The 60,948-nt window shown below is 39.4% G+C and overlaps 6 gene segments (V, D, J or C); all 6 read left to right on the forward strand.

Moving 5' to 3' along the window:
- The first annotated feature begins 9,975 nt into the window (after positions 1 to 9,975).
- On the forward strand, positions 9,976 to 10,635 carry LOC116738122. The segment is given in 2 exon segments: positions 9,976 to 10,177; positions 10,301 to 10,635. Coding segments are annotated over 2 exon segments (468 nt in total).
- An 8,377-nt stretch (positions 10,636 to 19,012) lies between these two features.
- LOC115516212 lies at positions 19,013 to 20,036 on the forward strand. The segment is given in 2 exon segments: positions 19,013 to 19,232; positions 19,420 to 20,036. Coding segments are annotated over 2 exon segments (489 nt in total).
- A 17,729-nt stretch (positions 20,037 to 37,765) lies between these two features.
- Positions 37,766 to 38,453, forward strand: LOC116738123. The segment is given in 2 exon segments: positions 37,766 to 37,995; positions 38,119 to 38,453. Coding segments are annotated over 2 exon segments (468 nt in total).
- A 5,165-nt stretch (positions 38,454 to 43,618) lies between these two features.
- LOC115516216 lies at positions 43,619 to 49,295 on the forward strand. The segment is given in 3 exon segments: positions 43,619 to 43,928; positions 44,037 to 44,376; positions 48,915 to 49,295. Coding segments are annotated over 3 exon segments (408 nt in total).
- A 4,012-nt stretch (positions 49,296 to 53,307) lies between these two features.
- On the forward strand, positions 53,308 to 54,125 carry LOC115516211. The segment is given in 2 exon segments: positions 53,308 to 53,465; positions 53,653 to 54,125. Coding segments are annotated over 2 exon segments (489 nt in total).
- A 4,157-nt stretch (positions 54,126 to 58,282) lies between these two features.
- Positions 58,283 to 60,108, forward strand: LOC115516218. The segment is given in 2 exon segments: positions 58,283 to 58,493; positions 58,656 to 60,108. Coding segments are annotated over 2 exon segments (387 nt in total).
- The last annotated feature ends 840 nt before the right edge of the window (positions 60,109 to 60,948 follow it).

A 60,948-nucleotide genomic window follows, 5' to 3' on the forward strand; every position in this document is an offset into this window, starting at 1 on the left:
AAAGAGGAAGAAATAGAAAATTTGAACAGACTCATAACCAGTAAGGAAATCAAATTAGTCATCAAAAGTCTGCCAAAAAACAAGAGTCCAGGGCCAGATGGCTTTCCAGGGGAATTCTACCAAACATTTAAGGAGGAGTTAACACCTATTCTCTTGAAACTGTTCCAAAAAAATAGAAATGGAAGGAAAACTTCCAAACTCTTTCTATGAAGCCAGCGTTACCCTGATTCCCAAAGCAGACAGAGACCCCACTAAAAGGGAGAACTATAGACCAATTTCCCTGATGAACATGGATGCAAAAATCCTCAACAAGATATTAGCCAACCGGATCCAACAATACATTAAAAAAATTATTCACCACGACCAAGCAGGATTTATACTTGGGATGCAGGCAGGGGTGGTTCAATATCCAGAAAATAATTAACATGATTCATCACATCAATAAAAGAAAGGACAGGAACCGTATGATCCTCTCAATAGACGCAGAGAAAGCATTTGACAAAATACAGCATCCTTTCTTGTTAAAAACCCTCAAGACAGTAGGGATAGAAGGATCATACCTCGAGATCATAAAAGCCATATATGAACGACCCAATGCTAATATCATCCTCAATGGGGAAAAACTGAGAGCTTTCCCCCCAAGGTCAGGAACAAGACAGGGATGTCCACTCTTGCCACTGTTATTCAACATAGTATTGGAAGTCTTAGCCTCTGCAATCAGACAACACAAAGAAATAAAAGGCATCCAAATCAGCCAGAAGGAGGTCAAACTGTCACTCTTTGCAGATGACATGACATGCTACATGGAAAACCCTAAAGTTTCCAGCAGAAAACTGCTAGAACTGATTCATGAATTCAGCAAAGTTGCAGGGTATAAAAGCAACGCAAAGAAATTGGTTGCTTTTCTATCCACCAACAAGCAACAGAAAGAGAAATCAAGGAATCGATCCCATTTACAGTTGCACAAAAAACCATAAAATAGCTAGGAATAAATCTAGCCAAAGAGGTGAAATATCTATACACTGAAAACTATAGAAAGCTGATGAAAGAAATTGAAGAAGACACCAAAAAATGGAAAAACATTCCATGCTCCTGGATAAGAAGAACAAATATTGTTAAAATGTCGATACTACCCAAAGCAAACTGAATTTATATTCAGCGCAATCCCTATCAAAATAACACCAGCAATTGGCACAAAAACAGACACACAGACCAATGGAATAGAATAGAAACCCCAGAACTAGACCCAAAAACGTATGGCCAACTCATCTTTGACAAAGCAGGAAAGAACATCCAATGGAAAAAAGACAGCCTCTTTAACAAATGGTGCTGGGAGAACTGGACAGCAACATGCAGAAGGTTGAAACTAGACCACTTTCTCACACCATTTACAAAAATAAACTCAAAATGGATAAAGGACCTAAATGTGAGACAGGAAACCATCAAAACCTTAGAGGAGAAAGCAGGAAAAGACCTCTCTGACCTCAGCCGTAGCAATCTCTTACTCGACACATCCCCAAAGGCAAGGGAATTAAAAGCAAAAGTGAATTACTGGGACCTTATGAAGATAAAAAGCTTCTGCACAGCAAAGGAAACAACCAACAAAACTAAAAGGCAACCAACGGAATGGGAAAAGATATTTGCAAATGACATATCGGACAAAGGGCTAGTATCTAAAATCTATAAAGAGCTCACCAAACTCCACACCCGAAAAAACAAATAACCCAGTGAAGAAATGGGCAGAAAACATGAATAGACACTTCTCTAAAGAAGACATCCAGATGGCCAACAGGCACATGAAAAGATGTTCAGCGTCGCTCCTTATCAGGGAAATACAAATCAAAACCACACTCAGGTATCACCTCACGCCAGTCAGAGTGGCCAAAATGAACAAATCAGGAGACTATAGATGCTGGAGAGGATGTGGAGAAATGGGAACCCTCTTGCACTGTTGGTGGGAATGCAAATTGGTGCAGCCGCTCTGGAAAGCAGTGTGGAGGTTCCTCAGAAAATTAAAAATTGACCTACCCTATGACCCAGCAATAGCACTGCTAGGAATTTACCCAAGGGATACAGGAGTACTGATGCATAGGGGCACTTGTACCCCAATGTTCATAGCAGCACTCTCAACAATAGCCAAATTATGGAAAGAGCCTAAATGTCCGTCAACTGATGAATGGATAAAGAAATTGTGGTATATATACACAATGGAATACTATGTGGCAATGAGAAAAAATGAAATATGGCCTTTTGTAGCAACGTGGATGGAACTGGAGAGTGTAATGCTAAGTGAAATAAGTCATACAGAGAAAGACAGATACCATATGGTTTCACTCTTATGTGGATCCTGAGAAACTTAACAGGAACCCACGGGGGAGGGGAAGGAAAAAAAAAAAGAAAAGAGGTTAGAGTGGGAGAGAGCCAAAGCATAAGAGACTGTTAAAAACTGAGAACAAACTGAGGGTTGATGGGGGGTGGGAGGGAGGGGAGGGTGGGTGATGGGTATTGAGGAGGGCACCTTTTGGGATGAGCACTGGGTGTTGTATGGAAACCAATTTGTCAATAAATTTCATATATATATATAAAAAAAAAGATACAGGAAAAAAAAATAACACCAGCATTCTTCACAGAGCTAGAACAAACAATCCTAAAATTTGTATGGAACCAGAAAAGACTCCGAATAGCTAAAGCAATCTTGAAAAAGAAAACCAAAGCAGGAGGCATCACAATCCCAGACTTCAAGCTATGCTACAAAATTGTAATCATCAAGACAGTATGATTCTGGCACAAGAACAGACACTCAGATCAATAGAACAGAATAGAGAATCCAGAAATGGACCCACAAACGTATGGGCAACTAATCTTTGACAAAGCAGGAAAGAATATCCAATGGAATAAATACAGTCTCTTCAGCATGTGGTGCTGGGAAAACAGGACAGCGACATGCAGAAGAATGAACCTGGACCACTTTCTTACACCATACCCATAAACTCAAAGTGGATGAAAGACCTCAATGTAAGACAGGAAGCCATCAAAATCCTCAAGGAGAAAGCAGACAAAAACCTCTTTGATCTTGCCCGCAGCAACTTCTTACTCAACATGTCTCCGGACATGTTAATTCAGAATCTGGCTAAGAGTGTCCAAAAGATTTATCCTGGATATGGACACTTCTTGAATGACAGAAGCATGATCATTTGATTCCTTCATTGAGAAATGTATTAGAGTTGAATAATAGGAGGAGAAATTGTTGTTGTTGTTGTTTTTAACTCAGACACAGGTTTAAATGACACCGAAATCCATTCTCTTGACCACTTTTCACTATGGACTTCTTGGAGACATATTTTTTTTCTTTTTAAAGCTAATCCAAGTTAGTTAACAAATAGTGTAATAATAATTTCATGACTAGAATTTAGTGATTCATCACTTACATAAAACACCCAGTGTTCATCCCAACATGTGCCCTCCTTACTGCCCCTTACCCCTTTAGCCCCCCACCCCAAACCCCACCAGCAAACCCTCAGTTTGTTCTCTGTATTTAAATCTTTTATGGTTTATATCCCTCTCTGTTTTTATATTATTTTTGCTTCCCTTCCCCTATGTTCATCTGTTTTGTATTTTAAATTCCACATAATAGTGATACCGTATGATATTTGTCTTTCTCTGACAGACTTATTTTGCTTAGCATAATACACTCTAGTTCCATCCACATTGTTGCAAACCACATGATTTCCTTCTTTTTTATCGCTAAGTAATATTTCCTTGTATATATATATATACCACATCTTCTTTATCCATTCATCTATCAATGGACATTTGGGCTCTTTCCATACTTTGGCAATTGTCAATATTGCTGTTATAAATATTGGGGTGCATGTGCCCCTTTGAGTCAGTCTTCCTGTGTCCAATACTACTACTAAGTATTGGATAAATACCTAGTAGTGCAATTGCTGGGTCATAGGGTAGTTTTATTTTTAATTTTTTGAGGAACCTCCATACTGTTTTCCAGAGTGGCCGCACCAGTTTGCATTCTATTCTGTGCTTCTTGAACAGAGCTGAGCTGTCAAAACTACAGTGAAGAGAAGAGACCTCAATGACAGGATCTATTGTCTGAGGGCTTTAGTCTAAACTCTTCAGGAAAGAGTCATTAGATCTTTCTGCTTTTGTCCCCACCAAAGGACCATGAACAGATACTGATAGAGAAGAGATATACTGACATAACAATAGGTAGACTGAAAGAGACATAGTGGTTAGTCTAAACACTTTGTCTTCTTATCATAATATGATGTATTTCTATGTTAGGTGATAGAACATAGCGTGAACATACATGATTCTTAATCTTATGTTGTTTTCATAATCCATCACAGGTAGTATTTTTAAGTGAGTGCCATCCACCCACTTTCATCACAGACGCCATGAATGAACATATCACAGTTAAACCATCAAGCCTCATTTCAGTGTTAAATTTTACAAGTTCTTTTTCAGACGGAATTGTTTCCAAGTTAAGAGTCGCTTAATGCGAAAGGATGTTTGGGCAGTGAGACTCTCAGCTGGTACAGGGAGAAGTGTGACGTGACCCACACAACGTGCTACCCCAGGAAACCCCTGTTTCCTGTTCTGGGGCGGCAGCAGCACATACCCAGCCATCCTTCCCTCACCTGGCAGGCTCCACTCACAGTGCCCAGCCCTGACATTGAAGTAGACAGTTCCCATCTAGTGGAAGATCTCAAACATGTTGCTGTCCAGCCTTCTGAAGGTAGCTGGGTAGTGACTGACCCTTTGGAAATGTGCCTCCTCTATGATCTTAAAATACTGAGATATTTGTGGGTACTGTGGGAAGGAGGGAAGGTAATGTGTAAAATAGAATTTCTTTGTGCCACATCACCTACTCTGATTCCATGTTTTTTCCTTCGGGATTCGGTATTTCCCAGAAGGCAACTCAAGTCCAACCAGCAATGTTACTGCAGAAGGTGGCTGTCATTCTGGAATGCACATATGACCCCAGTGATTTAAGTTATAGTCTATTGTGGTACAAGCAGTCCAGCGGCGGGCAGATGACTTACCTTGTTTGTCAGGATTCTTAGAGTCAACAAAATGCCACAGAAGTTTGCTTGTCATTGAATTTTCAAAGACAGGAAATCCCATATCTTGTCATCTCAGCTTCATAGCTGGAGGACTCCCCAGTGTATTTCTCTGCACTGACGGTGTCTACAGTAAGAGGAGTGTTGGATGGAGGTACCCAAACCCCAGGGCTCTTATTGATACATCCACCTGCTGTAGGGTCCAAAGCAAATTGCTGACCCACACAGGAAGTGGCTAAGGTTGTGGCAGCTCAGGTGTAGGGTTAGAGGGAAAACCTGACTCTAAGAAAATAACTCTCTAGGTAAGAATTATTGTGCATCAAAAACATCCTTACCCCTGAAAATTTGTGTTGAAAGTGTTTATTGATCACTAAAATAGTCATGATAAACAATTTGCCATTTTGTAATTATATTCAGCTAGAAGAACTGGCTAAAGAAATTTGTAAACATGCGACTCAAAAATCAGCTAAAATGTGTATAAGGTGTTGGATTTTCATATCAATTTTGTTCAGTAAGTACGTACTGAGTATATATTGTGTTTCAGGCATTGTTTAGAATAAGGAAGGCTGTGAAATGTCTCTGTGGTTTTCCTTTTTTGCTTTATATTATGATGTTTTGTACTATTGAATTAATTCTTTTAATTAGGTTTGTTTCCTGTGAGTCAACTGTACTTACGTGCATTTCCAAGGTGCCTACTCTGTGACATGTGTCTGTACTGTTGTTCATCCCATCTTATTAACACTGCCAGCATCAATGTCCTCAATTTGCATTCTGGAGGTTTGCCTGCTTCCCAACAGTCTTACCCACAAGGTCAGTAGTTAGTGGCTTTTGGGGGACCCTGTGAAGTGGCAGACTGTGAATTATCCTCCTTGTTGGGTTCCTGCCTTTCACTTCAACACTCCTTCACAAGCATTTTTTTTGCCAACACGTGGCTCAGTTTGCACACTTCTGAGCCTTGCTTGTTTGATCAGTGTTTCACAATCCAAAGTCCTCATTCTCTCCATTTTCTTCCTTCCACCTCTAAACCTATTTCCCCAGTGCCTTCAGATTCGAGTGGTAATGGATGACGGATGTGTAGGGTAGAAATCTTAACAAGAACCTCTTACATTTTTTTTTCATTAAATAATTTTACCATTGTAACATAGATTTTTACCGTTTTAACCATTTGTAAGCATACAATTCTATGGTACTAAATACATTTTCATTATTGCTCAACCAGCACCACCATTCATTTCCACAATTCCAGAATTTTCATTGTGATGAATTGAATGTTTGTATTCATTAAACAATAGCTCTCCATTACCCTATCCTTCCAGTCCTTGGGAACTACCATTCTGCTTTCTCTTTCCATGGGTTTGACTAGTTCAGATACCTCATAGAAGTGGAATTATGCAGTATTGGTCATTTTGTGATATTTCGTTTGACATAATGTCCTCAGGGTTCATCCACCTTGCAGCCTGTGTCAGATTTTTTTTTTTTCCTTTTTAAGGTTGAGTAATGTACCGGTGTCTGTACGTGCCACATATTGTTTATCCATATGCATCTGTGGATGTTCTTTGGGATTGCTTGCGCCTTTTGGTGGAAACGTGAATTTATAAGCAGCTCAGTATTTTGGGTTTATAGCCAAATTCTTTGAATTTTTGAATATATACCAGAAGTGGGATTGCTGGATCATAAGGTGATTTTATTTGAACATTTTTGAGAAACATGTGTACTGGTTAATTGGAACAACTACACTCTAGACTGTGTTATCATAAGCAAGTTTCAAGCAACAGAGAAAGGGAGTGATTACTAGTCATGAAGGACGTTCTCGTATATTGGTGGGTCACAAAACCTTTGCTACCATGCACTGCTTCAATCATGTGTCTAATAATTGCTCTGAATGAAATGGTGAGGCCCTACACAGGGGTCAGCTCCTGAATAGCAGTTTGGGTATCTATTAATAATAGGTTTTCTTTCCTTTTTTGGTAAAAGAGCCAAATATGCAATCATTTAGTTCTTCTTTATCAGTTCCACTTGCATCAATAAAGAACCTGTTAAAGAACGTCTTAAAATATTTGAAAGGCATAGGGAGAAGTCATTTTGCCACCCTCTCGTGTTTCTCTTACATTTTCTATGACAGCGATCTATAGTGGCAAAAACAGGGAACAGGTTTTTGCTGTCTTCGAGCACTGTGTTCAAAACTGTTAGCTCAGCCATGAACTTTGGTACTTTTGAGCCTCGTTTCATTGTTTGTAAAACAGGAGAGTGATATCTTCTTTAATATTTTGTTGTGACAATTTATCAATAATGTATCCAAGATGATTGACAAGTAGCAGATGACCAATTTATGAGAGTAATCTCAATAGGTACAGATAAAGCATTTTTATAAAATCTGTATCAATTCCTGACTGAACCCCACAGCAAATTAGAAAGTAAAGGGAATTTTCTCAACCTAAAAAAGGGGCTCTACAAAAAACCTACATCAAATGTCAGACTTGATGGTGAAAACCTAAATGCTTTCTCTTTAGTTTCAGAAGTAAGGGAAGAATTTTGGCTCTCACCACTTGTATTTAATATTGAACTAGAAGTTCTAGCCAATTTAATAAGGAACATGGAAGAAGCAAAAGCCATACAGTTTGGAAAGGAAGAAGTGAATTTATCTTTATTAGAATAATCATCTGAGCATAAAATGCAAGGGAATCTACAAAGAAGCTACTAGAAAAAATTGGTTTAACAAAGCCAAATATACACCTACCATATAATCCAGCTATTCTACTCCCTGTTATTGACCCAAGAGAAATGAAAGCATATGTCAATAAGAAATCATATACACAGGGCACCTGGGTGGCTCAGCCGGTTGAGTGTCTGACTCTTGATTTCCGCTCAGGTCATTATCAGTTGTGATATGGAGCCCTGTGCTGGGCTCAGCATGCTGAGTGTGGAGCCTGCTTGGGATTCTCTCTCTCTGCCTCTTTATGCTCCACACCACTGTGTTTTCATTCTCTCACTCTCTCTAAAAATAAATTAAAAGAAAACATTAAAAAATCATATACACAAAGGTTCATAGCAGCTTTATTTGTAACAGCTTCCCTGGTGCTAATCTGAAGGCAGCAGGTGAATAGACAAACTGTTTCATAGGCCTATGATGGGATACTACACAGCAACAAAAAGCAAAAACCTCCTGACAGTTATAACCATGGAAGAATCTCAAAATAATTATGTGGAAGAATATTAAAATAATTGTGCTGAGAAGCAGCCAGACAAAGGAGTACATGTGATTCCACTCATACAGTATTATGAAATATGCCAACTGATTCATGACAGAAGTGTTGCGTGGAATGCAGGAGGGAGAGGGTTGAAAGAAGGATTACAGAGACATGAGGCAAATTTTGAGATGATGCATATGTTCATTACCTCCATTGTGGTCATGGCTTCACAAATACACACGTATGTCAAATCCTATAGAATTGTTTTCTTTAAATTTGTACAGTTTATTTTTATGAAAATTATACATTAATAAAGCCATAAAGATGCAAATTTACTATGTATCTTCCCTCCATGTTGTGCAAGTCTTCTTGTGTGACCCCAGATGCAAAATATTTCCCCTGTAGGTTTTCACTGGCCTAAAATTATGCTTTGTAAAAACTTATGGATGATGACTTTCTGAATCCATGTGGTATACTGCTTATTTTGAAACCAGCATCATCCCAACCTATCTGGCAATCTCCCTGTGTATCTGAATAGAGGTTTAATGCTGTTTGTCCCAAATTCCTTCTAGCAGAGTTTTGAGGCAGGTTCAGACAGTGTGATTCGGAAGGTGGAGGAGAAGCGAAGGGACGTGTGAACACAGAAAGTATCCAGGACTGAATTTCTTACTTCCCTCTGCATCTGGGAAACCAGTACCATGTTGTCTCTGGACTCATGAAGCTCCTTGATGTGAATCTGTGGAGAGTGGCCTCCAGAGAACAGCCTGAGCTAAGCTTCCATCTATGTGTCTAGAGATAAATGTTTCCAGGGCTTTAGAGAAGATGTGTCCCTCTCCAGAACTTTATCCTGATAATCCTCATTCCTTACCTTTGGGAGAAAAATAGTTGACTAATGGTTATCACGAAAATGTGATAAATGCTAATGTATAGCATCTTTGAGGCTAAAACTTGTTAATAGTATAGGATTAGTAATTGTTGCCTAATTCACATAATAGTCACCTTATACATATAAGACTCAACAAAGCAGTGAGAGAATGAGATAAGAATCTCAGATCATTCAATAGGAATTCGACGACTTCATTTATGATGTTTCTTCTGTCTAGAATTCACACTTTTTAACTTTTTAATGTTTTTGAAAATGAAGAATACTTGACTAAAATATTTGACTATAAAATAGTGTGACTTTTCTTCTGAAAAGCTTTTATTAAGAAGACAGTATTCCTTACAACTGGTATTATTTTAGGACCAAGAAACACTGTATTTCAATTAAAGGCCATTTGTTCATTATTTCTGTTTAAGAAATACTTAGTGAGTGCTTAGAAAAGGACAGTAAGTGTTCTAAATATTGGGGTACAGTGCTGAAAAACACAGAAGCACTCAGTAATGAGTTGACTTCTTATTACTTTCTGTGTATTCAAACCCAACTGTTTTCTGGCAGTCAGTGGATTATAGGCTGGCCCACAGTGGATATGTGAAAACATAAAGTACTGTATTTAATGCTTTAGAGACTGTTATCCTCTCAGCTACAGAAACGCGCTGGGATGTTCTGTTAAAGAACTTCCACATCAGGTAGTGTCCTAAGAAGAAAGTAGACCTGAGAGGTCAGGATTGCTGCTGTTCAGATTTCCAAGTGCCACCTGAAGACTGACATGCGCCTCAAAAAGTCAAGGACAAAGACATCTTGCTGACTCTGGGAGGACTCTGGCCACCATGCATCCCGTTTCAGTCCCCGTCCAGCAGGGGGTGCAGCTTCCTAACACAAACACCTTTCCTGAGAAATGTGGGCTTCCACTGATCATTGCTCTGTCTCTCCAATGCTTCTTCCTGCTAAGAATGAAGCACATTATCTAGGTGACACTCTAGAGATGAACTCTTCTCCAGGTTTCGTGACTGTGGTACTCTTGATGCTTGGTAAGTAAAATGCCTCTTAGTATTTGGATTGTTTCATCTATTGTGACAGCAAAACCTATAACTATAATTTTATCCAGGAGATTTATGCCCAAGGTAACACAGGTCTCTTTTCTTTTTCCCCAGGACAAACCCATGGAGACTCAGTGACCCAGATGGAAGGCCCAGTGACCCTCTCCGAAGGGGAGCCCCTGACTATAAACTGTACTTATTCAACAGCAGTGTCCCCCAATCTTTTCTGGTATGTCCAGTATCCTGGAGAAGGTCCACGGCTCCTCCTGAAAGCCTTGAGGGACAAGGAGAAGGGAAGTCACAAAGGTTTTGAAGCCACCCTACAAAGCAAATCCAAAACCTTCCACTTGGAGAAATCCTCAGTGCAAGCGTCAGATTCGGCTGTGTACTACTGTGCCCTGACGGACACAGTGACAGGGACTGCAGGGGGAGCTGAGCGCAAACTCTGAGCAGAACAGGGGCCCAGATGCTGAATGTCTCTGATCTACTTTGGTTCCAGCACAGTGTATGATGGTTTGCCCCTCAGTGTCTGCTTGATACAAAAGTCATACAAGTGGCTAGAGCATGGGAACCAGAAGGAACATTCCCCAAACCCAGCTGTTCATTAGTGCAATGAGAAATTCCAGTAGTTCCTCAGTCAGGACCTAAGTAATTTCAAGCTGAAACCACATAACATTGAAGTGGTGTCTTGCTCACCCTGCAGTGAAAGTCCAGCCCCACAAGCTGTTGAGGCCCCCCTGGTGGGTATTGCTGTGTCCAATGACACACTGAGAGAGCCAGGGTGTGCCCGAGAAGGTGGTGTCTGTCCCATGTCTTCCTGACAGAGGATGGGCAGGAGAGGTGATGGGAGAATTGCAGCCCAAACCAGGTTTGAATAGAGAAAGAAGGGGAGGGAAGAAAGGAGGGGAACATATATAAGTGAGGAATGAAAAGAGAGACAAAGGATCTTTGTCCTGGTTTCTTTTCTAGTAAAACAGATGGTAGACACAGGCTGATATTCAAAATGAAGGGAGGGGACAGACACATGATTGAGGAAATGACTCCTGTCCTGGCGGTTCAGTAGATCAGCTGGCTTTGGAACGTAAGAACTCGAGTGAGAGGTTTTCAGTGCCCAAGAATTACAGTAAGAGAAAATTCTCTTGGACTGACCTTTTATAATAATACAGATGGATAGGTGACACTGGCAGGGACATCCTATAGATTTCTCTAATTCCTCTCACAGAGGAGGAAAAATAATGGCTTTGGGAGAAGGTATGGGAGGAAGAGAAGTAGTGAAAAGAATAATAGAAAAAGCAATCTCTGTCTTTCCTGCAAATATACTGACAGAATTTGCCAAAAACCCCTATTCTTTAATTATTTTCTCCTTATCTGTAAATTTTCTGAATGATATATGATCAGAATATTAAATCACTTCCTTGTATATTAGCTATATATTCTTGGTTTAATTTTTTATTTGATTGGTTTAAAATGTAAATTTTATTTTCAAATCTCTATAAATATCAATGGATGTTAAAATATATTTTAAATAATTCAAAAGGGTATATACTAAGAGTTTTTCTCAGACATTTGGTAAACGGGGTAGAGCAGGGGTGCTGGGTGGCTCAGTCGGTAGAGTATGCTACTCTTGATCTTGGGATTGTAAGTTTGAATCCCATGTTGTACTTAGAGATTACCTAAAAATAAAATTTAAAAACAATTTGCATGCAAGTTTTGTGCTGATAGAAGTTTTCCAGTCATTTGGATAAACACTAATGACTGTAATTGTTAGATCATACGGTAGGAGTTTGTGCAGTTATGTAAATAACTTCTACACTTGTGTTCCAACGTGGCTGAATTCCCATCAGCCATGGAACAGATTTCCTGTTGCCCCTTGTGGGTGTTACAATAAAAAACAAACAGACCAGCCTTGAGAATTCCCAGGGCAGACAAAACCAGTTTAGTTATACAAATAAAGCTTAATTTAGTTTTTTTTGCAAGACTAACTAGACCTGCATCATTTTTGGCTGTGCCTCTGGAAATCATAAGCAAAACTGCAACAATAAACCTTTACCAATTACTACTTTGGTGAAATTCATTGGATTTACCTGGGTGATTTCTACGTTTTTGATACCTGCATTGGTGTTGTTAGTGTTTCAGATTTTGGCCATTCTAAAGGATGAAGCCTGTGGTGTCGAATTAAAAAAAAAATTATTTGTATTGTGTAAAAAACACTTAACATAAGATATAGCTTCTTAAAATTTTAAGTGTACAAAACATGATTGTTGGTTATGGATACAATGTTGTACACCAAATCTCTATTCTTTCATCTTGCTCATTGATTAGCAACTTCCAATTACCCCTTCCCCAGAGCCCATGGCAACATCTTCTTTGTTCACTCTTTAATTCTATGAACTTGACTATACCACATTTAAATGGAATCATACATTATTTGTCTTACTGTGACTGGCTTATCTCAGTCAGCTTAATGTCCTCAAGATTCATTCATGATGGGGCATCTGAATGGCTCAGTTGGTTCAGCATTCCCCTCTTGATTTCATCTCAGAACATGATCTCAGGGTCATGGGGTTGTGAGATCAGGCCGAGTCAGGCTCCATGCTGGGTGGTGTGGGTCCTGCTTAATATTCTCTTTCCCTCTCCCCTGCTAGTGTGATCTTACTCATTGTCTCTCTCTCAAAAAAAAAAAATTCATCCATGTTGTTGCATATTGCAGAATCCCCTCCCCCTTTTTAAGGCTGAACAGTACTCCATTTTATGTATATGCCACATTTTCTTTACCCATTTATCTGTTGTGCATTCAAGTTGTTTCCACGTCTTGCTTATTGTGAACAGTGCTGCCGTGAACATAGGAGTGCCTAATTTCTCTTTGAGATCCTTTCAATTTCTTTATGATAAATACTCAGAAGTGGGATTACTGGATCATATGGTAGTGCTATTTTTAACTTTTTAAAGAACCTGTATCCTGTTTTCCATGCTTATACCATTTTGCATTCCCACCAACAGTGTGCAAATGCTCCAATCTCTTATCATCCTCGACAACACCTGTATTTTGTGTTTTGGATAATAGCCATCAATTTTTTTAATGTATAAAGCCTGAATGATATCAAGGAATTTATTATAAATGTAGTGGCAAATACATTGACATAGTTATCATCAAAAAGGAACTAGAGAATTACACATGTTTCAAGTATGTGCTTTTTTTCTGCCACTTTTAAGTAGTGGCCAGTACCAATATTTTAAATACTGAAATACTTAATAGTATGGTCCTGTTCACCTAATTGCATGACTGTGTCAGATGATATTTCACTGGGGTTTTGATTTAGGTTTTCCTGCTGACTAGTGACATTGAGTGTTTTTTCACATACTTGTTGTCCATTTGAATGTCTTCTTTAAAGAAATGTCTATCCTAGTCCTTAGTCCATCCTGTTTTGGCTTATTCATTTTTCTAAAAAATGTTTATTGTAGGAGTTTCCTATATTGTTTAGATATTAACTCCTTTTCATATATGTGGTTTGCAAATATTTTCTCCGACTCCTTAGGATGACTCTTGATGTTGTTGATTGTTGCCCTTGCCGTGCTGAGTTTTTCAGTTTGATGTAGTCCCCCTTGTTATTATTATTTTTTTAATGTGTATTTATTTTTGAGAGAGAGAGAGACAGAGTGTAAGTGGGAGAGGGGCAGAGTGAGAGGCAGAAAAAGAATCAGAAGCAGCTTCCAGGCTGTGAGCTGTCAGCACAGAGCCCGACACCAGGCTTGAACTCACAAGCCATAAGGTCATGACCTGAGCAGAAGTCAGATGCCCAACCAATTGAGCCACCCAGGTGCCCGCCCCCCCACCCCCGGCCGTTGATTTTTGCTTTTGTTCCCTGTGATTTTGGTGTCATATCATTGCCAAAATCACTTTTCTTCTATATTTTCTCTTCAGAAAAATAACTCTTAGTTTGTGACTTTTTCTGTTGTTTTGCTTTTTTCTGCTGTAGTCTTTGTTATTTCCTTCTGCAGATTGTGGGCTTCCTTTATTCTGTTTTAGTTCCTTGAGCTGTAAATTAGTTTATTTACTGGGAATCTTTTATAGTTAATTATACCCCCATACTGAATTCCTTGGGTATGAGGGAACACTTTTATTTAGGAATGCACTACAGCTTGTATATGAAAGATCAACTGTTAACATGTTTAAGATATTTTATATATGTAGGTCTGACTCCAAGATTGCTTTTTCTGGTACATTTCACTTAATAGAATACTGAAATTGACCCTTCTAGTAAATAAATATGAGGTGCATAAAAAAGACAGTTGAAGCCTCCCTTGATTCAAATTTGCCCTTGATTTCTTGTGCAGAGAACGATTATACACAATTTTGATGATGATGTCTCAACTTCTCTTAAAGTGGTTTAAGAGGAATTTGAAATGTGCATTTTTCAATAGTCCATAAAGCATTCCCAACTGTGAAAGAATGGAGATTGGAGGGACCACTAATGAAAATGTAAAAGCTATTATTCACACTTGACTTTTTCATCCTGTGCTCTATCAGGATATGGAATTTCCTTAATTTTACTTTCCTCCTTTTCTATAAATCTCAATTTCTTTTTGGTATTTCATCTCTCCTGATTTTCTTCTTGTTCTGTTCTCATTTCTATTTTAATATTAATGTTTTTTTTTCAAATTTTTAAAGTTTATTTTTTTTGAGAGAGAGAGAGAGAGAGAGAGGGAGAGGGAGAGAGTGCGAGTGGGGTTGAGGAGCACAGAGAGAGGGAGACACAGAATCCGAAGCAGGCTCCAGGCTCTGAGCTGTCACCACAGAACCGATGCGGGGCTCGAACTCACGGACTGCGAGATCATGACCCGAACCGAAGTTGGAGGCTTAACCGACTGAGCCACCCAGGCACCCCTTAATGTTTTTAAGGTCTGTCTTTTCTTTCTTAGATCTTACCTTTGTAGGAGTTGTTAGTTTGCTCGCTAGGTGTTCTCTTAGACATCTTGGGCTGCATCTTTGGCAGAATGACATCCCTTGGGATATCTCTATTGGGTGCAGTGGGTTTAGTGAGTGAGGAGGGGGCTTTAGTCTTTGCACAAGGGAGCAGCAGGAAAATGCCCTCCTATCCGCTCGCCTTTCTCTGTTGTTTCCTTTTAGGTTTGTCTCTTAATCAACATGGAGAAAGAGTTTTAATTTTGACTCAGTCCAATAATTTCTTTTTATCTATGGTCTGATTACTGATATATTTGGACTCATTTCTAATATTTTGGTTGTGCTCCATATGCTTTTGTTTCTTTCTTTTCTTTGCTAGACTATCTTCTGTTGCGCTTGTAGAATTTTTTTCCCTGTTCTAATGACAAGTATACTTAACTTTTGTGAGTGTGTGTGTACATTTTTTATGTCTAATTTTATTCTATAACATGTTTTCTTTGTATCTACTGCTGCTTCTCGTTGGGTGTGCTTTTTCTCTTGCTGATTTCCTACATTTAGAAAAACCCAGTGCATGGCTAGAGCAAACTGTACAGTATCTACATATCAGGACAGTAATTTCAGAAAGAGCTTATCGAATGAGCTGATAAACGACAGGTGCAATGCACCTTAAGAAAAACTAATAGCAAAAGAAAACCATGCAACACAATAACACAACTTTCTTCTGCCGGAAGTAATTTTCACCTACTAGCTTCATGGATTTTCCTCCATTCTTCCTAGTCTCTGTTCCTCCTAGAAAAACTTGTGCTCATGTGAGGAATGCTTAAAAAGGTTCATTTAGCGTAGTATTTCATAGATTAAAAAAATTCATTTTAACTAGTAATCAATAGCAAAATGGATGCATAAATGGAAGTATATGCCCAATATGGAATCTAATGGAACAGAAGGATGTATATGTGTTTGTGTAATAAGATCTACAAGATTTAGTAGTGAGTTTATAAAGCAAGCTACAGAAAGGTACACCTAAAATGTGTCTTTGTATTATAATAAAATATAAATAAATTAACTACATATGTCCTGGTTATTGAAATCTGGTAAAACACCTAGAAACATCAACTCCAAAGTGTACAAGATGTAGAAAGATTTAGGGTAACAAAGATGAAGTTTCAGAATAGGTAGCGATAGCCAAAAAATTTTACTCTAAATATAATGTTTTATTACTCTTAATAATTCATATATTCACCAATTCCTCCTATTGTTAGAAGTAATAAAAAGTCTTAAAAGCCATCAGAAATGTTTATTCATAGTCTCTCTATTCTTGTCAGCAAAAGGGGGAAAGGAGAGAATGATCCCTTTCTTTAGAAGATTTTGTCCAACCACCCAAAGTTGAAGCATTTCTTCCTCCTCTGTGATCACATACTTTTTAGTGATCACATACTTTCTTCCTCCCTGTGATCACAGGGTTTTACTCTTTGACTCTATTACGGATAGTTATGTATATTTTTGTCTTCCCTGTGGACTGTAAACTAGTATGTTATCTACTTTTATTTATTCTTTTAAAATTAAATAATTAATTCCTATCTTTTAAATTCCAGGTAGTTAACATAAAGTGTTTTGTTAACTTCTGGTGTACAGTATAGTGATTCAAGACTTACCTACAGTTTCTAGGTGCTCACAAGGACAAGAGCACTCTTAATCCCCTTGACCTTGTTAACCCCTCCCTCAGCTCTCTCCTTTTAGGTAACCACAAGTTTGTTCTCTTTAATTAGGAGTCTATTTATTGACTTATTTCTCCTTCTGTCTTAATTTTTCCCTTTGCTTATTTCATTTGTTTCTTAAATTCCATGTGAATGAAAGCATATGGTATTTGTCTTTCTCTGACTGACCTGTACCCCTTAGCTAGCCCTCTCTAGCTCCATCTATGTTGTGGCAAATGGTAAGATTTCATTGTTTTTTTATGGCAGAATGATATTCCATTACACTTTTATATCTTTTTTTTTTTGACTTAAATTCAAGTTAGTTAACATATAGTAGAATACTGGTTTCAGAAGTAGAATTTAGTGATTCATCACTTACATATAACACCCAGTGCTCATCCCAACAAATGTCCTCCCTAATGCCCATCACCCACTTAGCCCATTCCCTCCACCCAAACCTCTCCAGCAACCCTCAGCTTGTTCTCTGTATTTAAGAGTCTTTTATGGTTTGCCCCCTCTCTGTTTTTATGTTATTTTTCCTTCCCTTCCCCTGTGTTCATCTGTTTTCTTTCTTAAATTCCACAAACAAGTGAAATCATAGGGTATTTGTCTTTCTCTGACTGACTTATTTCGCTTAGCATAATACACTCTAGTTCCATCCATGTTGTTGCAAATGGCAAGATTTCATTCTTTTTGATCACTGAGTAATATTCCATTGTGTATATACATATATACCACATCTTCTTTATCCATTCATCAGTCAATGGACATTGGGGCTCTTTCCAGAATTTGGCTACTTTTGATAGTGCTGCCATAAACATTGGGGTGCATGTGCCCCTTTGAATCAGCATTTTTGCTTCCTTTGGATAAGTACCTAGTAGAGCAACTGCTCAGTCATAGGGTATTTCTATTTAAAAATTTTTGAGGAACCTCCATACTGTTTTCCAGAGTGGCTGGACCAGTTTGCATTCCTACCAATAGTGCAAACGGGTTCCCCTTTCTCTGCATCCTCACCAATATCTGTTGTTTCCTGCATTGTATGTGCTTTTATATATTCTTAAGATATAGTAAATTGCCCCATTGAAACTAAAATCCATAAATATTTATGGATTTATTTTGAACTAACGTAAATAAATCAAATAATTAGCAAGAATTGAAATTTACCAAATTATTTGCTGATATTAATTTCCATGAAATTTCATAAAAGTAGTCTTTTATGCAGTTCTCTTCTTTTCTGAACATCTGTATTTCCTTCATCAGGAAGCATGGGATGAACGGGGCTGGGGATCTGTGTCTGCTGAGTTGCTTTGTTATAAAGTGATCTTGGATGACAGTTTCGGTCCACCAGGGGGCACTCTAGGTTTTACAAGAAACAAAGACTTTCTGATGGTACAAGGGTTGAACAGTTATAGGGAGAACAGAAATCCTGTGAGCCAGTCAAATTATAGATAGCAAAGGTGGGGGGGGGGAGGAGGGGAACAGTGTTTGTATAAAGTTCATTTCAGGTTTTTAGTTCTGCCATTGTATATACACTTCAGATCTGGAGTCCATATCTCCATAAATGCATTATGAAGATAATTCTTGGAGCACAGGTACCAGGATAGGAATATTTTTGGGCATCGAAGTTATGGAAACTCAACAGAAAACATCCCATTACTTGTCTTCAATTTTTTAATTGTTATGAATAAAATTCCCCACACCCACTGACAAAGAAAACTATTTCAATATGCCTAAATATCCTACCTTTTCATATATCTCACCTGACAGTGAAGTGAACAAGAATGAATAGAAGAAGAAAAGAGATAAAAATAAGGAACAAAAACAGAAGGAAAGGAAGATGATAGTATTTACTTTGACCAGCAACATGTGGCCTGGCCAGAATCAGCTGTGTGGGTGAAACAGGTGTCCACAAGTTGCACAGGAGAGGTAGATAGGTGGAAATTACATCAGAGTGGACATTATGCAGACATCCATATTTTTTACCAACTGAATTCTGGTTGGAATAATTTTCTATTTCGACTGTCTTGGTCTCTAGAACTCTCCTGATCTCAAGAAATTGTATTTACTCCTACAATACACAATGCATGCTATCAGATAGTTTTTCTTTATCAGTATTTTTATACAACTGAATTTTCACATTGTCCAACTATACAGTTTGGGGAATGGAGTCATTCTTCAAGGTTGTGTAACTCACTGAGACACTGACTCTTCTAGAAATATCATTCACCCACGCGGTGGGTGGAGTCTCAGTCCCGGGACTGACAGGGTTCAGGCGTGATTGGTGCTCAGTGATTCTGGAGGCACGTGGTGAGTGTTGACAACACAACTTCTGCGGACCCAAGACTCTACACTCTTCAGAGTAGGGGTGAAGGCACGTCAGTGACTAGACAAGGAGTCATGAAGAGACAGTGGGGAGCCCTGCTGGGGCTTCTGTGGCTGCAGGTTTGCTGTGAGTGGGGGCGTCCCAGATGGGGGCGGGGGAGGTTCAAAGCCCGCAGTGGAGGGGGAGCTGGCACAGAGCTCCTGCAGGGTCTACACCCTCAGCGGGTGTTCCCGGGAATACTTTATGGGTTTGAAAACTGCCTCAGTGGCTCTGCAGTGACTTCTTTTGTGTTTGGTTTTGTCTTTCCAAGCAGGGGTGAGAGGGATGGACGTGGAGCAGACACCTGCAGCCCTGAGCCTCCAGGAAGGAGCCAGCTCTATCCTGAGGTGCAATTTTTCCAGCTCGGTGAACAACGTGCAGTGGTTCCGACAGAACCCCGGGGGCGGCGGCCTCACCCGGCTGTTTTACATAGTTTCAGGGATGAAGCAGGATGGGAGATTGAACTGCACGGTGAACACTAAGGACCGGCACAGCAGCCTGCACATCAGGGCCTCCCAGCAGAAAGACTCAGCCACCTATCTGTGTGCGGTGCAGGCACAGTGCTACCTGCTGCTCTGCAGCCTGTCCCCAAACTGCAGCTGGGCTCCCAGCCCAGCCTCCTCCACCAGGAAGCCTTCCTTGTGCAGCCGCATTTGCACAGCGTGCTTGGGACCATCTGGGGCTTTGCAGGCTCAAAGCTGGTGGCGGTAAACCTTGCTAATAAATTATTTCAAAATGAAAGTGTATATGTGCACATTGCATAAAGCATATTGGAGGGATGTTAGTTCTTAAAATGTTTAGAATCTCTGATTTTGGAAATTGTTGCCACATGGGAAAGCAAAGATCCGTAGGTTTTGAAATAGAAATTTAAGATAAAGATAAGAGCTTCAATGGAGAAGAATAACATTTTCTTTTTTTTTTTTTTTTTAATTTTTTTTTCAACGTTTATTTATTTTTGGGACAGCGAGAGACAGAGCATGAATGGGGGAGGGGCAGAGAGAGAGGGAGACACAGAATCGGAAACAGGCTCCAGGCTCTGAGCCATCAGCCCAGAGCCCGACGCGGGGCTCGAACTCACGGACCGCGAGATTGTGACCTGGCTGAAGTCGGACGCTTAACCGACTGCGCCACCCAGGCGCCCCAAGAATAACATTTTCATGTGAAGTTTTAACTGATTCAATGTCTGATTTTTAACACAGAAGATAATCTGAAATTAAAATTTCTCATAACTTAAGACATGGTAAGATATATAGACCAGCATTCTGAAAGCTAATGTGTTAGACATAAAAATATAACATAAGACTATTGGGATTGAGATGACCCAGACAGGGTTAGAACATTTTGTTGAATGATTGCTGCTTATTGGATTTTTGAAAGGAGTTAATAATATTTTATTTTGAAATTCAGGTTTTAAAGCTGACTTTACATTTGCTGTTCAGACTCCTGTCATACAAACAACTCAACTCCTTGGTAAATTATCACATTCCTATCATAGATTAGTTTTCAACTCTTGTCTTTCCAATACTGCAGATGTTATTTTTGACTTGTTACAAAACAGTGCATGTTAAATATAGAAAATATGTAATAACCAAAGTTTGAAATTGATAATTGTGTACCCAGCCAATTTATTATTGTTTGTTTTGCTCTCTTCTTAAATTCTAATATAACTTGGATTCTGATTCTTTTCACTCAATGTTATATCCTGAATTGAGTCTTGTCCTCTAACACCTGCTTTTAAATATCTCAGTGAGGGGCTCCTGGGTGGCGCAGTCGGTTAAGCGTCCGACTTCAGCCAGGTCACGATCTCGCGGTCCGTGAGTTCGAGCCCCGCGTCAGGCTCTGGGCTGATGGCTCAGAGCCTGGAGCCTGTTTCCGATTCTGTGTCTCCCTCTCTCTCTGCCCCTCCCCCGTTCGTGCTCTGTCTCTCTCTGTCCCAAAAATAAATAAACGTTGAAAAAAAAAATTAAAAAAAAAATAAATATCTCAGTGAGAGATTTTCAGAAGTCACTATATTTTTAATTTTCTTCTTCTATCTTTTGCAAAATTTGGCAGTCCTCTTTCTATGTGTTCTGATTATTTTCTTAAAATTTTTTTTTAATGTTTATTTATTTTTGAGAGAGAGACAGAACATAAGTGGGGGAGGAGCAGAGAGAGAGGGAGACACAGAATCCAAAGCAGGCTCCAGGCTCGGAGCTGTCAGCACAGAGCCCGATGCAGGGCTTGAGCCCACTAACTGTGAGATCATGACCTGAGCCGAAGTCAGATGCTTAACCAACTGAGCCACCCAGGAACCCCTGATTATTTTCTTTTTGAGATAATGTGACCTGTGATTTCCTTGAGAGTCTAGTGATGGTATGTATTTTATGTGTATTTGAGGGAAATTAAAAGTAGAGGTGATTTATTCAAGAATATGACTGAGAATTAGACGCTTTTCAAAATTGTGTTAGTACGTTTTCACATCTACACTCATATAATTTAGAAGGGAAAGTTGTATCTTTCAATCATTATTATATAGCACAAACTTGTTTACATAGTTGATCATCAGTAGATGTTTATTAAAGAAAGGAAAGGTGAATTCTGCTATATATTTAGAATTTTTATTTAAGCTTATGAGTAAATTAAATGTATAAGTTGATGTGTGAAGAATAAACACTTAACAGCCTATATTTGGTTATTGAAGAACATAGTATTTTCTTCTGTTGACCTATGTATTTTTCAATAAAGCTCAATTGTTTTAAGGAAAAAAAAACTTCTTCCTAGACATTTAATTTTTATTGTTCCTTATGATTGGAATCCTTTTTCCTGGGATATGTGGGAAAAGTTTTCATATACATTTATATAAATGCACCTTACTTAAGTCTTCCTAGTGGATTGCAGAAGACATTTAGATTAGCGTTTATTATAGAGATAGCCAGCTACAAATTTCCCTGTCTCATCTCCATGTTTTGACTGAATTAAACAATCCTTGTGCAGGTTTTTTTTTATAAAGGTAATTCTTTTAGTGTTGAAGATTGAATCATTGTAAAGAAAGAATTTGCATAAATAATTATTTTCCTTATTCTTCCACCCCTGGTCAAAGGCAGGCTATTTTCTCTACTCTTCCCCCCCCCCACCTTGTATTATATCAAAAATAAATAAACATTAAAAAAAATTAAAAAAAGGGAATTCTTTTAGTGTTGAAGATAGAATCAATATAAGGAAAGAATTTGCATAAATAATTATTTTCCTAATTCTCCCACCCTGGCTCAATGGCAGGCTAATTTTCAAGACATCTCATATTCTTCCTAAAGATGGATACAATTGGTGATTTGGTATGATGAGAATGATCCCTCTTGGCTGAGTTATGGTGGTCAGTTATAAGCTAACTGGTTTGTTGTTGTAGGGAAAGTCATTAGGTTAAATTAGGTTTAAAATATTTGAATAAGAAAGGTTGGTATTGTAGCCCAACGCCTCAATCAGCTTTTATTATTTGATTATTTGGTTATACCGTTGGCTCCTGTGCAGTAGAAGGAAGGCAACTCTTGATTGTTCCATTTCCTCCAAGCCTGATAAGGAGTCAGAGGGAAGCACAGCTTATATTTTACTGTTTTCTTCCTTCTTAAACCGAATTAGAAGAGAGAGAAGGTGCAGTTACTATTAGCTCATCTGCTTTCTCAAACTTAAGTGAGAATGTATCCAACGGAAGAAAAAACACTAGCCAGAGTATGCAGAGTCAGTTCATAGCTTAGATCCAGACACATTCAGGCTTTAAAGCTTCATCATGGTTGGCAGATTTGTTGCCACTGTCTCTGGACAGTTTATCACAGGCTTTATCACAGAAATTCTTTCTTCTGTTGTTCTGAAGGCCAGAAGTTGAATTAATTTCATGGGGCTGATATCATGATGCCAGCAAGGCTGTACCCCCTCTAGAGGCTCTAGGGAGAAACTGTTCTTTGCGTCTTCTTGCTTTGGCTGCTGCCTGCATTTTTTGGCTTGTGACCACATCGCTCTAACCTCTGCTTCCATGGTTTCATTGATTTCTCCTGTCTGCAAACCTCCCTCCACTTCCTCTTAAAAGTATGCATGTGACTCCATTCGGCCCAGGATTCTCCCTCCATCTGAGGATCCTTAACTTAATCATATCTTCAAGGTTTTTATTTCTATTTTGTTTTTCTTTCTCTCCATTTCACCTGATATTTATTTATTTATTTATTTATTTATTTATTTATTTACCATTATTTTGCCCCTTACAGTCAGCATGGTTGCTGCTGTCTTTTCTAAACTGAGGAAATAATATACGTATTAAGAGGCCAGTTGAAAAGTAGAAACCACATCAATTATTTTATTTTCTCAGTGTTTTAGATTTTTATTAAGGAAAATCTATAGAAAATGGACCACTTTTATTTAGAGTCATATCTATGAATATTTAAATTTAACATGTGATATAGATTCATCTGAGCATTATACAATCATGATACAGAACGACTTCATTGCTCCAGCCAAATCCCTTGTTCTGTAACTTTCTAATCACACTGACTCCCATCCATAACTTTTTGCACACCTTGTTTGTTCTTTGATATTTTTATCTTAAAGGAATGTCATATGAATAGAACCAGACAATACATAGTCTTTTGGTAACGGCGTCTTAGTGAGAAGAAGCTCGTGCCATGGTCACCTGCATGATTTCTGCCTCTTCCTTACTCTCGGTGTTTCCTATCCCTGATTCTTTTTTTTTTTTTTTTGAGAAAAAGAATATTTTTATTTGTTCTTTTTTTTTGAGAGAGAGAGAAGAGGGGTTGCAAGTGAGTGAGGGGGAGAGAGAGAGAGAGAGAGAGGGAGGGAGAGAGAGAGAGAGAGAGAGAGAGAGAGAGACTCCCATGAGGGCCAGAGAGAGAGAGAAAGGAGAGGGAGGAGAGAAAGAAAGAGAGAAGCAGAGATCACCCAAAGCAGGGCTCGAGCTCATCGTAAGCTGGGCATGAGTTCACCCAATGTGGGACTCAAACTCATGAACAGTGAGATCATGACCTGAGCTGAAGTCAGATGCTTAACTGACTGAGCCACCCGGGCACCCTATCTCTGATTTTTTTTTTAACTTTTAGTTATTTTTATAAAAATAACTCATAATTTCAAGTGTTTAGACTCTTTTAGAGATTTAATTCATAGTCCTAGAAGAAGAACACTACAACCATTAATAATGGAATGGTTCAAGGGCGTGTTAGACCAACTCATATTTTCAAGTTGAGACATGTTATTTATACGAGTCTAATTATATCTATTCTAGTCTAAATTTTTCCAACATTTTAAGACATATTTTATTGATTAAAATTCGCTGTCCTCATACTAGTTGGGGTATGATTATTATTTGGCTTTTCTAGGAGTTGACATAATATAACACGTCCAACAAGTTTTTACCTTTGTTTCAATAACCGTGGCTTTGCAGAGCTGAGTTATAGCATCAGGATGGGTATTGTCTCAGGTAAAGGCTATACTCAAACAAGTTATTTTATTAGTAAGAGAACAAAGGTAATTCAGAAATTATAACATTTATCATTAAAGTGGGAATATATTTCTAAAAGGACAAAGACACAAAAGAATGAAAAGAAAAGTATGAGAATCAGTGGTGCCAACCATCAAAGAGAATTCTCTTCTAAATGGGCTTGGACGGAGTTGTCTGTTTCGTGCAATAATATGTTTGTTTCAAGTTTCTTGGGTCAGCACTCACTTCTGTGAATGGTCTGCTTCTGCTGATTCTCTCAAGAACCTCAGTTTAAGGGGCGCCTGGGTGGCGCAGTCGGTTAAGCGTCCGACTTCAGCCAGGTCACGATCTCGCGGTCCGTGAGTTCGAGCCCCGCGTCGGGCTCTGGGCTGATGGCTCAGAGCCTGGAGCCTGTTTCCGATTCTGTGTCTCCCTCTCTCTCTGCCCCTCCCCCGTTCATGCTCTGTCTCTCTCTGTCTCAAAAATAAATAAACGTTAAAAAAAAAAAAAAAAAAGAACCTCAGTTTAAGATTTCTGATATGAGCAACATTTTCCATTCTTGTCAATGAAGGATCCATAATGTCATAAGAGTTGGTAGTGTGTAACCAAGGATCCATTTCTAGTAGTTTATCTACTGAACTGGTAATAAATAATACCTAATAAGGTCATTTCACATGACTCCATGGACATCTTCCTCTGGGATTTTGTTCAGATATGATTAAATGAAAGGCCAGAGAACAATCTGGGCCTGGGATGAAAGGAAAAGTGTGAAGGGTTTATAGATCGAGTTCTGTTTGTGAAGGTTGGACTATGTGTGGGTTGGGACATCTGAGCTACATGGGCTGCAGTGAGCAGTTTATGTAAGGACAGCACAGGACTTCGTGAGGGAAGGATGCAGGGCCTGAGGGCTAAGGCTAACATGTACCAGGCCACACTTGTTCCAGGGTGTCTGCTATAGTAACCCATTTCAGTTTTTTTTTAAGTTTATGTATTTATTTGGTGTCTGCTATAGTAACCCATTTCAGTTTTTTTTTAAGTTTATGTATTTATTTTGAGAGGGAGAGATAGAGGGTAAGCAAGCCAGCAGAGAGAGGGAGAGACAGAATTCCAAGCAGGCTCAGAGCTGTTAGCACAGAGCCCAAGGTGGGGGGCGGTAGAGGGAGCTTGAACTCACAAACTGTGAGATCATGACTTGAGCCAAGATCAAGAGTCAGATGATGGGGCGCCTGGGTGGCGCAGTCGGTTAAGCGTCCGACATCAGCCAGGTCACGATCTTGCGGTCCGTGAGTTCGAGCCCCGCGTCGGGCTCTGGGCTGATGGCTCGGAGCCTGGAGCCTGTTTCCGATTCTGTGTCTCCCTCTCTCTCTGCCTCTCCCCCGTTCATGCTCTGTCTCTCTCTGTCCCCAAAATAAATAAAAAACGTTGAAAAAAAAAAAAGAGTCAGATGATTAATGACTGAGCCACCCAGGCACCCCCCATTTCACTTTTAACATTCCATTTGTTGTTCCACTATAAGAGAAGATTGGGGGTGGGGGTGATAGTAGAGGTGAATTTTCTGTGTGAGGGCAAACCTTACCTAATTGTCCCAGAGAAACTTGCTCTGCTTATAGAGAAATTAACAGAAACGGCACAGGTAGTAAACACAAAGTCCACTTGATATTTAGCTCTTTTTTTGTGATTGCTGTGATTTTCTGATAGGAGAGTGCTCAATCCATGTCATAAATGAAATGCTAGTACACACTCATGGCTCCTGGAGGAAATGCAATTGTGTAAGTTCCTTATGGAGATACTCAAATACTTCCTTGGGACAGAATTCCAGACCATATTTCAGCTTTCCAGATTTTATGGGATTTTGTTGGTTCCAAGACACGAACAGGCACGAACAGCCCCATGTTGATCGTCCTAGAGAGTTTCCGTAGCAGTGTTTGTTTCATGTTGCAACCAATTGTCCCTTCTGTGATGTGTGGTCTCTGCAGAGTTTTACAAGTGTTCGGTGCAGATCATTTGGCTCCACCAGGCAGTTGTCCTAGGTTTGATATATCTTGTTCTCATGGATGCAACAAATCATCATTTTCAGTGATTCTTTACAAAATTGAGGCCACGGTAGCAACATCTAAAGTGGAATTACTGAACCTTTCCGTGGATTTGTTTTTATGCTCTGGCAGAAGCGTTTGCATAAGAACCTTGGTCAGAAAGGTGTGTTCAGTACGATGACCTCATTTTCCCCTAGCTTCTGCAGTGTCTTTTGTATTATGAGACATTGTTCATGACAAAAAGTTTTTGACTAGCATGAAGACATCCAGTAATTCATGTATTTGCTGTCCCTTTCTAATAAGATGCATGAGAGGCTTAAGGAAAGTTAGAACATTAAGGAACTTCATCGTCTTTATAGTATTTGGAAGCTGGGGACTGCATTAAAAATATATTGACTAACACTGACTAGGTAAGTTTTTGTAAATTGACATGCCCTAGAAATATCCACTAGTTCAGCCACTTGAATTAATGTTTTTGCTAAGTGATTGGATTTTATAAAGGAGTCTGGAGTGGTAATTGCATGGCCAGTCTGGTATTGTTCCTTTCAGTGTTTAAGATAAGATTATTAAAAATCTATTAATTCAGAAACTGGTCTAAGAGTGTCCAAAAGATTAATCCTGGATAAGGATATTTCTTGAACAACAGAAGCACAATCATGAGATTCCTTTCATTGAGAAATGTGTTAGAGTTGAGTAGGAGGAGGAGAAATTAATAATATTTCACATTTACTCATCCAGCTGGTAGAAAAATGTTAGGTGTTTCCCGAGAGTTATAGTCTATCACTTAGCAGGACAGTTGTACTGTATGTGGTTCCATCATATTTCATGGAGACTGCAGTACAAACTCTGAAGATGTAGCTGAAGATAAAAGGACTTTGAGACAAGGATGTTAAGCCTTGGCTACTGTATCAGGAGATCGACCCTAATAGACAATAGATGTTTGCTACTTGCCATGATGTTGAGGAATATCCTGAGGGCACAACCTTCCTTTTTATAATTTTAGGGAGAGTGAGACCGGGTGTGTGGGAGGGGCAGAGGGAGAGAGAGACAGACAGAGACAGAGAGACAGAGAATCTCAAGCAGCCTCCACGGGGAGCCCAAAGTGGGGCTCAAATTTATGACTCTGGGATCTTGACATGATCCGAAATCAAGATCTCATGCTCAACAGACTGAGCCAGTCAGGGACCCCATAACCTTACTTTTAATGCACACACACAGAGAACGTGTATTTACAATCAAATATCATATGACTAGCAATCCTGTGGAGGTGTATGCGGCCACCTATGTTTAGCCTCCTCAGAACTGAGAATAGAAGGTATCAAGTGCACTGTTGTTCAACTGGGGTAATAAAAAAATATAAGTTCAGAGGTTGTCTAACCTAATGACCAAACTCTGATGTCTATTCTGGGCTTTCTAAACAGAGCTGAGTTGTCAAAACTAAACAGTGAAGAGAAGGAGACTTCAGTGGCGGGATCTATTATCTGAAGGCTTCAGTCTAAACTCTTCAGCAAAAAGTGACTAGATTTTTCTGCTTTTGGCCCCAACAGGGAGACATGAACAGATACTGATAGAGAAGAGAAACACTGACATAACAACAGGTAGACTGAAAGAGCTACAGTGATTAGTCTAAACACTTTGCCTTCTTATCATAACGTGATTTATTTCTACATTAGGTGATAAAACATAGAGTGTGCATACATGATTCTTAATCTTATGTTGTTTTCATAATCCATCACAGGTAGTATTTTTAAGTGAGTGCCATCCACCCACTTTCATCACAGATGCCATGAATGAACGTATCACAGTTAAACCATCAAGCCTCATTTCAGTGTTAAATTTTACAAGTTCTTTTTCAGACGGAATTGTTTACAAGTTAAGAGTTGCTTAATGCGAAAGGATGTTTGGGCAGTGAGACTCTCAGCTGGTACAGGGAGAAGTGTGACGTGACCCACACAACGTGCTACCCCAGGAAACCCCTGTTTCCTGTTCTGGGGCGGCAGCAGTACATACCCAGCCATCCTTCCCTCACCTGGCAGGCTCCCCTCACAGTGCCCAGCCCTGAAATTGAAGTAGACAGTTCCCATCTAAGTGGAAGAACTCAAACATATTGCTGTCCAGCCTTCTGAGAGTGGTCATGGCCTCATTGTGGTAGGTAGGAATGGCCCTTGTAGAAACGTGCCTCCTCAATGACCTTAAAACTGGGGAGATAGGCACTGTGGTATGGGTACCTTGGGAGAGAGGGATAGTAGCGTGTAAAATACAATTTCCTTGTGCCACATCCCTTACCCTGAAACCTCTGATTCCTTGTTTTTTCCTTCAGGATCCAATATTGCCCAGAAGGTAACTCAAGCCCCACCAGCAATGTTAATGCAGGAGAAGGGGGCTGTCATCCTGGAATGCACATGTGACCCAGGTGATCTAAGTTATAGTCTATTGTGGTACAAGCTGTCCAGCAGCAGGAAGATGGTTTTCCTTGTTCGCCAGGATTCTTATAGTCAACAAAATGCCACAGAAGGTCGTTACTCATTGAATTTCCAGAAGACAAGAAAATCCATCCATCTTGCCATCTCTGCTTCATAGCTAGAGGACTCCCCAGTGTATTTCTCTGCACTGACGGAGTCTACAGTGAGAAGCGTGTTGGAGGAAGGTGTCCAAACCCCAGGGCTCTTGTTGATACATCCACATGCTATAGGGTCCAAGGCAGGGAATTGCTGACCCACACTGGAAGTGGCTAGACCTGTGGCAGCTCAGGTGTAGGGTTAGAAGGAAACCTGACTCTAAGAAAGTATCTCTAGGTAAGTATTATGATGCATCAAAAACATCCTTATCCCTGAATCATTGCCTTATGTGTGATAATACAAAAAAACATTTTTTTTTTAAGGGAGAGAGAGAGAGAGCCCGAGCAGGGGAGGGGTGGGGAGAGAGAGACAGAGACAGAGAGAAAGAGAGAGAATCTTAATCCGGCTCTAGGGCCAGGGTGGAGCTTGATGGGAGGCTCCATTTCAACACACTGAGATCATGACCTGAACCAAAATCAAGAGTCAGATGCTTAACAGACTGAGCCTCCTAGGAATACTGGACATACACAAGTTTTGACCAAATATTGGAGAGAAAGAACAGCCACATCATGTCTTTGCCATTGGATTACTGTATTTTGCTAGTGAATTGGCTAAAAAACTTCCAAAAGTTTTGACTGAAAAATCAGTAAAAATTTGTTTGAACTGCCAGGTTTTCAGCTCAATTCATTCAATAGATATATTTATTGAGTATATATTATGTATGGGAGGACAAATTCTCTTCCACCCTCTTTGGCTTCCTGACTGTGTGTAAGAATTAAAGTGACAGTAGGCAGATTATACAGTAGTATACAAATTTTATTGAATTTTTTCACATTCGTGGGAGCCTTCACAAGAAAATGAAGACCTGAAGAAGCGATTAGAGCAGGAAGCTTTATATCTTTTAGATGAAGAAACAATAAGTTTGTGAGGAATTGGCAAGACAATGCGGTTTGGACTAGCGGTAGTTCAACCAGGTGTGCTAGTCCTTACCTTCCTTAACTAGGAACGTGAGGATTAGTTTAACACAGTTTATTTGCAGATTCTCTGGTACCATCTCTGGACTGGTAAGAGTCTGTCTCCAATAAAGAGGAGAATTTATTTCCTGCCTTTAGGCAGAAAAACGGCAGGGTTGAGGTGCTTTTCTGAGTTTACTGGTTCTTAATTGCCTTCATTTCAAAATAATTAAAAAAAATTTTTAATATTTATTTTTGAGAGAGAGAGAGAGAGAGAGAGAGAGAGAGAGAGGAGGGGCAGAGAGAGAGAGGGAGACACAGAATCAGAAACAGTGATTGTCAGCGCAGAGCCAGGGGGCTCGAACTCATGAACTGCGAGATCATGACCTGAGCTGAAGTGGGACACTTAACCAACTGAGCCACCCAGGCACCTCAATTCAAAATAATTTTTATGTGATGGAGGCGTATTTTGGGGTAACGTATCTGCTTTCCTGTAATCATGCCCCAGGCATTGTGTTCAATAAGGAAGGTTATGAAATCTCTCCATGTGTTTCCTCTTTTTATATATCATGCTGTTTAATACTATTTAATGACCTAGTCTAGGTTTGTTTGCTGTGAGTCAGTGGTACTTACGTTCACTTTCTGAAGTGTCTACCCTGTGGCAAACTTTGTGCCAGCACTCATTCCACCTTATTAACACCTCTGCACAAATGAGCTCAAATCCCATAGTACCATAGAAGACTGCCTCCCACCAGTCTTCTCCACAAATGATCAGTGATTAGTGGGTCTTTGAGGGTCATGTAGAAGTGTCTCCAACAGAGAAACAAGCCTCTTTATTTGTACGTAAATAAGGCATCCTGTTTTCCTACTATGAATCACCATCATGTATCATATGAAATTCCTCTTTTCATTGTTTCCACATGCTTTATTTAGTCCCATTGATCTATTGTCTCTTTCTATACCAACCTGAGAAGAGAGTTTTACAGAAACCTTTATTACTGGTGAGGGTCAATCACTCATCACTATTTCTGTTTTCCAAGTATTTTTTTTTGGGGGGGGTGCATAATTTTTATAGTATCAATGTAATTTTTCAATATAAATGTCAAAAATTATGTCCTGTTTTACTTCTGCTCATTATCCCTCCATTAAAGAATCAAAGAAACAAAAATGAAAACAAGAAAGTTGGAATTGCACTTAACAACCACATTAACATTTAAAGTATCTGTTTCCTATTTTTTAATCCAAAAAATGCTATCTTTCTCAATTGATAAAGGACTTGTAATGTTTTTCATTCTATTTTGAAGTTTCTTTTTTTTTTTTTTTAATTTTTTTTTTCAGCGTTTATTTATTTTTGGGACAGAGAGAGACAGAGCATGAACGGGGGAGGGGCAGAGAGAGAGGGAGACACAGAATCGGAAACAGGCTCCAGGCTCCGAGCCATCAGCCCAGAGCCCGACGCGGGGCTCGAACTCACGGACCGCGAGATCGTGACCTGGCTGAAGTCGGACGCTTAACCGACTGCGCCACCCAGGCGCCCCCCTATTTTGAAGTTTCTTACCTTTATCTTCAAATGAATTTCTCCCTCTAGATTCCTACATTTTCATCTGTGTATGATAATTATTTGAATTTTCTTCTTAACATTCATTTTTAGTTGGTGTTCCAAGTACAAAAAAGGCTATTTAAAAATCTCCATGGTATATAGCTAAGAGTTTCTAACTTTCAAAGTATTGATGTTTTGCAGGGTATTCTTACTGTCTAGACCATGAATTTGATTTTTATAGAGATAGCCTAACCTTAATCCAACGTCTATAAGATAGCACAGTAAAAGCCATTCACTCTTGAATAGAGATGCATATATTCAAATTAAGAAAGTACAAGTAGAGGCAGTATATTAACAGAATAATGCAGGTTGATTTTTAATAAAAGTTGTTACTTATTCATATATATATAATATACATTATATATATACATTATATATATGTATATATATACATATATATATATATATATATATCCAGAAAAGTCATGAGTGCCTGGATATATATATATCCAGAAAAGTCATGAGTGCCTACTCTGTACACATTTTCTGTCTAGAACACATTCCATTTAATGGCCTTATTACCATCTCTAGCATGGAAAAATTCAAATCTTAAAAGGTAGGCTTATCTAACCCTACCAGCCTTATCCATAAAATGGTCAGTAATAGTGAGTACTAGGGGTATACTGTGATGGTGCCAAGTTTGAATTCTTTCTTTTCTCTGTTCTTGTCCTTTACCACACCTCAAAAGCATTTAAGGCCAAGTGGCTCATTTTGTGTGTCCGCAGGCCTGCTATGCTCAATGTTCTACAATCCAAACTCTTCATTCTTTCCTATTTCCTCCTCGGCATGTAACCCCATGTTCTCAGTTGTCCTAACATTTGAATGGTAATGGTTGATTGATAGGTGATCTTGTACCATGCCTCCCTCTTATATTTGCATTTGGAAAACAGATGTATAGAGTAGAAATCTTAATAATAAGCGTGTGTTTAATTTTTATGAATTTTCAAAAGTTTATTATTTTTTGTGTTTTAGAGACAGAGAGAGAGAGAGCAAGCTTGCAAAAGCAGGTGAGAGCGGCAGAGGGAAAGAGAGACAGAATCTTAAGCAGACTCCATGCTCTCATGGAGCCCAATAGGAGGCTTGATCTCATGACCCTGGGATCATGACCTGAGCCAAAATCAGGTTGACCTGAGCTCAATGAACTGAGGCACCGAGGAACACCAATAAGCATTTTTTAAATCAAAAAATATTTTCATTGTGATGCACCTAACATTCCATTTACCATGTGAATAATTTTTAAGTGTACAGTTCAGTGATATGAAGTGCATTCACATTTTTATACAGCCATCAGCACCATCCATCTCCAGGACACTTTTCATCTTGCAGAACGGAAACTCTTTACTCATTAAATAATGACTCCCTATTTCTCCTTTCCTCTCAGCCCCTGGAAACACTCTAGTTCTTGTCTCTATGGATTGGACTACTCTACATACCTCATGTACATGGAGTCATACAGTATTTGACTTTTTGTGACTGGCTTATTTCATTTAGCATAATGGCCTCAGGGTTCATCTATGTCGTCCCATGTTGTCAGAATTTCTTTCTTTTGAAGGGTGAATAATATTCCATTGTATCTAATACCACATTTTGTTTACCCATTCATCTGCTGATAGGCACTTGAATTGCTTCCACTTGCTGGCTATTGTGAATAATGTTGCTATAAATGTGGGCATGTAAAAATTTCAGTAATTGCAGTATATTCCCAAGTGCTTTCAATTTTGGTTGGTCTGTGCCAAAATGGAATTGGTGGATCATACGGTAATTTGATCTGTATTTTTTGAGGAACTGCTATAATGTTTTACCCAGAAGCTGCATTTTACATTCTCACCAACAGTAAACAAGGATTCCAGTTTTTCATATCTTTGTCATCACCTGTTATTTTTTTCTTTTAACTGTAGCCATCCTTACTACTGTAAGGTGGTATCTGATTGTGGTTTTGCATTCCCCTAATGAGTAGTGATGTTTAGCATCTTTTGATGTACTAATTGGTCATTTGTATATCTTAGGGTTTACCTTTGTTTAAATTAGGTTGTTTGGTTTCTTGTTGTTGAGATTTAAGTGCTCCTTTCATATTTTGGATGTTAACCCCTCATCAGATATATGATTTGCAAATGCTTTCTTCAGTTTCACAGGTGGCCTGTTCATCCTGTTGATCGTATCCTTTGATGCACAGACATTTTAAATTTTGCTATAGTCCAATTGCATCTTCTGCTTTGGTGTAAAATCGTGAAATTATTGCAAAATCCCATGTCATAAAGATCTTCCTTCACGTTTTTTTCTAAGAGTCTTTGGTTTCAGTTTCACATTTAGGCCCTTTATTCATTTTGTGTTGATTTTTTGTATATGGTGTAAGGTTAGGGTCCCATTTATCTTTTTCGTGATGTGGATCTGAAATTTTCCCATCACCACTTGTTGAAAACACTGTCCTTTCACAATGATGTGGTCTTGGAACCCTTGTTGAAAGTCATCTGACCATGTATGCAAGGATTTATTTCTGCACTCCCTATTCTATTTCATTGGTCTATATGTCTGTCTTAATGCCAACACAACACTGTTTAGATTACTGTAGTTTTATATCAAATGTTGCAGTCAAGAAGTGTAGGACCTTATTCTTCTTTTTCAGCGTTATTCTTCTTTTTCTAGATTGTTTTGACTATATGGGGTCCCTTGAGACGCCTTAGGAATCTCTGGTGGATTTTTCTATTTCTGCAAAACTGACCTTTGGGATTTTGACAGGAATTGCATTAACTGTATAGATCATTTTCTGTAGTATTGACATATTAACAATATTAAGTCTTCCAATCCATGAACACAGATGTCTTCCCATTTCTTTGTGTCTTGTTTAATTACTCTTAGCAGTGTCTTTTAATTTTCAGCATACATTCTTTAGTCCCTGTAGTTAATTTTATTCCCAAGCATTTTATTATTTTTGATGCTATTGTAAATGGAAATATTTTCTTTTTTTAAATTATTATTAATGTTTATTTTTGAGAGAGGAAAAAGAGAGAGAGAGAGAGAGAGAGAGAGGGAGAGAGAGAACAAGTGAGGAAGTGGCAGAGAGAGAGGGACACAGAATCTGAAGCAGGCTGCAGGCTCTGAGCTGTTAGCACAGAGCCCGACATGGGGCTCAAACCCACAAACCAGGAGATCATGACTTGAGCTGAAGTTGGACACTTAACTGACTGAGCCACCCAGGTGTCCCTTAAATGGAAATGTTTTCTCAATTTCCTTTTGGATGATTTATTGTTAGTGGATGGAAGTGCAATGGAGTTTTTTTTGTGTGTTGGTTTTGTATCCTGCAATTGTGCTGAATTCATTTATTAGTTCTAAGGGGAATGTTCTTTAGAGTGGAATTTCAGGTGCTGAAATTGAGTTGAGAATAAGGAATTTGTTCCATGCATTCATGTAGGCCCCAAATCTTCAAGCATGCATAGGAATATTAACCTCATAATGGAATCACTTTATATCTTTAATACATCAGTGCCTTACAAAATGTAGTTTAAAAGAGACATGAAAGTATAACGTCTTTGTGAGAATAAATATTCTAATGTATGATGATGGTGTGCTGAATAAGATAAAGAATTTGTAATTGCATGATGAGTTTTTAATGCACTGTTTAGCTAGTAATTGAGAACACTCAGCTAGAAGAAAACAAGGTCTGTCCTATTTGTATATATTTTTATTTGAGGATAGTTGACACACATTATATTAGTTCCAGGCATACAACATAGTGATTTGACAAGTCTAAACATTTTGCTGTATTCACAAGTGTAGCTAGCATCTGTTACCATACAAAACACTATTACAATATCATTGACTCTATTCCTTATGCTCTGCCTTTTATCATCGTGATTTATTCATTCCATAAGTGGAAGCCTGTATCTTCCACTCACATTCACACATTTTGCCCATTCCCCACCCCCTCCCCTCTAGCAACCATCAGTTTGTTGTTTGCATTTGTGAGTCTCCAGCAGCTTTATTTTTAACAGCCCCCAAATGGGACTAACCGAAATGTACATTAGTAGGTGAATAAATGAACAAATTCTTTTATATCTCTGTAATAGAATGCTACTTAGCAACAAAAAGGAACAAACTTTTGATACTTACAACCATGGAAGAATTTCAGAATAACTATGCTGAGGAGAAGGCAGACAAAAGAGTACATGTGATTCTGCTTATGGAAAATTATAAATTATGTGAACTATTCATGACAGAAGTGTTGCCTGAAATGGGGGTGGGAGAGGGTTGAGAGACGGATTGCAAAGAGACATGAGGAAGCTTTTGAGGATGATGCATATGTTCATTACTTTGACTGTGGTGATGGCTTCACAAATATATATATATATTTATATGTTAAATCTTATAAAATTGCTCACTTTAAATTGGTGCAGTTTATTTTTATGTCAGTTACAAATCAATAAAGCCATTAAAAATCCAAATTTAAGAGATCTCTGTTCTCAATGTTGTACAAGTCTTCTGGTGTCACTCAAAATGCGAAACACTTTTCCTCTAGGTTCTCATTGACTTAAACTGGTTTTTTTTTTTTTTTTGATAGTGTAGATAATGACTTTCTGCATCCACGTGCTATCCTGCTTATTTTCAAACCAGTGTCATCTCAGTCTACCTGGCATTCTCCCTGCCATACCTGTATAGAAGTTGATAGCTGTTTGTCCCAAATTCCTTCCTAGCATAGTTTTGAGGCCGGTTGTGACAATTTGACTTGGAAAGTGGAGAGGAAGGGAAGGGACACGTGAACCAAAACAATATCCACTCTTGAATTTCTTACTCCCCTCTGCATGTGGGAAACCACTACATTGTTGTCTCTGGACTCATGAAGCTCCTTGATGTGAATCCATGGACAGTGGCTTTCAACAGTGTGAGCTAAGCTTCTGTCTCTGTGTTTAGAGATACATGTGTACAGAGCTACAGAAGATGTGTCCCTCTCCAGAACTTTATCTTGATAATCCTGATCCCTTACCTTTTGGGGAGAAATTATTTCATTCAAGGTTGGCAAGAAAATGTAACAAATGGATGGCAGTCAGAAGCATATTTGAGCCTAAAACTTGTTAATGGTATAGGTTTAGTATTTGTTGCCTATTTCACATTTAACAGCCACCTTATATTTACATCAACAAACAGTGAGAGAATGAGAATCTCCGATCATTCAATAGGGATTGAACAACTTCATTTATGACGTTTCTTCTGTCTAGAACTCATATATTCACTTTTTACTGGTTTGGAAAACCAGGAATATTTGACTATTAAAATATTTGTTTACAAAATAGGGTGACTTTTCTTCTGAAAGCTTTTGTTAAGAAGATAGTAATCCTTACAATTGGTATTATTTTAGGACCAAGAAATACTATATTTCAGATAAAGGCCACATGTTCATTATTTCTGTTTAAGAAATATTTAGTAAGTATTGGGGTGCCTGGGTGGCTCAGTCGGTTAAACATCCGACTTTGGTTCAGGTCAGGATCTCGCGGTCCGTGAGTTCGAGCCCCGCGTCGGGCTCTGTGCTGACAGCTCAGAACCCGGAGCCTGCTTCAGATTCTGTGTCTCCCTCTCTCTCTGTCCCTCCCCTGCTCACACTCTATCTCTGTCTCTGTCTCTCTCTCTCAAAAGTAAATAAACATTAAAAAAATATTTAGTGAATATTAAAAAAGGACAGCCACTGTTCTAACATTGGGGTACAGTGTTGAAAAACACAGAACCACTCAGTAATGACTTGACTTCTTATTACTTTCTCTGTATTCAATCCCAGCCATGTTCTGGCAGTCAGTGGATTATAGGCTGGCCCACAGTGGATACGTGAAAACATAAAGTACTGTATTTAATGCTTTAGAGACTGTTATCCTCTCAGCTACAGAAACACTCTGGGATGTTCTGTTAAAGAACTTCCACATCAGGTAGTGTCCTAAGAAGAAAGTAGACCTGAGAGGTCAGGATTGCTGCTGTTCAGATTTCCAAGTGCCACCTGAAGACTGCCATGTGCCTCATAAAGTCAGGGACAAAGACATCTTGCTGACTCTGGGAGGACTCTGGCCACCATGCATCCCGTTTCAGTCCCCGTCCAGCAGGGGGTGCAGCTTCCTAACACAAACACCTTTCCTGAGAAATGTGGGCTTCCACTGATCATTGCTCTGTCTCTCCAATGCTTCTTCTTGCTACGAATGAAGCACATTATCTAGGTGACACTCTAGAGATGAACTCTTCTCCAGGCTTCGTGACTGTGGTACTCTTGTTGCTTGGTAAGTAAAATGCCTCTTAAAATTTGGATTCTTTCTTCTGTTCTGTCAGCAAAACATATAAGTATAAATTTATCCAGGATGTTTATGTCCAAGGTAACACAGGTCTCTTTTCTTTTTTCCCAGGACAAACCCACGGAGACTCAGTGACCCAGATGGAAGGCCCAGTGACCCTCTCCAAAGGGGAGTACCTGACTATAAACTGTACTTATTCAACAACAGGGACCCCCACTCTTTTCTGGTATGTCCAGTATCCCGGAGAAGGTCCACAGCTCCTCCTGAAAGCCTTTAGGGACACGGAGAAGGGAAGTCACAAAGGTTTTGAAGCCACCTATAACAGGAAATCCAAAACCTTCCACTTGGAGAAATCCTCAGTGCAAGTGTCAGATTTGGCTGTGTACTACTGTGCCCTGAGTGACACAGTGACAGGGACTGCAGGGGGAGCTGAGCGCAAACTCTGAGCAGAACAGGGCCCAGATGCTGAGCATCTCTGACTGATCCACTCTGGTTCCAGCACAGTGTATGGTGGTTTGTTCCTCAGTGTCTGCTTGATACAAAAGTCATACAAATGGCTAGAGCATAGAAACCAGAAGGTGCTGAGGTCCAGCCCCAGCAGGTCCAGGGGTTCCCGAAGGATGAACGGCATTGGCGAAATAACAAATGGACACAGACAACAGCAGTGCGTTAGACTGGCTGCTTTATTGTGGCAAACGTGTCATTATATTTGTTAGCAATTTCCTGGTAGCGTGCATCATCTATGTTTCTCGGCATTACCTAATTCTAAAAATGTTCCTTTGTGTAAGCACCCATTAAGGAACATTCTGTTTATTTTCCTGTTATGTTCCCTCCTGCCCTTTTGGTTATAGATTAATTTCTTCATATTACTTTCATTATGTATCTACGTTTATTTATAGTCTGCAAAACATTTGCTTTGCTATTTTCATGAAAGGTCATCTAGCACTCAACACCTCAAGTGGAACGTTTACAGGGACATGACTTCTTTTTTATTTTTTTAATTAAAAAAAATTTTTTTTAAATGTTTATTTATTTTTGAGACAGAGAGACAGAGCATGAATGGGGGAGGGTCAGAGAGAGGGAGACACAGAATCTGAAGCAGGCTCCAGGCTCTGAGCTGTCAGCACAGAGCCCGATATGGGGCTCGAACCCACGGACCGTGAGATCATGACCTGAGCTGAAGTCAGACGCTTAACCGACTGAGCCACCAAGGTGCCCCCAAAATAAAATACTTAGAAAAAATAATGGTTGATTAAAAATACACATTTATCTCTTGATTTTCTCTAAAACTCTATTCAAGAGATGGTAAAAACATCCCACAGAGCAGAAACCCACAAAACCAAACAGAAACAGAAAAGAAGCTATCAGCAGACCGTGATGCCAACAAATTTTAGAGAATGAGCAGTATAGGCAGAAATGCAAACTTGTGTGAGAGACTTGATGAAGAAGAAAACGAGGCCCAGTGCAGAAATACCTCTGTGTGTGCTGGGCCCTCCGGGAAGGCCGAGGGAAAAGAAACCCCACATATTTTTGAATATTTTGAGTTACTGAGGAGGAGGATGTTGCCTGTGTTGGTACATGCGTGTATGCCTGCATGCACACACGTGTGTGTGTGTGTGTGTGTGTGTGTGTGTGTGTGTGTACTGATCGTATTGGCGCACAGGGAAGGAAAATAAGTGGACCGCGAGAGAAAATTCATAAGGAACAGAAGAGCCATGCACTCCACGGCCGTTTATAACAAGCAATGATCACTTTCTAAACTAGCAGAAAACTGGAAGTTGATTTTTGAGGAATTGAAAAGAGCACATAAAAAATTTCCTTCCAAATCTGTGTTATAAGCTTTCTGATTTTTGCTTATCAGTTATGCTTTCTTTTACTTAAAAATTTTTTCCCCTTCCTCCCTGTAACCCCACTGTAACCACTGATCTTTTTACTGTCCCCATAGTTTTGTCTTTTTCAGAATGTCATATAGTAGGTATCAAACAGCATGCAGCCTTTTCAGATTGGCTTCTTGCACCTAGAAATATGCATTTAACTTTCCTCCCATCTTTTCATGGCTGATGGCTCATTTCTCTTTTTTTTTCATATTTCTTTGATAATTTCAAACAATGATTTTTAGAATTAGAGTAAATCCATATACTCGTGTATCTATGTTGCTAAATTGGATTGAACTTGGTCTATGATATTTTTACCTATGAAAATAAGTATTTCCTTCAGTGATAATGATAATTTCAGAATGTTTTGTGTTATGGACTGGATGTGTTCTGCCAAAATTCATACGTTGAAGCTCTAGCCCCCAGTGTGATGGTATTAGGAGATGTGGCCTTTGGGAGGTAATTAGATTTAGATAGGGTCATGAAAATGGGACTTCCATGATGGGATTAGTGTCCTTATAAAAAGAGGAAGAGATATGAGAGCTTCTTCTCACCACCAACTGAAGGGGTCCATCTATAAGCCCTAAGGAAGGAGTTCACCAGGAACTAATCTCCCAGCAGTTTGATCTTGGACTTCCCAGCTTTCAGAACGGTGAGTAACAAATATCTGTTGTTTAAGCAACACAGTCTATGGTATTATGTTACAGCAGTCCTAGATGACTAAGGCATTCTGATAAAACAAACTTTTTTCCAAATATTTCTTAAATAGTTTAAATTACTGTAAAGATATTTTAATTCATATACCACTGGCTGAAAAATCCTTTATTCTGTGGGAATCTTAAGGCTGACCTTTATTTCCTTAGACTTCTGTTTTTAAAGTTATTTAGACATTAGGTGACAGCTCATTTCTTTTTAGCACTAAGTTTCCATTGTTTGGACATACCATAGTGTATTTCCCATTCTTCTACTGAAGGACACCGTGGTTAGTCAAGCGAGCCAGTCATATTATACAGATAGCGAAGTTGGGGTGGGCAGAAGAGGAACAGTGTGTAAAGTTCATCTCAGGTTTTCAATTCTGCCATTCCATATAAACTTCAGCAGACATCTAGAGTCTATAGCTCTATAAATCCATAATGAAGATAATTCTTTGAGCACAGGTACCAGGATAGGAATATTTCTGGGCATTATAACCATGGAAACTGAACATAAAATATCCCATTATCTGCTTTCAATTTTTTGACTGTTATGATTAAAATTCCCTAGTCCAACTGATAAGAAAATTATTTCAATACCCCCACTATCCTACCTTTTCATATATCTTGGCTGAGAGTAGAGTGAACAAGAATGAAGAGAAGAGATAAAAAGAACAAAAATATAGTGCGATATATATATATTTTTTTAATTTTTTTTTCAACGTTTATTTATTTTTGGGACAGCGAGAGACAGAGCATGAACGGGGGAGGGGCAGAGAGAGAGGGAGACACAGAATCGGAAACAGGCTCCAGGCTCCGAGCCATCAGCCCAGAGCCTGACGCGGGGCTCGAACTCCCGGACCGCGAGATCGTGACCTGGCTGAAGTCGGACGCTTAACCGACTGCGCCACCCAGGCGCCCCAAATATAGTGCGATATTTACTTTGATCGGCAACATGGGGCCTGGACAGAATCAGCTGTGTGGTTGAGAGGGGGGCCAAAAATTGCACAGGAAAGGTACAGAGCTGGAAATTAAATCAGAGTGAATGTTTTGTAGACATCCTATTTTTTACCAACTAAATTCTGGTTGGAATCATTTTCTATTTTGTCTTTGTTTCTAGAACTTTCCTGATATCAAGAAACTGTATTTACTTCTGTAATACACTAGTTTTTCTTTATTAGTATTTTTATACAACTGAATTTTTACATTGTCTGCCAAACTATTCAATTTGGGGAATGGCGGGGCGCCTGGGTGGCGCAGTTGGTTAAGCGTCCGACTTCAGCCAGGTCACGATCTCAGGGTCCGTGAGTTCGAGCCCCGCGTCGGGCTCTGGGCTGATGGCTCAGAGCCTGGAGCCTGTTTCCGATTCTGTGTCTCCCTCTCTCTCTGCTCGTCCCCTGTTCATGCTCTGTCTCTCTCTGTCCCAAAAATAAATAAACGTTGAAAAAAAAATTAAAAAAAAAAATTTGGGGAATGGAGCCACTCTTCAAGGATGTGTAATTCATTGAGAAACTGACTCTTCCAGAAATATCATTCATCCTTCCTCAGTCACAAACCCACAAATGTCTTAGATAACATGTTTTAAGAAAAAAAAAAAAAACCTTATACAGTCATGTATTGGAAATATCTCCCCTACCTCCTGCACTGTTGGCAAGCACAATTTTGGAGAGATTACTGTGCACAAAGATTACTGTGTATGTGCTCCTTCAAATCTGTATTTTTGTATTCTTTGGGGGAAATACCTAACAGTGCAATTGCTGGATCATAGGGTAGTTCTAATTTTAGTTTCTTGAGAAACCTCCATACTGTTCTCCAGAGTGGCTGCACCAGTTTGCAGCCAGCAGTGCAAAAGAGTCCCCCTTTCTCCACATCCTCGCCAGCATCAGTTGTTTCTTGTGTTGTTAATTTTAGCCATTCAGATAGGTGTGAGGTGTATCTCATCATAGTTTTGGTTTATATTTTTCTGATGATGAGTAATGTTGAGCATCTTTTCATGTGTCTGTTAGCCATCTGGGTTTCTTCTTTGGAAAAGTGTCTGTTCATGTCTTCTGCCCATTTCTTAAGTGAGTTATTTGTTTTTCCAGTGTTGAACTTGATAAGTTCTTCATAGATTTGGATAGTAATCCTTTATCAGATGTACCGTTTGCAATATCTTCTCCAATTCCAGAGGCTGCCTTTTAGTTTTGCTGATTGTTTCCTTCACTGTGCACGTTTTTATCTTGATGAAGTACCAATAGTTCAGGTTTGCTTTTGTTTCCCTTGCCTTCGACAACATGTTAGTAAGAAGTTACTGTGGCTGAAGTCAAAGAGGTTGCTGCCTTCATTCTCCTCTAGGATTTTGATGGTTTCCTGTCTCAAATTTAGGTCTTTCATCCATTTTGAATTTATTTTTGTGTATGGTATAAGAAAGTGGTCCAGTTTCATTCTTCTGCATGTTGCCTTCCAGTTTTCCCAACACCATATGTTGAAGAGACCTTTTTTTCAATTGGATATTCGTTCCTGCTTTGTTGAAGATGAATTAACCATATAGTTGTGGGTCCATTTCTGGGTATTCTGTTGTGTTCCATTGATCTGCGTGTTTGTTTTTGTACGAATACCATACTATCTTGATGACAACAGCTTTGTAAGATAGCCTGAAATCCAGAATCGCAATGCTTCCAGTTTTATTTTTCTTTTTCACGATTGCTTTGGCCATTCAGGGTCTTTCGTGGTTCCATGCAAATTTTAGTATTGTTTGGTGTAGCTCTGCGAAAAATGCTGGTGGTATTTTGATGGAGATTGAATTCATCTTAAACATTTTAAGTGTTGTGTTGTAACTTGAATTCTGAGTCTGACATATTTTTTAAAAACTGATTTCTCAGTGAAACTCATTAGTCTACTTTTATATGACACCTCATTTCTAACAGACTCTGGGAAGAATACACCATCATAGGTTTGGGAAGGAAGAAATATATTGTGCAGAACTTTTCATACCTCAGAAAACAGAAGGAACACATAAATTAGTTCTTGGAGGAGCCTCCAGGGGACGATGCTGCACAAACTAGAGATCTTGTTGCTCAACATCATCTGCTCACGCCCTCCCCCCTGCAGCTGGCTGAGCTCTTTGCAGACAGAGACAGGGACAAGAATCATCCGTCAGAAAGCTCCAGGCTCATCTCAGCAGCTTTTGCATTTTTATCTCAGCAAGGAACCTGTCCAAATTTACTTTCTCCACCCTTCTTATGTCTGAGGGCTTGGTTTCCTCAGCGAGTTTCTTGTCTGCTCAGGGGGAGATTTTCCTGAGAAGAGCCACTGCCTTTCTACTGCTCGGCCATGTTCCTGTTGCTTATCTCAACACTGGGGATATTTGCCCTGCGTGAGTAAAATTTCGTATTAGTCTATAGTTCTACAGATTCAGCTGGAAATACTGACTTTTCATTGTGAAGTGTGCACTGCTTTCACTGATACAACACTGATTTTGCAGGAGACACTGGAGCCCAGTCAGTGACGCAGCCTGATGTCCATGTCACTGTCTCTGAAGGAGCCCCTCTGGAGCTGAGGTGCAACTATTCCTCAAGTGGAACTCCTTATCTCTTCTGGTACATGCAGCACCCCAACCAAGGACTCCAGTTTCTACTGAAGTACTTTTCAGGGGACACCCTGGTTAAAGGCATCAAAGGTTTTGAGGCTGAATTTAAGAACCATGAAACCACCTTCCACCTGAGGAAATCCCAAGCCCTTGGCAGCGATGTGGCCAAGTACTTCTGTGCTGTGCGTGACACAGTGTCTGGGACTGCAGGGGGAGATGAACACAAACCACCATGGTAGGGGAGTTTTTGGAGACTGACGGTCTCTTCCTGTGGTATTATCAGAGATCTCTTGCTGTATGATGCCAAATGAGGCAAATAGAGCTGAGCAGACTCAGATATTTCTATATAATTCTATAACTCCATGTCTGATAAACTTAATTTAGCAGGTTTTTGGTCTTTGTAGAAACTACATGATAATAAATAGTATTACAGAATGATGGAGAAGATAGTGTTCTGATCATATAATACCAGGATGCTTAAAGACTGGCCTTGAGGTTGACCGCCTACGAGGTTAACTATATGAGTTTTCATTTATCATTTCTTCTGTCAGCCAACCCAGAAAACAAAACATGAACCCCTCATGTTCTTTCCCTGAAAAGTTTGCCTGCTAGTTTCTTTCATCATTCACAGATCATCTTCTTGGAATTTTTTTCCCCCTAGATCTTACTGTGTTGGTCAGAATGTGTCAGAATATTATCTTTGAGTGTCAATTCCTTTATTTAAGAGGGACTCTGAAAAATTTTAATGTATTTACTTACTTACTTACTTACTTACTTAATTTTAGGGGGTGGGGCATGAACAGGAGAGGGGCAGAGAGATGGAGAGACAGAATGCTAAGCAGGCTCCATATTATCAGTGCAGAGCCCATTGCGGGGCTGGAACTCACAAAGCGTGAGATCATGACCTGAGTTGAAATCAAGAGTTGGACATTAAACCAAATGAGCCACCCAGGCACCCCTTCTTTTAGTAATTTAAATTCTACAAATCTTCACCAGAAATTTTTGGATATAATCTCTTTTGCTGCTTCCAGCTATGGACATTTTTTTTTCTTCTTGCTTTTTCTCCTGTTCTTGTTTGATTTCATAGTTGGAATATTAGAGTTTGAATCTTATATGTTAACAACATTATAATTAATGATGTAGTAATTTTAACAATGCCAAACTCTGCTAGAAATATTGATAAGAATTGCAGTGAATACTAGGTGTCACTGGACCCAGTATAAACTTATAACCCAGTATAAAATTGTTTTGTGTTAGGATAGAAAGAACTGTGTAAGAAGTTTTATGGCCCTTGTGTTCTTGAAGTCTTAGAGATAACAAATACTCTGCAGAAAGGGGAGAGAGATAAAGAGGAAGCTTTCTAGCTGCTTCTTGGTTTATTCTATAATGTGTGAAAAGTGCCCAGCAGCCCTCAAAATATAGAGAGACTAAGTAGATCATCACTGACGATACATCAGAAGATCAACGGTAATTTTTAGGATGTGGTGATATGGTTATGTGTAATAAATGTGTTTGAGTGATTGCTGGAAGGGTACAAGGAAAGTAAATGCTGGTGTTGGAGACATAAAATCTGGAATAAGGAATTTGTATTCCTTTAATGTCCTTCTCCTTCCCTCCTTCCCTTTTTATTTTTGGACCATAATCTCTCTACCTCTGTTTTCAGGTGACACTATCATCAGCTCAAGTACATTGCCCAAAGGGACTGTGGTGGGCCCTTTTTTCAGATTAGTAGGAGAAGGAGAATTACTAATGTTTTTGATTCCGAACTCAAAGTGAGTTTGAAGAAAAATAGGATTTATATCAAGGACCCTGAGCAGTTGGGAGATCATACCCCCACCTTCCCAACCCTAACTCTACCTGAAAAATCAAAGTACCCTGTCCTTCTCTCTCCCTTTCTGCTTTTATTATTAGTTATTTATTTATATGATTATGTATTTTTTTATGTTTATTAATTTTTGAGAGAAAGAGACAGAGCATGAGTGGGGGTGGGGCAGAAAGGGAGAGAGACACAGAATTCGAAGCAGGCTCCAGGGTCTGAGCTGTCAGCACAGAGCCCGATGTGGAGCTTGAACTCATGAGCCATGAGATCATGACCTGAGCCGAAGTTGGATGCTTAACCGACTGAGCCACCCAGGCGCCCCAGGTTACATATGATTTTTATGAGGAAATTTCTACAATAAAGAATTATATTAAGAATAATGTGGGAATCCTGAGTTATTTTATCAATCAAACTAATAATTCTGACTTTTCATGTAATTAGCCAGTCTTACCCCATACCTCACCACTCAGAAGTGGCTGGCCTAAATGAAAGACATAATATCTTACTGAAGACTGAGTTACAATGCCAGTTGGGAGATACACCCTGACTGATGAGACTTTGTTAGTAGAAATTAACATGTGCTTCAAATCAGAGAAATTTATGTTACTTTATGCATTACTGTCTTTTACATAGTCAGAATTCATGGGCCCTGGAATCAAAACATAGATGTGGAAGTGGCTTCTCTTACTATTACAGCTAATAACCCACTATCAGACTTTGAGATTTCCATACTGGCAACTTTATGCTATGTGGATTTGGAGATCTTAGTCTTTAGGGAAGAATTCTTCTGCCAGGAGACAAAAAAAAAAAAAATCTCTCTACTCAATGGATGATAAGTATAACTCCTGGATATTTTGAGCTTCTCAGTCATTGAACCATAAAGAAAATATCTATTGGCTGGAGTGGTTGATCTTGATTAACAAGAAGATATTGGGTTGCTTCTACACAATGGAAGCAAGAATACTATGTTTGGAGCCTGTTAGTACTTTCATGCTCAGTGGTGAAGCTTAATGGAAAACTATAGTTACCCAAACAAAACTGGTTGAGGGCAAGGGAAATATAAAGTAGAGATTGATTAAGGAAGCAATAGATGTCAGTCATAGCCTTGTGACCAATTACAGAAACAAAGTTGTAGTACTTTTAAATTTATTTTTTTAATGTTTATTTATTTTTGAGACAGAGAGAGACAGAGCATGAACGGGGGAGGGGCAGAGAGAGAGGGAGACACAGAATTGGAAGCAGGCTCCAGGCACAGAGCCCGACGCAGGGCTCAAACTCACGGACCCTGAGATCGTGACCTGAGCCGAAGTTGGAAGCTCAACCGACTGAGCCACCCAGGCGCCTCAAAGTTGTAGTACTTTTAAAAAGTGAAGTATAATGAACATATAATGTTATATTAGTTTCATATATCCAACATATGGATTCAACAATTGTATACATCATTCAAAGCTCACTATGTGAAGTATAGGCAAAGTCATAGTACTTTTGCATATTTTGTATTTTCTTGTTATATATGTATGCTTACTTGTATGTGCTAAATCTTTCCTGCTACTATCTTTCCCATTTTCATTTTATATACAACCTTTTGGAAATTAACTTTACACTTTAGCTTATAGGTAACAGAATTTTTTAGAGGGGCTCTGAATCTGAAGAGTTATTAATATCATCAGTGATGGCACAATTGTATCCAGGCATCTCCTCATTTTGGGGAAAGGGGGAGAAGTTTTTTTCACTTGCCAAGAAGGATAGCAGTATCCTGAAGGAGGTAAAAATATTGAATTGTTTTGTTACATGTGTTTCAAATATGTGTAGAAGTTTACATATAGAAGCTGAGTAGTCAAAGGGGTGGGAGAGATTTATTAACTCTCAGCTCCAAATTCATCTTTTGCTTGTTCTTAAAAATAGATTTGGTCCCTTCAAATATTTTCTTTGCCAGTTGGCGCAACTTTAAAATTTTCAGTAGCAAGTGCAGGAAGAGAGGGACTTGCCTCCTTGTCTGTGTTCCCTCTGGCAAGCTCCTGCAGCCTGGGGGCGTCTCCAGCGACCAGCTCATGCCAGCACCTGCACCAGCTTCCTGCAGGGCAGTGTTCAGCAGCACCCAGGGGGACAGCAGCTTCCCTTAGCACCCCCATTTCTAGGTGGGTGTGTAGAAGAATGCCTCTCATAAGACATGTCCTTGTGACCATCTTTTCCCAGCATCCCAAAGGATGGTTTTCTGGCAAGTTCTCAAGGGTGGATTTGCAGCAAGGTCCACTGTTACCGCACCATAGTGACTTCTCTGCCATCCAGTGAGCCACAAGTGTGTCTTCTCCAAGGTCTGAGTCTCAGCCCTGGAGTGGATGGGAACCTCTTCCTGCATATTGTATCCCTGAGCAGTGGCTACACTTTACATCCCCTATTCCTGTAGGATTCCTCTTTCCTTCCTACTAGCCATTCCCTTTTTACTCCAATATTCCGTTGTAGTTAATAATTCTTTTAGGTTTTCCCTAGTCAATTTATTGTGCAGTTTCTCTCTCCTGAATGGACCACTTTTGTTCATTCACCAGGACACTCAAGCAGCTGGAGAGCATCCCCCATTTTCTCTTCCCCAACTCTGCCTGAGACGTCAAAGCAGATTCGACTTCTTTACTGTTTTATATGATTATTATATAAATATGAGAAACTTCCCATGATAAAGGATTATATAAAGGGGATTTTGGAAATATTATATGAATCACTATTGAGTTATCAGTGAATTTAATTTCAATTTTTCCCATTTTGTCTATATTTGACCAGAAATTCATTATAGCACAGAGGCAAATTCTAATCAACTTTGGCAATATTTTATTTTAACTAAAACAAATGATCATTCATTGACTAATGAGAATGTGTCTGGAGATGGTAATTCCTAGTCATATTCTTGCATTAACTCCCTTATCCATCCTTATTTCTGATTTTTTCTGTCTTTTAAATAGGATGGAAAGGCAAAGAGAATATTAAAACAATCTGAAGAAAGAATACTCCGTTCACCTGAGCAAGATTTTATGTGTCCCCTTCCAGTCATCCTCTTCCTGACGACAATGACTGCTCTTATTGCTATCACCGAAGATTGATTTTAAATGTTCTAGAACTTTAAATCCAGGAAATCATATGGCAGGGACTCTTTTGTACCTTGTTTCTTTCATTAAACAAGATTCACCCATGCTCTTGTGTGTATCAGTCGCTCATTACTTCCTCTTCCTAAGTATCCTACTATCTGAATATATCACACTTTGTTTATTCACATCTGTATCCACCACTGGCTGGACACTAGATCTGTTAAGGGTGAAATCTTTAATTCCATTCATAAAGTTTCAAAGTACAGACTACCTTCGATTTTTTTATTCTGTTGGTGCAAGAGTAGAGTGTGTCTCTAAAACATTTTAGCCAAGACATGTATCTTAGATACCTTTATTTAAAGACTCATGTTGGGGTGCCTGGCTGGCTCAGTGGGTGGAGCATGTGACTCTTGATCTCAGGGTTGTAAGTTCAAGCCCCATGTTGGGTGTAGAGATTACTTAGACAAAAAGACCCAGGCATAACATTAATTTTGCTATTTAATATACCCCTAATTTGCCAATAAAAACCTAACATATGGTATGCTCTCTTATTTAGTAAAGTTTCACATATTGGTCAAGATGTGCATATCTGAATTTTAGTTTCCTGTGCCATGGCTTTCCATTACAATGTAAGCTGATCCCCCCTCTGCAATTTGTTTCCCTGATGAGGGTCATTGCCTCTCCTTAGAGTTGAAACTTAATTCAAGTGGCACAAATATATGATATCTTATTGTCTGTGTTAAAAAGTTTTAAGGTAAATGGCACATCCTAACACTTTGATATATAGTTGACCCTTGAACCGCGTGGGGAAGAAGGAAATGTGTGACCACCAACCCCCTGCACAGCATCCCTAACTTTCCCTCTGCCTGGAGTCATTTTCACCTACTAGCTTCATGACACATTCATTCACTTTTTCATAATTTAAACTCCTAGAGAAACATGTGCACATATGAATATAGAAGAATGCTCAGAACGGTTTATTGTTGTTGTGTATTTCATAGATTAAAAAAAATCAACCTCTTAATACTTCTTCAATAGAGGAAGGGATGTATAAATGGTGGTATATTCCTAACATGGAAATAATGCAACAGAAGGATATATGTGTGTTAATATAATAAGACCCCTAAGATTTATTACTGAGTTTAGTTTTTTTCTTCCCTTTTAAAGAGAGAGCAAGCTGGGCGAAGGGCAGATGGTGAGGAGAGAGAGAGAGAGAGAGAGAGAGAGAGAGAGAGAGAGTCTTAAGCAGATTCCAAGCTCAGCATGGAGCCCAAAATGGGGCTCGACCCCATGAGCCGAAATCAAGAGTTGGGTGCTCAACTGACTGAGCCACCCAGACACCCCTATTATTGAGTTTATAAAGCAAGTTACAGAAAGGTATGCACAGTATGTGTCATTTTGTATTAAAAACCTGTAAATAAAACTATATTATATATTTTCTATGGATTCTTATATTTGGGACATGTGTGTAAATCTACAGTAAAACACCTGGAATCATCAACTCCAAATTAGTGAATAATGAAAAGGTAAAAATTGAGAGTTGTAGTCATAGGGGATTTTAGTCTTTATGTAATGTTTCATTCCTGTAGTAATTCATGCATTCATGAATTCCTCTTAAAATTAACAACAAGTAATAAGCTATCATAAAGGTTTATGTTTTCCTCTATGCTTCTCATCAAAAAGGCAGAAAAAAGAGAACAATCATCTTCTTCATAAACTTTGTCCAATCACCCCACATGCAAGTGTTTCTCCCTCCTCTGTGATAATAAAGCTTTTAGTTCATTCTCCTCTTAGGGTCCTACTCTTTGACTCTATTCTATTTATGTGTAATGGCCTTCCTGGTAGACTGTAACCTACTGTCTCATCTCTTTTACATATTCTTAACACCTGGTAAATTGCCTCATTTATGGTAAAACTTCAGCAAATGTTTATGCATTTATTCTGCACTAGGTAGAACAACTCAAATAGCACAAGATGAGAATTGCCAAATTGTCTTACGTTATTGTCTTCCATGAAATTCCATTTTATTTTATTTCATTATTTTTAATTTTTTTTAATGTTCATTTATTTTTGAAAGAGAGAGAGAGAGACAGAGACAGAGTGTGAGCAGAGAAGAGGCAGAGAGTGAAGGAGACACAGAATGTGAAGCAGGCTCCAGGCTCTGAGCTGTCAGCACAGAGCCTGATATGGGGCTCGAACCCACTAACTGTGAGATCATGACCTGAGCTGAACTAGGCTGCTTAACCCACTGAGCCACCCAGATGCCCCATGAAATTCCATTTTAAAAGTAGGATTTGGGGGCACCGGGGTGGCTCAGTCAGTTAAGCAGCCGACTTTGGCTCAGGTCGTAATCTCACAGTTGGTGAGTTCGAACCTGGTGTGGGACTCTGTGGCTGACAGCTCAGAACCTGGAGCCTGCTTCAGATTCTGTCTTCCTCTCTCTCTACCCCTCCCAGCTCATGCTCTCTCTCTCAAAAATAAATAAACATTAAAAAATTTTTTTTAAAAAGTAGGATTGGTTTACTTTTAATCCCCATTCAGTCTAAGCAGTTACTTTGTTTCCTGGTCATCTGCTTCATGAGGAAGCATGGAAGAATGGAGCTGGGGTCTGTGCCTGCTGAGTTGCTTGGTCTGAAGTGGTCTTTCTGAACTGTTTTGGTCCACTAGGGGGCACTCTAGGCTTTAAAAGAAACAAAGATTTTTTTTTTTCCCCCAATAGTAAGAGAGTTGAACAATTATAAAGAACAGAAAACATGTAAGCCAATGAAATTATAGATAGCAAAGGTGGGGGGGAAATGGGCAAACATAATTGTGTAAGGTTCATCTCAGATTTTCAGAGTTGCCATTCCATATAAACTGCAAAAAGTTGTAGGCTATTTCTCTGTCAGCCACGGTGAGAATGATTGTCTGAGCACGGTAGGTAAATAAAAACATTTCTGGGTACTCATGAGGTAGCTTAACAGAAAACATCCCCTGACGTGTTTTCAATTTTTAAATTGTTATGAATAAAATCCCCAGAACCACGGACCTAGAAATTATTTCAATACCCCAGATATCCTACCTTCTTATATATCCTGGGTGAGAATGGAGGAACAAGAATGAAGAGAAGAAGAAAAAAGAACAAAAAAAATAAAGAACAAAAATAGAAGGAAAGGGGGGATGACAGAATTTACTCTGACCAGTACTGTGTGGCCTGGCCAGAATAACCTGTGTGGGTGAGCAGGGTGTCCAAGAGTTACACGGGAGAGGTAGAGAGGTGGAAATTAAATCAGGGTAGACATTATGCAGACACCCTATTTTTCACCAACCAAATTCTGGTTGGAATCATTTTCCTCATCTTCTTTTTTTAAATGCTTATTTATTGGGGCGCCTGGGTGGCTCAGTCGGTTGAACGTCCGACTTCGGCTCAGGTCATGATCTCGCGGTTTGTGAGTTCGAGCCCCGCGTCTGGCTCTGTGCTGACAGCTCAGAGCCTGGAGCCTGCTTCGGGTTCTACCTCTCCTTCTCTCTCTGCCCCTCCCCTGCTCATGCTCTGTCTCTCTCTCTCTCTCTCTGTCAAAAATAAATAAACATTAAAAAAAATTAAATACTTAGTTGGAAGAAACAAAAAAAATTAAATGCTTATTTATTTAAGAGGAGAGTGCAAACATTAGAGGGCTAGAGAGGGAGAGAGAGAATAGCAAGCAGGCTCCACACTCAGTGAAGAGCCCACCTTGGGTTTGAACACAATAATCATGAGATCATGACCTGACCCAAAATCAAGAGTCATACGGTTTACCACCAAGCCACCCAGGCGCCCTTGGAATCATTTTCTGTGCAGATGGTGACTATATGTCTTGGTTTCTAGAACTCTCCCGATTTCAGGAAATTATTTTTACTTCTGCAAAACAGAATGCATGCTATCAGATAGTTTTCCTTAGTCAGAATTTTCGTATCACTGAATTCTAACATCGTCTGTCTAACTATGCAGTTTGGGAAATGGGATCACTCTTCTCTATGATTTCCAAGGTTCTGTGTAACTCACTGAGACACTAACTCTTCTAGAAATATCATTCACCCTTCCTCAGTCACTAACCCACAAATTTCTCACATAACATGTTTTAAGAAAAATAAAGACCTTATAAGTGCATATATTGGAAATACCGTCCCTACCTCCCTGCACCGTTGACAAGCACAGTTTTGGACAGATTACTCTGCAGTCTCCCTGGGCCGCTGTGGGTGGAGTCTCAGTCCCGGGACTGCCAGGGTTCAGGCGTGATTGGTGCTCAGTGATTCTGGAGGGACGTGGTGACTGTTGACAACACAACTTCTCTGACCCAAGACTCTACACTCTTCAGAGTAGGGGTGAAGGCACGTCAGCGACCAGACAAGGAGTCATGAAGAGACAGCGGGGAGCCCTGCTGGGGCTTCTGTGGCTGCAGGTTTGCTGTGAGTGGGGGCGTCCCAGACGGGGGCTGGGGAGGTTCATAGCCCGCAGTGGAGGGGGAGCTGGCACAGAGCTCCTGCAGGGTCTACACCCTCAGCAGGTGTTCCCGGGAATACTTTATGGGTTTGAAAACTGCCTCAGTGGCTCTGCAGTGACTTCTTTTGTGTTTGGTTTTGTCTTTCCAAGCAGGGGTGAGAGGGATGGACGTGGAGCAGACACCTGCAGCCCTGAGCCTCCAGGAGGGAGCCAGCTCTACCCTGAGGTGCAATTTTTCCAGCTCGGTGACCAATGTGCAGTGGTTCCGACAGAACCCCGGGGGCGGCGGCCTCACCCGGCTGTTTTACATCGCTTCAGGGATGAAGCAGGATGGGAGGTTGAACTGCACGGTGAACACTAAGGACCGGCACAGCAGCCTGCACATCAGGGCCTCCCAGCAGGAAGACTCAGCCACCTATCTGTGTGCGGTGCAGGCACAGTGCTCCCTGCTGCTCTGCAGCCTGTCCCCAAACTGCAGCTGGGCTCCCAGCCCAGCCTCCTCCACCAGGAAGCCTTCCTTGTGCAGCCGCATTTGCACAGCGTGCTTGGGACCATCTGGGGCTTTGCAGGCTCAAAGCTGGTGGCGGTAAACCTTGACAATAAATTATTTCAAAATGAAAGTGTGTATGTGCACATTGCATAAAGCATATTGGAAGGATGTTAGTTCTTAAAATGTTTAGAATCTCTGATTTTGGAACTTGCTGCCACATGGGAAAGCAAAGATCCGTAGGCTTTGAAATAGAAATTTAAGATAAAGATAAGAGCCTCAATGGAAAAGAATAACAGTTTCATGAAAAGTGTCAACTGATTCAATAACCGCTCATTAACACAGAAGCTAATTTGAAGTTCATTTTTCTTATAACTTAAGACACAATAAAATACATAGACAAGCATTCTGAATTGTACAGAAATCATGAAGCCAATTTTAGTTTCATAAACATGGTCCTAAAGTTACAGAAAATGTCAGAAAAACCAATTAAATGCTTCCGTATAAATTTACATTTAAAATTAAATTCAGATTTACATGAAACTGAATGGTATGTAAAGTCATATATATAAAAATTGTTCCTCTAGAAACATCAGTGCTAGATTTACTTTATATTTCATTAATTTATCAGATACCTATGCTAATTTTCTCCTAGCATATGAAAACAGCCTTTAAGATCTGTTGCACCAACAGAAATATTCTTCTCAAAATTAAAAATTATCAAAAATTTCATTTGCAGTATTACATTTACCAACAATGACATTGTTATATCGATTGAAACAAAGTTACTAAAAGTATAAATTTTGATAACCTAATAATTAATTTGGAGAAAGCAACCTAGAAAAATATTATTATAGTACACTACCAAAGTATTATTGTTTTTTTTTAGGGTTTGGTATGTTTAATAACTTGTATATGTTTATTATATTAATATCTTTATATATTAATATACATTTGATTTTTTTTAATGTTTATTTATTTTTGAGACAGAGAGAGACAGAGCATGAATGGGGGAGGGTCAGAGAGAGAGAGAGAGAGGGAGACACAGAATCTGAAGTAGGCTCCAGGCTCCGAGCTGTCAGCACAGAGCCCGATGTGGGGCTTGAACTCACAAACCAGGATATCATGACCCGAGCCGAAGTCAGACGTTTAACCGACTGAGCCACCCAGGCACCCCTACATTTGATTTCTTTACAGTTTGTTTATTTTGAGAGAAAAAGGGGGGACAGAGGGAGAAAGAGAGAGAGAATCCCAAGCAGGCTCTATGCCCAGCACGGTGCCAATGAGGGGCTTGAGGCAAGCTCTGACCCTTGACAGTGAAATCATGACCTGAGCCCAAGTTGATAGTTGGATGTTTAATCTACTCAACCACTCAGGCTGACTTTTTTAAAGACAGTTTTATATTTTATTACATAGTTTAATTTTTTTTTCTTTTTAAACATGGGGCCACAAATTTTCTGTTTCATTGCATATCGCCAATTATATAGCCAGCTCTGCCTGGGAAGTTTGAACACCCAAGTTAAACTGGAATAAGGGAACTAGAAGCCAGAAAGCAATCAGGCTGTATGAGAAAGTATTTGTTGCTTTACATACGTTTGAGTAAGCTCATCCACCATGGAGCCAACCCCAACTCACTGCCTGTGGTAAATTTTATACAGAGTGAGTAAAGTTCCATTTTATTCCATTTTTTATTTCCTATAGATTGGGATCCTCCTTGAACCATCTTTGGTCTCCCAGAAGAAAAGAAAACACAAAGAGGATCTTACCCTGAAGACTCTGTCTCTGCTTCTGAAGAGGCCCTAGGATTGGTTAGGAGCAACCTCAGACCCACAAGATCACATGTGGTTGTGGAAACGGGCTTGGGGTTCCATGATTCAGACAATTTCTCCTCACACTCACATCAGTCCATACTGCTCACAGCCAGTCCTCAAAAGACTTGATTTGTTATATAGTACAAAAGAAATTTAGAACTGGAAGAGCCCTTAGAAGGGCTTAGTCCACTTCATTTTACAAAACAAAGGCTGTACCCAAGATGGTACCATGGAACAATTAGGTTGTCAGTGAGCTGGGAGAGAAAGAAACTGAGTTTCCTCACTTTCTCTTTGGCATTCTCCCCACTGCCTCCTTGCTGCAGGGCCATCCTGCTGGGTAAAGAGATTGTGTCTAATGCAAGCCCAGCCACTTAGATCTCTGCAGTTTGGGTCTGGGAAAGCCATGGTCCAATCAGTTTGATTGCCTGAATGGAGAGTTGCAATTTGTGTAAATATCTGACACTTTGGGCAGGAAAAAGAACTCAGGCTGAGCCACTGTTATTCTACCTGCAAACTTACTTACTCCTCACTGGTTTCTGAAGGTGAAAGCCAAGGATGATTGTGTCAACTGAACACCTCCATGCATTTCTAAGGACTTTCCTAAAAATAGCAGATATATTTATATCCCAGGTGGACATCTCTTGAAGGCAAAATGTGAATATAGAGCATCACTAATACATTGTTATGAAATGTAATCACTGCATTGGGAGACTACGGGGGAATATTGTCCTCATGCAGCTGGCCATCCATGAATGTATTAGAAAAGCCTTGCTAGGTCTACACTTTTTGATGATGAGTCAGGCAACATTCAATGAAATAATCACGGGAAAAATAAATAAATAAATAAATAAATAAATAAATAATCACGGGGCTATGAATTTTGCCCAAGAGATGATTATACTTGTGCTACAGCTCATATATAGGACATTATGCTAAATAGAGCACACTCATACTATAACGTTCAGTTCTGGATAACATAACTCAAAAGGGAAAATATTGACTTAAAGTATATGTCTCCAAGAAGAGAGAAATTCACCCAAAGAAGGTTTTGGGAATTCTGTCCTATGGAGGAGGATGGATGAGTAAAATGAGGAAGAATCTTAGAATGGAGAAAATTTACATATGTAAAAACACACAGTTTATATTTACAGACAAGTTTATATGTTGCTTTTGATTCTTCATCAGAGTTGTCCCTAAATTTTTAAAGGTGTGGAATGTGATTGAGGATTTTTTTTTCTGCCTAATTTCAGAGGAGTAGTGAGTACAATCCTTAGGAAAAGGGCTTCCACTTAATGTAGGTGAGGCAGTCTTGATTTCCCTAGGATCCGTTCTCATGATGAGTAGTCTACTTGTACTACTCCCCTGGGCAGCCATGGCAATATTTAGGCTTCCCTAGATTGTCTTCATTACATTGTAATTGGAGAATATCAAACTATTAAAGTAGATGAGAAAGGATTTTTGCCAGAAAGGGATAATTCTGGAAATCTACAGGACTAAATAACTTTATCAGTGTCTTTGGAACACTGTAGTGGAGTTTGGGAGAAAAATGGCAAAGTATGGAATCTGAGGACTGGCCAAGGCAGCAGAAATCTACACTAGGAGAGTTGGCTTACACGTTAGAGGAACCTCTACTAAGGATTTGAGTCACTTACTACATTTTGGACCTGGCACCGTTTTGATATCAGACAATAAAAGCATCTGTAGTATAAATGGCGACATATTTTGGATCTGAAACCCGATATGTTGTGAGAATTTCCATTCTTTCCCCCAATACTTTGCAGTATAAAATCCTTGTAGCAATAGGAATAGATTTCTGAGAGCATGTCAGATTTCCCATCACAAATAACCAAGTCAAAATGTTTCCCAACTCATGGACTTGTCCCCCTGCTCCTTTATCATTGACATTTTTATGACAGTCATATTAACTGACAAAGATTCCGCATTTTGACTGCTGGTAATGTCACTTCTCTGGAAATTGCCAGGTCACAGGCAAGACCAGCTCAGAAGAGCAGGGTCTGAGATAAGAGGCATTTGAAATATTTATTCTTTGGCTTACATGTTCCTTTTAGGAAGAGTTTTTCTCCATAACAGACAAATGAGGCTGGTAGATTTGGCAGAAAGGGAAGGTTTTCTATGTTCTTTGTTTAAGACAGTGATTCATGATTCCTTCCACGTTTCAAACATGTACACGAGGCCCAGCATTGAATAAACGGCAACAGGATCTACTCTTTTGAACTTAACAGTGACTCAGTAGTGTGCAGAGGTATAAATCTTAATGTTTACATTCTTCCTGTGCATCTAGTCTCTGGTCTAGGATGTAATTTGTTTGACGTATTGCTGCCATTATGCGTCTGAGTCCCTCAGAGGCTCGGGGTAGGGGAAGAAGGTTTTCCCCAGTGAGTTCAGTACAGACGTGACCACAGGAGGGTGCACCTGAGCTGCCGCAGACCAGGCGGAGGGTCCATGGTAGAGCATCTGCATGAGTAGGTCTGGCAGAAGCACAGTCGTCTTCTTATTGGCTGGTGGACACGTGGGAAACCACTCTGACTGATGCAGGAAAGAAGGGCGGGCCGGTACTAGAAGTAGCTGTGCTGGCTGGAGGTGGCAAGTCTGAAAGTGATCGTAATTGTAATTGGGAGGAACCATGAGGACATCCGAGGGGGCTTTCATCATGCTCTTGTGGCTGCCGCTGCACTGTGAGTTGAGTGTTTATGAGAAACAGAGTAATGAGTGGATAGTCTTCAGCAGTCAAGACTGGCTTTACTCAGGTTTCCTCCAGATAGTGGAGAAAAGGGGAATTCTGAAGCATAATAACGCGGGAACTGCTCTCCTTTCTCTGACCTTTTCTTTCTGCACAGGGCTCAGCCGAGGAGAGAATGTGGAGCAGAGTCCTTCCACCCTGAGTGTCCAGGAGGGAAACAGCTGTGTTATCACCTGTAGTTACTCAGACAGTGCCTCAAACTACTTCCCTTGGTATAAGCAAGAACTTGGAAAAGGTCCCCAGCTCATTATAGACATTCGTTCAAGTGTGGCCAAAAAAGAAGACCAAAGACTCACTGTGTTACTGAATAAGACGGCCAAGCATCTGTCCCTGCACATCGCAGCCGCCCAGCCTGCAGACTCAGCTGTCTACTTCTGTGCAGCAAGTGCACATTGCGTCCCAGACACCTGCTGCCTGCACCCAAACCTGTGACTGGGCAACCCCTGTCCTTTGACACAGAACTTCAAGTAGATCGTTTGTGCTATTGTTTGTCTGCAGGCAGAAGCTAATGTGTTAGACATTAAAGCATAACTGAAGACAACTGGGATCGAGATGACCCAGACAGGGTTAGAACATTTCGTTGAATCATTGCTGCTTATTGGATTTTTGAAGGGAGTTAGTAAGGTTTTATTTTGCAATTCAGGTTTAAAGCTGATTTACATTTGCTGTTCAGACTCCTGTCATACAAACAACTTCTTGGTAAATTGTCACATTCCTGTCATGCATTAGCTTTCAACTCTTATCTTTCCAGTACTGCAGATGTTGCTTTTGTTCTGTTATAAAACATTGTGTGCTAAATATAGAAAATATGTAAAAAGCAAAGTGTGAAATTGATAATTGTGTACCCAGCTAACTTATTATCAATGTTTCATTTACTCTCTTCTTAAATTCTAATGTAACTTGGATTCTGATTTTTTCCATTCAATGTTATATCCTGAATTGAGCATTCTCCTCTAACACCTGATTTTTAATAGCTCCGTGAGAGATTTTCACAAGTCACAGTAATATTTTTAATTTTTTTCCTCTTCTGTCTTTCTGGCAATATGTGGCAGTCCTTTCTGTGTGTTCTGAATATTTTCTTCTTGAGAACATGTGAGTTAGGATTTTCTTGAGAGCCCAGTGATGGTATGTGTGTTATGTATATTTGAGGAAAATTAAAAGCAGAAGTGATTTGTCAAGAATTTGACTTGAGAATTAAGACTCTTTTCAAAACTTTGTTAGTATTTTTTCACATCTACAATCATATAATTTAGAAGGGAAAGTTGTATCTTTCAATCATAATTATACAGCACAAACTTTTTTTACATAGTTGATCATCAATAGATGTTTATTAATGGAAGAACGAAAAGGTGAATTCTGCTATATATTTAGAATTTTTATTTAAGCTTGTGAGTAAATTAAATTTATAAGTTGACTTGTGAAAAATAAACTCTTAAAAGTCTGTATTTGGTTATTGAAGAACACAGTATTTCCTTCTGTTTATCTATGTGTTTTTCAATAAAGCTCCATTGTTTTAAGGTAAAGAAACTTACTCCTAGACATTTAATTTTTATTGTTCCTTATGATTGGAATCTTTATTCCTGGGATATGTGGGCAAAATTATTATATATATTCATCATGCACCTCACCTAAGTATTCTTAGTGGATTGCAGAAGGCATTTAGATTAACATTTATTGTAGAGATAGCTTGCTACAAATTTCCCTATCTTAGCTTCATATTTTGACTGAGTTAAGCATTACTTGTGCAGCGTTTTTAAAAAGTAATTCTTTTAGTGGGGTGCCTGGGTGGCTCTGTTGGTTGGGTGAACAACTTCAGCTCAGGTCATGATCTCATGGTCTGTGGGTTTGAGCCCCGAGTTGGGCTCTGTGCTGACAGCTCAGAGCCTGGAGCCTGCTTTGGATTCTGTGTCTCCATATCTCTCTACTCTTCCTCCCTTTGTGTTATATCAAAAATAAATAAACATTAAAAAAAATTTTAAAAGGGAATTCTTTTAGTGTTGAAAATAGAATCAATATAAGGAAAGAATTTGCATAAATAATTATTTTCCTAATTCTCCCACCCCTGCTCAATAGCAGGCTATTTTCAAGACATCTCATATTCTTCCTAAAGATGGATACAATTGATGATTCAGTATGGTGAGAATGATCCCTCTTGGCTGAGTTATGGTGGTCAGTTATAAGCTAACTGGTTTGTTGTTGTAGGGAAAGTCATTAGGTTAAATTAGGTTTAAAATATCTGAATAAGAAAGGTCAGTATTGTAGCCCAACACCTCAGTCAGCTTGGATTATTTGATTATATGGTTATACACTAGCTCCTGTGCAGTAGAAGGAAGGCGACTCTTGATTGTTCCATTTCCTCCAAGCCTGATAAGGAGTCAGAGGGAAGGGCA

Source organism: Lynx canadensis, chromosome B3 (assembly GCF_007474595.2).
Source record: "Lynx canadensis isolate LIC74 chromosome B3, mLynCan4.pri.v2, whole genome shotgun sequence".
Lineage (NCBI taxonomy): Eukaryota > Metazoa > Chordata > Mammalia > Carnivora > Felidae > Lynx > Lynx canadensis.